Source organism: Psammomys obesus, unplaced genomic scaffold (genome assembly GCF_907164565.1).
Source record: "Psammomys obesus unplaced genomic scaffold, mPsaObe1.curated_primary_1811, whole genome shotgun sequence".
NCBI classification, from domain to species: domain Eukaryota; kingdom Metazoa; phylum Chordata; class Mammalia; order Rodentia; family Muridae; genus Psammomys; species Psammomys obesus.
In genome coordinates this window covers 12,953,710-13,025,798 of record NW_026596039.1, presented here as the reverse complement: position 1 = coordinate 13,025,798, position 72,089 = coordinate 12,953,710, and the positions used below count along the sequence as shown (strand labels likewise).

General features: G+C 43.5%; 1 protein-coding gene across 1 annotated transcript; it reads right to left on the bottom strand.

Moving 5' to 3' along the window:
- Positions 1-24,223: 24,223 nt before the first annotated feature.
- On the bottom strand, positions 24,224-51,569 carry Pou2af1 (POU class 2 homeobox associating factor 1). The gene is made up of 5 exons (XM_055622149.1): positions 51,367-51,569; positions 32,696-32,820; positions 32,142-32,184; positions 31,787-32,052; positions 24,224-26,262 (listed from the first exon to the last, which is right to left on the bottom strand). The coding sequence occupies exons 1-5, from the start codon at positions 51,380-51,382 to the stop codon at positions 25,948-25,950; spliced, it is 765 nt and encodes a 254-aa protein (XP_055478124.1). The 5' UTR covers positions 51,383-51,569; the 3' UTR covers positions 24,224-25,947.
- Between the last annotated feature and the right edge of the window lie 20,520 nt (positions 51,570-72,089).

Below are 72,089 nucleotides of genomic sequence, written 5' to 3'. Positions count from 1 at the left end.
ATTGTATTTTTTTAATGTTATCTGAAGATTTTAATTCACAGGGCAGAGAACTTGGAGTTCAGTCAAGCCAACTCTCGTTTTATGGGTGAAGAAACTGATCAAAAGGCAGATGATTTACCCCAAGATGGGAACCACTTTCCAGCAGTGAAAGCAGATGACCATCTGAGTCTGTCCTTCTTTGCTACACATGAACTCCCTTCTTCTTCTTTGTGGATAGTAGGTCAATAAAAGGCTGATTTCCTGGCATGGCAGCACAAGGAGTATGTGTTCAATTTAAGTCATCCCCGGGCACAAACACGACTTTTAATAATCATTCTGACCTCAAAATGGTTTTCGATCTTGGTGGTTCGGTGTGTCACACATTTTGGGCTGACTTCATTCTCTCTATGTAGCCAAAGATGATTTTAAACTTAAGACCCTCTTGCCTCCATCTCCCAAGTGCTGGGAGTATAGGTGTAACAAGTGACCCCAGCCCTCTGTGCATCCTGGGCAATCGCAGTACCAGCTGAGCCACATTCCCATCCCTCAGAAGCTTACAGACAGACTTAGAGAGCCATGAAGCACGTGAGCCTTGGCAAATAGCAAACACGGTCTTCCCGTGATGTAGTTATCAGAGTGTTGGCTTGGAGGGGTTGGAGGCCTTAGATGCTGTAGACATTCTTCTGCACTATGTTGCAGAGACACTCCGAGAGACTGGGAACACATAGGAAGGCTTGTCATTGTGACTTCCCACCCTGCTTTCCCAAGTACATCCCTTGTGTTCCCACTTATCTGACCTCTCACCCTGCTTTCCCAAGTGAATCCCTTATATGTCTTTGGCCAGGCATGTGAGAGAGCTCATGCACTCTGTGGCACCCAGGGTCTTGATTGTCAGTGCTGTTCTGCACTGAGTAAGCCACATGAATCCCTCCCTTCTCCACTAGCCTGCTCCTCACACTTCGACACAGCACATAGGAAATAGTCCAAGGAAGCCAAGATGGCTTCATCCCAAACCTTTCTTGGTTTAATCTTATGCATACCACCCTTCAATTGAAATCAAAAAGGCAGCCAGGACATTTCCCTGAACTGCAGTGAAGTCTGGAGTTTGGGGAGCTGGAAGAGATGTGGCAGAGGCAGGGGTTCCCTCTGGAAATGGCTGTGGCAGACTAGAACTCTGAGCTCATCAGGCTCTCTTCTTCACTCTGCCACCAGAACCTGCTGGTTCATAGGCAAGCTTCCAGTGTCAGGGTGAGGAGCCAGACTCCCAGAAGCACCCTGTCCCTTGTGCCAACAACTTTGCTAGCCAGAACTAGACACAGACAGATAGAATCTCAAAGCGGTTCCTTTAAACTTCTTTCAGGAGATTTCACTGGCAGCCAAGCTTAAAAGCTGAAGTGTTCTTTCTGTTCCTGCACCCATAAGAAGACAAACAAGAAGTCTTAAGGCTTCCATGGACTTGGATGCTATTCTCCAAACCTTCATTTCCCCTCCTGGTGGAACAAGAGAAATACCACTATCTTGCTTGATGGGCATCTGTTTCTGCTACCCTCGGGATCTTGGCTGAGTTAACAGGAGCTCAGTGATTTACTGGAGGAGGCCATCTGTGGAAGACTAAAGGAGCCTGGTAATGTAGTAGCCAAGAATACCTGAGCTAAAGCATTCCTCTGACTCCCACTAAAGAAAATAGGAGATTCATTTCTGCCTTTCTTGGCCCAAGTAAAAGAGAGTGAGGCTTCACCTTCCCAAATGCTAGCTCTACTTCCACTATATATATATATATATTCCAGAACCAGACTCTAGTGTCGGGTCAACCTGAGTTTGACCCTGAGAACTTATGTTGTGACATTGGGCAAGTACTCTAACCTATCCCTTTCTGGGACATAGCTTAGAAACCAAAAGAACACAGACCAATAGAGTAAAACCTCAATATTTAAAACATGGATTTCACCCTGGGAACAACTTACATAATTTGGGGGTTTGGGTTTGGGTTGGTTTGGGTTGGTTTGGGTTTTTTTTTTTTTTATATTGATCATGAAGAGAACACGTCTAGTATCATTCCAGAGATGCAAACTCCTTCCCACAGCCCAGAATATCTAAAACCTCCCCAAACTATGCAAGATGTTGAGATAATGAAACTTTCTTCATTTAGAAGGATAAGAGTACCATCAATGGCACAAAACTCTGAGAAAATTCTTTGTTACTTCAGCCGTTCACCTCTGCTGATGTCCCCCACCCAGCTGCTTTGTCTGCTGTATCAGATCCCCTGCTAGATGCAAACATCCTGAATTTCATTTGTTCCCTATAGCCAACTGTGCTGGTTAGATTTTTATCAACTTGACACAAGTTCTGGCATCTGGGAAGAGGGCACTTCAATTGAGAAAATACCTTCATCCAGTTGGCCTGTAGGCAAATGATTGACATGGGAGAGGCCCAGCTTCCTGCAGGCAGTACCACCCCTGGGCAGGTGGTCCTGGGTTACATAAGAAAACAAACTGAGCAAGCCATGAGCAGCAAGCCAGTGAAAAGTGTCCCTCTGTGGTCTCTGCTTCAGTTCCTGCCTCCAGGTTCCTACCTTGAGCACCTCCCTTGATTTCCTCCTGTGATGGATTGTAATCTGCAAAGTGAGCTAAATCCTTTCCTCCCCAAGTTCCTTTTGGTCATGGTCTTTATCACAGCAAACTAGAAAGCAAACTACATTATAAGCCAATAATGTAGCTGTTGTTATCCTATTTCAAGATGAGAAACCAGATTCAGAGAGAACCAAAGGTCCAAGTCAATAAATGACATGACCATAATTCCAGCATAAACCTCCATAGTCTATGCCTTTCCTCCCCTCAGTGAAGTCACTCCAGTGGAATCCTCCTGCAGCAGGTAGCACAAACAACTGGCCCATTCTTTATTCTGCTCAGGAGAGCATCAGAATAAGCAAAGGCCAGGCCTTTGCTCCAGCCACCAAGTGTAGTAAAGTGTGGTGTAAATAGGAAGAACCCAAGAACTCTGATAGGGCATTATGTTCCCTGTGAGGAAACTGCTCTGCTACAGCCCTGTTTCAATGTGTGTGTGTGTGTGTGTGTGAGAGAGAGAGAGAGAGAGAGAGAGAGAGAGAGAGAGAGAGTGTTTCTGTCCTCCTTTGTGCTTATTTGATTTTTAAGACAAGGTTTCTCATTAGCCTGGAACTTACCAAGTATCCTAAGCTGGCTGGCCAGGGAGCAACAATAACTCTCCTGTCTCTGCCTCCTCATTACTGCAATTGCAAGTGTACTTTATATGCTTGCTTTTTGTTGTTGTTGTTGTTGTTTGTTTGTTTGTTTGTTTGTTTAATGTGGGTTCTGAGGATTGAACTCAGTTCCTTATGCTAACAAAGTAAATCTTTTGCCAATGAAGTCATCTCCCCGGCTGACCTATTGGCCTGAAAGTTCTGAAGAAAAAATTGCAAGGGGCATTCTTGAAACAGGGCTTGAACTTTCCATACTGTTCTAGACATTTATTGCATTGTTACTCTATACAGAATTCTGTGCCAGGTGCTCTGTAGGTGGAAATGTGGCCAGGACCCATTCTATCCATCTTGACAAAGGTTTGTTTTCGCATTCCTATGTGAAATTCTTTCTACCAAATCAAAAAACATACAAAAAACTGAAATATGAAAAAAGTAGAATATAAACAGGGAGCTATCAAGTCTAAGTATTTAGTAAGTGGTTGAGTTTTGCTTTCCTTTCTAGTGTGCAAACAGGTGCCTACATGCTTTGTGGGGCTGTGGCCCAGCCCTTACCTGGTAGAGAAAGTAGCTAAGTGTTGGTTTAAAAGCAGCTGGCATTCCACAGGCGCAGTGCTTAAGTATACCCAAGGATTTGCTTTCAGAGAAACTTTACTGTTCAAAAAAAAAAAGTCTTTTTTTTTTCTTTCTTGCAATGTCAACCTTGGAGAGTTTATTTACCATCTATGCCATTCGCCCCTTTGTGAAAACGAGGTTGAAGACAAGTATTTACTGAAAGGGTTTGCAAGGGTTTGCGTGAACATTAAATGAGAACTCTCCTCTCAGTTGTTTCTTCATTGAGCAAAACCCAAATGTGCAGGCCTCACCCTCAGACATGGCGGCCTCTCATGAGTCTGTGTGCACAGGAGTCCGCTGGGGATCTTGTTCAGGCAGAGGTTCCAATTTTAGTGACCCTAGACCCCACATTTCTAATGAGCTCCTGATTGATCCTGATGCCGTTTCTCAGCAAACAAGCTCATTCATGTGGCAACAGCAACTGAAATTGTAGTCACGGTACCCAGATATGCTGCTGTGGGTCTAATCCAACACAGCCCGGATATAAAAAGTGAAGCAAACATCGTTTTTCACCTTTTAGTTCACTGCAGATTGGGGTGCCTCCTTCCAGTCTCTGATTTCTGAAGGCCTACTGAGACTTCGAAACCATGGTTTCCCTTTGGAGGGAGAAAAAGTATTTTAAGGGAAGAAAAACAAAAATACACAAGTCGCTCCCAGGTTTGACTGCCCTGAGGACATATGCTTGAGTATATGACTTACCTTTCCTATGCCTCGGTTTGCTTGTATATTAAGGGACGTCAAGGTGGCACTTCTTTGCCTCCTATGGACTCCAGAGAATGGTCATGAGGGTCGCAGCTCCACACCTGGCATGGAGCCACACAGCAATTCAAAGCTATTTAAACTTAAGGTTTCAACTTGAAGTTTCTATGTACAGCAATAAAAAAAAAAAAAAATCAAGATTTCAGCCTTAGCATCCCAGTGACACTATGGTTGGAATAGCTTGTAACTAGTGTTAGAGAATTAACTTTTTTTTCTCCTTTGTTGCTTTGTGACAGGGTCTTACTATGAAGCCCAGTCTATCCTGGAACTCCTAATCATCCTGCTTTCACCGCCTGGTCCCAGAGTTATAGGACTGTGCCATCAGTCCACTCCTCTGTTGTTCTTCAGATGGATTCAGTCAGTAACTTGGAGCTCTGAGATGTTAGTTTTTCCAGCTACTACAAATTCTTGTTGTCAGCAAAAGAAAAAAAAAAAACTGAGAAAGGGAAACCTGAGACTACTCTACCTGGTACCCCAAACCACTTCTTACCTCGGAGAAAGAACCTGAGTGGCCAAAACAAGCAGCTGTGGTTAACAACATGGGGCTAAGGACAGGAACCAGCTGTTCCTGAGAGACAAGGCAGCCATTAGTTCCCTGAGCTGCCCAAGTGACAGCCAGCTCAGAGCAGATCTCAGGATGGCCCATGGGCAATGGAGTGAGCTTCCCTCATCTTGGCAATAGTGTCACCGGCCAGGAAGGTCAAACCTGACTGACAAGTACTTCTGGAAAGTCACTGCAGATGCCAGGCCAAGGTGAGCTCAGACACGGTTCAGGAAGCTCAACGCACTGTTAAGAAGGAAAGACTGTTATGGGTAAGGATCCAAATCAGTAGATAAAAAGGAAATGGAAACATCGAAGCTTGAGAAAGAGAAACAAGGAAGCCAAGGAGTAGGGATCATGAATTCATATCATACAAACTGACTAAAAATGAAAAGCCCAGGATGATGCTAATGAATGCGTCCTCACTCCCCAGGAAAAGAGAAAGACTCCGCACAGAAATCCAAAGTACAATGGCAGTTTGTCTGGTAATGAAAGAATTAGATATCATATATCTTAATTGTATTTCTTCCAAAACCTAGTTGTTGGCCAATATGGCATAAAGAGATGCAAGGCCTTTAAGAGGCAAAGAGGTCATGAAGTGATGAGATCAAGTTCTCTGAAAATGACCTTGGAAGAAATCCTTCTGCTTGCCCTTCTGCTTTCTGGTGTCTCCAGTGGGCTCAGGGTGATGGCACCACCTTGGGACACAGCAGCCCACCATGGCTTTGACCTTAGACTTCTCAACCTTGAGACCTGAGGAAATTTCTGTTCTGTACATATTACCCAGCTTTAGGGTTTCTATTAGGAGTGGCACAAACACACCAAGATAAGATAAGACTTTCTGTCTTTTTTTCCTTCTACTGACAGCCCATGAAGCTGAATCCTAGAAAGTGGAACTAAAATGAAGGATGCAATGAGCTCTTACACTTGAATCTGAGACACTGCACCCCAAGATGCCAATCAAAGTATCCCTAGGCCTAAGCTTTGCATCTATCTCTTGCCTCTTTCTCCAACATTCTTTCCCTCAAATGGAATAAGAATTGTACCTGAATATTCAAGTTTAGAGTTGAGCAAGCTAAGATCCACTGGAGACCTCAAGTTTATAAGCAACCTGATAGGAAAGGTTTGGTCTTTCTGGCCTAGTACACATAACTATGGAGTCTTGGTCCTCTTTTTCTTCCTCCTTGGGGCTAATAGAAGGTGGTACCTATATGTTTCTGCTACTAGTGGTTCTGCTATCCTCTGTGAATTTTCCTCTCATTTTCCAACAGAAAATAGTTCCTATTTGATCCACAGGTCTGCCATCTCTCAGGGGTCACCTAGATTTCAGCATCTCAGAGAACAGCCCTGAATTAACCAGTTCCTCTTGTCACCCTCCCATCCAACTCTGAATTATGAGTTGGGGTGGACTTCAGAACTAACAGCCAATAAGCCACTAGTTGAGAATAAAAATAGATTCAAAGATGAAGGGATCAAAATTAAAACCTCGTGTTTCTCTGGTGACTCTCAGGAGAGTCAGACTCTCCCCTCCTGAAGTCTCCATGGAAACACATGGCAGTTTATCTTAAAGCTTTTTATTTATTTTTTTTTTTACAATAGCTGCCTAGAGAATTTTTACAACATCTTAAAATAGCCTATCTGCCCAATCTGATCCTTGGCAATCATCCAGCAGTGCCTCCTGCAATCAGCCAACTTCTCATAAAATGTGATGTTTGGACCTGAGATTGTTCTCAGAGATACACTATGCAAATATCCAGTTGGTACCAGCAGAGCCCACAAATTAAAGCTGAGGAAATGCAGTCAGCGAGGACCCAGAAGAGTTCAATCTCAAGCTGGATGTCTGGCATCTTCCAAAGGACGCTAGTGGGACCTGGGTTGATCCTGGAAAGACACGGAAGTCTCGGAATGCCGGGACTCAGGTGAGTGGTCTTCGACAAGTAGCCCTTCTTAGTGTATGTAACATCACCAACCTCTTAGGGATGCTACAGATGCCTAGAGAAAGAGAGTATAAGAAGAGCCAGCCCTTCTAGAATAGAAGACCAGCTTCCCAGGGCTGTTACAGAGAAATAAAACATGAAGGAACTCAGCTCTCACCACATAAGAAGCCTGGAGAACAAAGTTTGTATAGATAACAAGCTACTGTGACTGACAGCTACAACGTGGTCTTTCTATGAGTCTCTGGGTATAATATGACAGAATCATGTCCATGACTACCACAATCTCACCGCTAAGACATTGTTGCCAAGCAGGTGATAGACTTGAACCAAACGCTTCCCCCAACAAGGCTGTACCTCCAAGATTGCCCCAAACAGCACTAATGTCCACACGCTTGAGACTATGGGGGCCATTTCTATTCAAACTACTATGAGCAGTTAATTTCCATAAGTACAGTAACGCTTGTCGTTGCAGTTGCTGCAATCTGTGGCTCTCTATACATCAAACCTAGGGCCTTGCACATGCTAGACAAGTGCCCTGGCACTGAGCTACAATCCCCGGCTTTCAAAAGCGTAGAAGGGTTTTTATCAAATTCCCCTCAACATAGGTCAGGCTTTTTCTAACAGCTGATATTCAGTATAAAGCAAAGAGTTTTTCTTTTAACCATTCTCATTTTAAGGTAAGAAAAACTGAGACCTAGAGAAGTAGGTTGACCTGGCCAAGCTGATAGGCTTAAGAAAGGTCAGGGTGGAACTCAAACCCAATTATTCTTTCATAAAACCAGTACCGGATCCAGAATGCCATCAGTCCTCAGTAGCACATCATCACACCAGCCCCCTTTGAGCCAGGGAAGGCTCTCAAACGTGCAAAATTTGCTAGGTAGGCAGCAATGCAAATGCCCATCTTCCCTGACAGGGGTGGCCCAGGTGGCCACTTGGCCATGGAATGTGCCCAGCCTGATAAGAAGGCAAATTCCTGGCACCTCATGAGATGAGGGCAAATATTAGAGTTCATTGCTGGGTTGTCAAGGCAGAATCCTGTGTGGTCCTCACTTAAAAAGACTGGCTGGCACTGATGTCCATGGTCAGCTGTGGAGGAGAAGCCAATGCAATTCCCCGGGGGCTTTCACTTTCAGCCAGAGCAGTGCTCCTTCTCAGTCGACTCAGTTCTTCAGCGACATTAAAACCCAGCCAATTCAGAAGCACGGCCCTGCAACCTCTCACAGCCCACCCTTCTTTCAAGGTCAGCTCAGACCTGCCCTCTGTAGCAGAGTTTCAACTCCAAGCCCTAGCCACCTCTACCTGTGTGACCTTGAATTATTTGCTTCAGGATACTGAACCTCAGCACTCTTCTCTGAATAAAATGAAAACAAAATTGTCCACCTGCCAGGGATGTGAAGACTTGGGGAGACACTTCCTGGATAACTTGAGACAAATGAATTTCAATTTTTCTGATCCTCTGCCTTACCCAGTTAGCATTTTCTTGAAGACTCAGTTTGGTTCTATTTAACCGATCACTTTCCAATCAGAGCTACGAGCTATTCTTTGGGTTTTCTCTTATCTCCGTATAACTTGACCCCTCCCCAGACACAATGGGGGACTCTAATGTGACCCAGCTGTCACTGGTGGGTGGAAGCCCCTAAATGTACTAGCAGTATTGTCCAACATTCTGCATCAGATCTTGAACTGTGCTACACAGCCTGGTCTGCATCTGCGCTTTAATCTTGGCAAGATGGAGCACGTGCTGTTTGTGTTCACTCTGCGGGTCTTAGGTAGTTAAATAAAGTATTCCAAGGTACAACATAAGAGTGAAAAAAGCCAGGGACTAAATCTATATCCATCCAACTCTGAAACTCGTGCTTTTAACCCATCAGTATCTTCCTGCCAATTACACGGTCAGGGTCCATTCCCCTGGCAGAACAGATTGTCTCTCCAAACAGAAGGAAGGATAAATAGACAAGGGAACACCAAAATAAGCCCTGGGGAGACAGGGCTGGGGAACGTCTCCCTCTTGCCTAGGACTAACCCAACTCTCCTAGCTGCAGCCCTAGTCCATTTCTGGTAAACACACACAAGAACTGGTATGAGATTCAAAAGCAAAACAAACAGAAGTTTCTTACTAAGATTTTCTCCTTAAATACTTCCTTCTTCAACAGCCAACAATGACCACCAAATGCAGAGGGCTCCATTTCTATACAGAAAAACAAAACCTAATAGCCTTGATTTTGAGCTATTAGTTGTAAGGGAAGAAGAAAGTGCTCACTTTGGAGCACTTTATTAATTCCACCTGTCTGTTACACCGCAAATTAAAACCATTTGCATATTTGCTAGAGGGTTTTTTTTTATTCCAAAATTTATCTATTATGACTTGAAAGCCAAAAGGGCAGAAAAATAACATGGAAGCCCGTCCAGACTTGTTTCTGGGAGATGCGACTGAAATTTACAGGGATCCATCTCTGTGGTTGTGGGTGCATTCCCTGCAGACTGTGCAGCTCAGGCTGCCCTCTCCAACCCAGACTGACGGAAAAGAGCTTGGCCCAGCTCTGCCAGTGCCGCTAAGCCCTAGCCCCAACCTCAGGACTGGATGCTGGCTGCTCTGTCTCCTTCCTGAAGCCTGCAGATTTCAAGAAGTCAGAGCAGATGTTGAAATAAGGTGGTCTCAGGACCTGTGTCACACTCAAGGACTGAGTCTAGTGAGCAGAAAGGAGGAGCATCTCCAGCCCAAGAGCCTCTCACCGAGCTCTGCAGCAGCTCAGAGCTCAGTGGCCACCTCCAGATGGAGAGCTCACTTTCTTTTAGGCTGTCCTCCATCGAGAGACCTTTAGAAGACGTCAGCTTTTAAAGCCAGTTTGGAGGAGCGTTTGTCGGCGTTTTTTAATTTTTAAATTTGCATTCTTTGTCACACAGCAATTCTGCTTCAGCTGCCCTTCAAAAATTCTCATCAAAGTAGTACTCGAGGAATTTTGTTCAGGGATCTTCACTGCATAATGATCATGGACATTTGATTACAGCTTAGATGTTCACCAACCTGGGAATGACCAGAAACAGAAACCAGCAGACAGGGAATCAGGGCACATTCATAATGTGAAATGTGGAGCTACGATATAAAACAATGAATGAAACTGCTTACAGGTACGAGAAAAGTGTCAGATGAATTGTGATGTAAAAGCGATGTCATGTAAAATTCTGCACATTCATATGTGTGTGTCAAAGTAGAGGGAAAGAAGTTGGATAAGCTCCAGTGATCACAATTACTCACTGGGCGGGGGGAAACAATAGGAAATAGGGATTATTACTCAGGGGATTACAGCCTTACCTGAGCACCAGATATTCAAAAGAATAATGTATTTATGCATGCCATTTGTGGTTGGACTGAATATAAAATAAAGTCATTGGGGCTGGAGAGATGCTCAGTGGTTAAGAGCATTGACTGCTTTCCCAGAGGACCCAGGTCAGATTCCCAGCACCCACAAGGGGCCTCACAGCGGTCAGTCACTCCAGTCCCAGGGGATCAGAAGCCTTTTTCCGGCTTCCATGGGTACTGCAAGTATGTGGTGCATAGTCACACATGGAGGCAAAAGATTCATACGTATAAAAATGAATAACTAAAATAATCAAGAGAATATTTAAAAATGAAGTTGTTTTAGCTCTTCCCACCTGAGAAATGGTAGCACACAGTCAGTCGTCGAGGAAGCAGGGCAGACTCAGGCCGCTCTCGGTTTTCATCTTAACTGGGTCACAGGATGGCTGTACAACCTTAAGTAAGTTATTGGGGTTCTGCATGTCTCTTGACCCATCAAATTAAGTTAATCGAATTGTTACACCTCTAAAAATATGAAATAATGGATAAAGCCCTAAACCCTTTGCTCAGATCAATAATTATTGGCATCACTGATTCCCTATGTCCTGTGAGGAAGTGTGCTTTGAGACTGAGCATGACAGAAAGCTGTTGGGCAAGGTGGAGTATCATCACAGATGCAAGAGTTCTATCAGAGGGATAATGAGAGATTATCCCCATACCACATGTGTGTGTGTGTGTGTGTGTGTGTGTGTGTGTGTCTGCTCTCACCATGAAAGAAGGCATAGAAGAGCAGATGGTGTTCACCAGCAATTTGGGTAGGAAACAAGAACAAACATGTATATTTTGAGATAGAGGACACATGGAACAGGAAGCCAGGTTTCAGCTGCAGACTATCTAGTTCTGCCCTAGTTTGGCAGAACTCAGGAATCCTTGTAGCTCTGAAATCAGGAGATCTACCCCCAGGATGAGGAGATCCCTATAAAGAATCATCTGGATGTAGAAGGGGGCAAAAATAAAAGAACTTGGCTTTTTTTCTTTCCTGTGAGGCCTTCACTCAGTTGACTCTCAGAGCACCAGCAGGGTCGATAGAGCCACGGAACAAGAAGAAGGGCCTAGGAAGGTCAGGTTGAAAGGCACTAGTTCTTTTCATAGAAAGTAAGGGCTGAAGTTTCCAACCTGGGCCCCTCTTAGCCAAGCACAAATCCAAACTGCAACATGCTATAAAAGACACAGGGACCCAGGGTACTGTAAAGCATAGCACATCTGAATCCCCGTGACTGACTCTGGGAAAATAGCTATGTAATCTCGCCCTTAAAGCTCCTGCCAGGAACTAACATAACTACCCTTGGCTCCCACCAGAGCCTGCAAACTCAGCTCCTAAGTATGGCTTTGCAGAGTTGGATCTCCTCTGTTCTGATTAAATATTGACAATAGCTTTCCATGCTTTATCTAGAGTCAATGGAAACCCAGTCCCCGAAGAGCTACATGGGTAAAACTCATCCCCACAACACAGCTATAAATGTCGCCACCAACCAGCGTTACAGATGCTGCTCTGAGTCCTATAAGGTCTAAATTCACATCCCTCAACAAAATCAGTTTTTATTAATTTTTAGGCACCCAAACAAGTCCCCGTCAAACATCTGAGGTCTCCGGTGAAAAAAAAAGTAATATCACCTGTGGAACTTCATTCATTACTCATTAACTTCCTAGCAGCAGGTTCACTTGTATGTGGGGAGAGGGCCTGGGAAGACTCCTTGGTGCCGGGATCATGCATGACTTCTGGGTCAGAGGTCAGGCGGTCTGCCCAAGTGCAAGGATGACCAAGAGTTCCAGACCTCAAGGGAAAAAAATCAGCCTAAAGTGAAGTGTCAACACCAAAAGGAAGCATGCCTTTGGCCTCTTCTGTGTCATCTTGGACTCTAGCCTCCTCATTGTCTTTTTTCAGGAAAAATGGTAGGCCCCTAATCAAGATTCCAGTCTTCATTTCCACCAAAGAATAGGTTTGAAATAGTATCTCCTCCCTGAAGATGAGATGGCTACTATCCTAGGTAACCAGGGATAATATTCACGATAAAAAGATCAAATGGGGGTGGGGTGACTGAAGAGTCAAGGAAATGAGTGATAACCAAACCAAAGGGTCTGTGAAAAGTCATATATATATATATTTTATATACATATGAGATACTGAAGTGGCCTACTCTGCATGACTAAATAATGTAAAGGGTCACTAAGCAAACCTCCCAGTGCCAGGTATGGGATGCCATCTGCAGGAGTTGTGGTCAGGAAGCTCCCTAAAACAATACAGTCTTATCAGTCTTCTTCATTGCCCACCCAAACTAGAGAATATGACCCTATGGCTAAAGACACCACATAACTCTGAGAACACAATCTGGAACTGGCCTGCAGACCTCCACCCAATTCCTTAAAGTGCTAGAAGGGGCTATGCATATTTCTAGGGCAGAAAAAGCATCAAGTCTTAGCTAGCTGTGAACTTTATGAACTATGAAACCAACCAGCTAGGCAAGATGTGTCCACCTGAAAAGCAGTTACACAACTGTTATGGGGCAACCAAGTGCTCTCTGGTTAGACCAAGAACTGTTCCACAGGATAGAATCCATGTCTGGTACTGCAAGCCAGGTTAATAACTGGTGGGCCAGTCAAAGGCTCTGGAACTTGTTAATGTGTTAGCTAAGTTGACATAGCATTGAATTGCCTTTTTTTTTCTTTATTAATTACACTTTATTCACTTTGTATCCCTCCTGTGGTTCTCTCCATCCTCCTATCCCAATCCCTCCCTTCCTCCACCCTCTGCATGCATGCCCCTCCCCAAGTCCACTGATAGGGGAGGACTTCTTTTCCTTCCTTCTGATCCTAGTAAATTAGGTCTCATCAGGAGTGGCTGCATTGTCTTCTTCTGTGGCCTAGTAATGCTGCTTCCCCCTCAGGGAGAGGTAATTAAAGAGCGGGCCAATCAGTTCATGTCAGGGACAGTCCCTGTTCCTATTGCAACGGAACCCACTTGAATACTGAACTGCCATGGGCTACATCTGTGCAGAGGTCTTAGGTTATCTCCATGCATGGTCCTTGGTTGGAGTATCAGTCTCAGGAAAGACCCCTGTGCTCAGATTTTTTGGTTCTGTTGCTCTCCTTGTGGAGTTCCTGTCCTCTCCAGATCTTACTGTTTCCCACTTCTTTCCTAAGATTACCTGCACTCTGCCCAAAGGTTGCCCATAAGTCTCAGCATCTACATTAATAAAATCTGTACACCTAAAGAAACTAATCAAGAGGGAGGACTCTTGCTAAAATGCTCAATTCCTATCCAGAAAGGCAAAGAGGCTGGACATCAGAAGAAGGAGAAAAGAGGGAACAAGTCAGGAGCCTGACACAGAGGACCTCTGAAAAGCTCTGCCCTGCAGACTATCAATGTAGATGCTGAATTGCCTTCTTAATGTCTTCTTATACCAATAAACAAAACCTACTCTCAGCCTTAATTAGAGAAGCCTCCATTTGCAGTGATTGTAGATGCATAGCTGCCCAAGATGTTAAGAATAAGTGGCAGATGAGGATTCAGCCCTAAACAAGGCATCTCTACCACATGCACTGAGGCCCAGAGAACATTGCAGAAAAGGGGATGAGAAGAATGTAAAAGCCGGAAGATAAAGAGAAGGGCTGAGAAGTATCGTCCTCTGGGCATGACATAGGCATTGCAATCATGAACTCACAGTGGCTGCAGTTAATGTCACTGAGCCTATAGAAGACTGTTCCTGTCAATAATTTGTCATGGATCAGGGAAAGATCCATAGGGCCCTACAATTTACTAATGAAATGTTGGCTGCGGAATCTGGGAGAATGGGAGTCAGTGACTGTCTTCAGTTATGGATTCACTGCTGAGCTCAAGACCTCAATGGATAGCTCCAAACTTGTGGTCACACAGACAGCCCTGGTTAAACTCAGTGGATCAGAAAACATAATAGATATGAATGTAAGAAAGACGTTTATAGGGAAGAAGGATGGGAAACAGAGGTGTGGCGTGGGGAGTAAAAGGATTTGGGCAAAAGTAACTATAATACACATATACATGTAACATTGCTCAAGAACAAATTAGTAAAAAGAAGCTATTGGTTCTCCTTCACAAGAAAGGTTTTAGTTAATGTCAGAATGCAGGACAGCTAAGGAGAGGAAACTATTTAGAATAATGGTGAGTGTTGGCCCTTTGACTTATATTGGTGTCTTACTTTGGGTTTTATTGCTGAAGAGACACCATGACCATGACCATGGAAACTCTTATAAAGGAAGACATCTAATTGGGGCTACAATTCAGAGGTTTGCCATTGTCAACATGGTGGGATTTATGGTAGCATTGCAGGCAAACAGTGCTGGATAAGGAGCTGAGAGTTCTACATGTGAATAGCAGGCAGCATGAAGAGAAGTGACAATGAGTCTGCTGTGAGCATCTGAAGCCTCAAAGCCCACCCACAGTGATACATTTTCTCCATAGCAAGGCTACACCTCCTGATAGTGTTACTCTCTGTGGAACTATGGGGTCCATTTTCATTCAAACCATTACAGTTGATGAATTTTCATGTACTGATTGAGTTCACTGAGAAGCTGGATTTGGAAGTGAGGCTGGCTCCTTCCCCATTTCAGACCCAAGTATGCTTGTCTTACAGTGTCTTCTAAGGTCCCTTGTCTTGAGATGGGCTGCCTGGTGTTAACTCTGACAGGGAAGAGAATATCAAATCACCCCAAGAGTAAAGACATTGTGCCCTTGAGAACAGCTAGAAGGTAAAGCATTTCCAACAAAGGTTACTATTGTTTATCCATTGCTATAAAACTGCCTGTGGAGAGAAAGAGAAGCCAAAAGTTTAGCCATGGGAAAGTCGTCCACAGGGAGAAAGAGCCTAATCAGTAAGCCCAGATCACCATCTCAATTTCTCTAGTTAGTTTCTGCTTACTGTTTTGAGCACCCAATTCAATGATGTAAATTCTGTCTGCTGCTGTTTGTGCTTTTTTTGGAAACCTCATCCAAAAGGACACCATGCTCTGTTAGACTTGCTCTACTGGAAACTCCAGATGGCTGGATTCACAGCATTTCCCCAGTTAGTCTCTGTTGGATGTCTATAAGCCTCCAAGTCTATGGTTAGCTTTCTTTTGTTAGTTGTTCTTTTGGTTGGAAATCTCACTCAAAGAAACAATGTTTTTCCCAGGTCTCTTCTCTCCACCAGGAACTCTAGCTGACTATCTAACTATGGTTTCCTTCTATCAATTTCTGCTGGATGTTTTGAGCAGCACCTAATTTGATCATGTTCTGGTTATCTATCTACCTACCTACTTATTTGTATATATATATAATCTCTTGTTTTTACTTTGGAGTACTATATACTTAAAAAACATACTCATTCAAAAATTGCCCTGTGGTTATTATAGATAATACTCCAGACTGTACAGATCTTGAGGTTTCTGCAGAGAAGTAAAAAGAACCAGAGACACAAATATACCTGGCAGAGCTTTCTGTCTGGACACTCTCTAAAACTCTTCTGGTAAGATCTCAGGGTCAACATCATTCCTTATTCCCTTCTACACTGCAACAGGTAGCAGATATGAGGTTATGGAGATTTGATATGGATAGGTATCTGGGCACCATAGAGTGCCAAAGCTTAGGAGGGAACCTCATATCCCAAGACCATTGTAGAAAATCTTCTGTGTATTCATCAGATCCCACAAACTCCAGAGATAACTCAATCAAAGAATATGTGTTGTTGTTATTTTTCCGTCATTGTCATTATAGCCACCAATTGTGAAAAACACTGGGCCCTAGACCCCATGTCTTGCATATATCATCTAATCTACAGCAATTTAGTTGCATTTTTATAGGTGGAGAGACTTGAGCCTGTGTGCATGGTTTTTGGCACCAGAAGTATGTGAAGAGGGTGTGGTACAGAAACTGCAGAGATGACTACTTTGTAGTATGGCTAAGGGGAAGGCTTTAACTGTTGATAAAAGAGAAAAATATTGAGACCACCAAATGCTATAAAACAGACTTGATATCTCTATGCTGTGTAGCCCATAGTCATGGCCAGTTAGCCACCAGGGATGGGATTTTGAGGGTGCAGCAGAATGAAAATAGTTTACATCTGTTGACCATTTACAACAGAGCTTCACCCATAGTAAGCATCATGCATGTGTGTGGCTTTTTAAGTAATAAGATGCCTTCTGAGATCATGGAAGATGCCTTTGTGCATTTATGCTGTCAGCAACCTAGAAAGAAAGAATAGGATGGAGTGAGACTCAGGAGTCCCTTAGCCTTCTATAGACCACTCAGCTCCTGACCTGATCCCATCTGGTAAGAAGAAAATAAGAGTCATCTCCAAGATGAGTCTCATGATAGAGATAAGAACTTTCAGAACTTTGGGAACCTCTGGGGAAGCCAGAAAGGGATTCTTCCAAAAGGGCCCTGGGATGTGCCAACCAGCACCCTTAGCCTCGGCTGTTACAGCTAGAGTTGTTTTGCACTGGGATTTCAGGAACTCCATCTTCCAGGTCTATATTATGCAAATTATTTGTGCCCAGATTCTTCAGAAACTACCAAGGCAGGCAAGCTGGAAATTGCTGAACTATTTAACTTTTTCTATCCATCTACAAAGCAAAAGTTGTCATTGCAAGTAATACAGGGCTTTTCTACAGCCCAAGAGCCTGCTAAGAAGAAAGGGACCACTTAGAGAGATGTGATTAACAGGTTATGCTTGCCCTGCAGGGTTTAAAAGCCAGTGCCTAGCCCATACCTTCTGAAGGGGCTGGTGAATCTCACATAGGTTATCCTTAGGGCTCTCAAGAAAGGGAATGACTTCTTCCTAGGCCTTGGGAGTTCAGTCACTTATTCTGACTGACCAAATGGTGGAGGATTTCGGGGGGAGGGGTGATCTTTGAATTTGACATTGGAGATGAACAATCGTGGAGCAAGGCCAAGTCAAAAACACAGGGGTGGAAAGTTATTTTAGGAATACAAAGCAGTTGAAGTGAAGATTAAAAGGCTGAAGGAAGATGAAAAGGCAACATACATTTTTGTTAGAAAAAAATAAGGTAACAAAAGTAGGAATATTTAATAAAATTACAGGTTCATGCCTGGGCATTATAAAACTCAGCATCTGAGAAAGAAAACAAAATAAATAAAACTACTATTCAGTTTCCTAGCTAAATCCCCTTTCTGGTGGGCACTGAACATTTAAGAGCAAGAGATGAGATTTACACAAATAAAGAAATGCTAATTCACAAAAATCAGTAGCCTTCCTATCTACAAACGACAGACTGAGAAAGAAATCATGGAAACAACACCTTTCACGATAGCTTCAAATAATATAAAATATCTTAGGGTAACTCTAACCAATTAAAGTGAAAACCTTCAACCAATTAAGTGAGTTTTGTATGACAAAACCTCCAAGTCTTTGAAGAAAAACATCAAGTAAGATATAAGAAGATGGAAAGATCTCCCCTGCTTATGGATCAATGGAATTAATATAGTAAAAATAGCCACCCCACCAAAAGCAATCTACATATTCACTGCAATCCCCAGTAAGATTACAACACAATTCTTCACAGAAATTGAAAGGATAATTTTCAACTTAATGTAAAGGCATGAAAAATCCAGGAGAGCTGAAACTATCATAAAAGAGGTTCTGGAGGTACCACCATCCCCAGTCTCAAATTACACTATAGTACTCTTACTACTTACTACAAAGTAATAGAAGCACCATGATATTAGTCCAAACCCAACACAGTTGTCAATGGAATTGAACTGAAGGTTCAGACATAAGTCCACACACCTATGGACACCTCATTTTTTATAAGGAAGCCAGAAACACACACTGGGGGGTGGGGGGTGGGTGGAAGATGGCATCTTTAGCAAGTGGTATTGGTCAAATGGAATTGCTGCTTGTAGAAGAATCCAAATAGAGCCATACCTGTGACCCTACACAAAGCTTAGCTTCAGATGTACCAAAGACCTCCACATAAGACCGGAAACACTGAATCTAATAGAAGAGAAAATAGGAAACAGTACTGAATTTATTCACACTTTCTGAACAGAAAGCTGAGAGCACAGGTACTAAAAACAAAAATTAATAAATGAAACTGAAAAGCAGAGGAAACTGTAATTCAGACAAAGCAGCAGGTTACAAAATGGGAAAAGATTTTTAGCAACTACACATCTAATATTTAAAATATATAAATAATTAAAAACCTTCACATCAAGAAAACAAACAACCTAATTAAAGAATGGGACACATATCTAAACAGAATTCTCAAAAGAGGAAACGCAAATGGCAAAAAAAATACTTAAAGAAATGTTCAACATCTTTGGTCATCAGGGAAATGCAAATCAAAACTACTTTGAGATTTTATCTTACAGTAGTCTAAATAGCCAAGATAAAGAAAACAAATGTCAGCCCAGGCTGGCGAGGATGCAGAGTAAGGGGAACACTTATCCATTGCTGTAGGAATGCCAACTTGTACAGCCAGTGTGGAAATCAGTATGGCAGTTCCTCGGGACATGGAGAATAGTTCTACTTCAAGATCCAGCTATACCACTCTTGAGACTATAACCAAAGGGTGCTTCATCGTACTATAGAGACACTTGTTTAACTATGTTCGTTGCTGCTCTACTCTTAAATAGCCAAAAATTGGAAACAGACTAAAATGTCCATTGATGAATGAATAGATAAAGAAAATGCGGTGCATTTACACAATAAAGTATTACTCAGCTGTTAAAAAGATCCAGAAAATTTGAACACAAGGGTCTTCCCAGAGACTCATACTCCAACCAAGTACCAGGCATGGAAATAACCTAGAACCCCTGCACAGATGTAACCCATGGCAGTTTAGTGTCCAAGTGGGTTCCCTAGTAATGGGAAGAGGGACTACCTCTGACATAATCTGATTGGCCTGCTCTTTGATCATGTCCCCGAGGGGGGAGCAGCCTTACCAGGTGACAGAAGATGACAATGCAGCCACTCCTGATGTGAGCTGATAGACTAAGATCAGAAGGAAGGAGAGGAGGACCTCCCTTATCAGTGGACTTGGGGAGGGGCATGTGCAAAGAAGGGGGTGGGGGTGGGACCGAGAGGGGAGGAGGGAAGGGATTATGGGGGGATACAAAGTAAATAAAGTGTAATTAATAAAATTAAAAATAAAATAAAATAAGATGAAATCATGAAATTCACAGGTAAATGGAATAGAGCTAGGAAAAAATCATCCTGAGTGAAGTAACCCAGACCCAAAAAGAGAAATATAGTATGTGTTTTCTTAAATGTGGATGTTAGCTGTTAAGTCTTCAATAAACAAGCTATAATTCATATAATGATAGAGGTTAGGTATAAAGTAAGGGCATAATGGGAAGGGATGAATCTCCCTGGGAAGGGAAAATAGAATAGTTAGTTACAGATGGTTGGGGTGCAGAAATAGGAGGATCAAATGGCAATATGAAAGGAAGAGGGGGTGAGGGAGGAAATACAGGGAGGGACCACTTTAGGAGTCATATAAAGTAGAACAAAAGTCAAATAAAGTAGAATCTTCCTAAATAGATACATATATTGAAGTGATCAAAATAAAATCACCACATAACGGAAGAGACAGAATCCCAAGTGGACATATCTCATTACTAAATGAATCCTTCAGTTCTAGAAATGGGTTACATCTAATCAAGTTGTTAGCTAAAGGGGTCTCATGAGAACCCCTATATTGTAAAGGCTATTATCCACAAACTGATGATGAGGCTCTTGTGCTGAAGACAATACCCACACAACTCATTGAACACAAAGAAGCAAGTTAGTGCCTACCTACAGCAGCTACACCTATGGACTTAAGGCCCAACCCATGAGATAGAACTCATTGCCAATACTACCTTGTGGCCAAGAACCTGAGGCCAGATAAGCCAGGGAACTAGAAGAAAACCAAATCCTGTTATGCTAACGAAATGCAGCCATAAAATGACTCCTAACTATCTTCTGCTATACCTTGCTCAGCTATCATCAGAGAGGTTCCCTCCTGCAGTAAATGGGATCAAATACAGAGACACACAGCTGGACAATGGGCAGAGAGGGAGAGACTTTGGAACACTCAGTCCTAAATGATATGTCGCCACCAAAACCCCTCAGGACTCAGGGAACCACAGAGAAGAAAAGGGGGGAAGACTGTAAGAGACATAGGGGATGGAAGACACCACAGAAACAAGCCTTTCTAGGTACACCAGAACCAACACATTAATGAACTCACAGAGACTGTGGGGCAGCATGTATAGGGCCTGCACAGGGCTGTACTAGCTGGAGTCTTAGCACAGAGAAGTGGTGACAAAGTTCTATCCCTAACCCAGAAATTGTCTCCTCTTGAAAACCACTGGCAAGTGAAAAATCAGTTCTCACTGTAGATACAAGCCGCTCAAGTGTGAAGGCCCCATACCCAGCAGGAGACGGTCAACACACACACACACACACACACACACACACAGAAAAAAAAAAAAAAAAAACAAGCTCAGTCGCATCTTTGGAGGCTCTTTGTCTCTTAATGTTTTTGGCAGAGCACTTTGTTTTTGTTTTTTACTTTGCAGGTCCTTTACATAGACAAGATGGCTTCCAGTTGTGGGTTCTTATGGGATTTTGGTGTGTATGAATGTGTGTATCTCTTTGTCTATATATGTTTCTCATGCTTTTGCTATGACTCTTTTTTCTTCCGTTTGTTTGTTTTGTACTGTTCTGGTTTTTTGTTTTGTTTTGTTTTGTTTTATCATAATTATTTAGATGTCTGTTTTCTAACAAGAGACAGAAAGTGTGTATTTGGGTGTGTGGAAGACCTCAGAAGAGTTGGGGGAGGAAAACTGTAATAAGAATATATTACATGAAAAACAAACTATTATTTTTAATTTAATTTAAATATTAAATAGTTTATTAACTCTGTATCCCAGCTGTAGCCCCCTTCCTCATTCCCTCCCAATCCCATCCCCCTTCCTCATCTCCTCCATGCCTCTCTCCAAGTCCACTGATAAGGGAGGTCCTCCTCCCCTTCCCTCTGACCCTAGCCTATCAGGTCTAGTCTATCAGCCTCATCAGGACTGGCTGCATTGTCTTCTTCTGTTGCCTGATAGGGCTGCTCCCCCCTCAAGGGGAGGCAATTAAAGAGCAAGCCACTGAGTTCATGTCAGAGACAGTCCCTGTTTCCCTTACTAGGGTACGCACTTGGAGACTGAGCTGCCATGGACTACATCTGTGCAGGGGTTCTAGGTTATCTCTATGCATGGTCCTTGGTTGGAGTATCAGTCTCAGAAAAGACCCCTGTGCCCAGATTTTTTAGTTCTGTTGCTCTCCTTGTGGAGCTCTTGTCCTCTCCAGGTCTTACTATTTTCCCCTTCTTTCATAAGATTCCCTGCACTCTGCCAGAAGCTTGGCTATGAGCCTCAGCATCTGCTTTGATACCCTGCTGGGTAGAGTCTTTCAGAGGCCTACTGTGGTAGGCTCCTGTCCTGTTCCATTTTCTCCTTCTTCCAATGTCCATCCCATTTGCCTTTCTGAATGATGATTGAGCATCTTACCCAGGGTCCTCCTTCTTGCTTAACTTCTTTAGATGTACAGATTTTAGTATGATTATCTTATATTATATGTCTAATATCCACTTATAAGTGAGTATATACCATGTATGTCTTTCTGCTTCTGGGATACCTCACTCAGGATGATCTTTTCTAGGTCCCACCATTTGCCTGCAAATTTCATGATTTCCTTGTTTTTTAATTGCTGAGTAGTATTCCATTGTGTAAATGTACCACAATTTCTGTATCCATTCATCAACTGAGGTATATTTCCAGCTTCTGGCTATTACGAATAAAGCTGCTGCGAACATGGTAGACCAAATGTCCCTGTTGTGTACTTCAGCATATTTTGGGTATATGCCTAGGAGTGGTATAGCTGGATCTTAAAATAACACCATTCCTAATTGTCTGAGAAAGTGCCAGATTGATTTCCAAAGTGGTTGTCCAAGTTTACATTCCCACCAGCAATGGAGGAGGGTTTCCCTTTCTCCACATCATCTCCAGCATGTATTGAGTTTTTGATCTAGCCATTCTGACAGGTGGAAGGTAAAATATCAGGGAAAACAAACTATTTTCTAGGAGATTAAAAAAAATGAGCCCCAGGTGAATCCAGGGCTTACCTATCTAGGACTTAGATATCAGGTGATCAACAAGGATGGGCTCCTCCAGAGAATGCATCTGGAAACAGCAGCTTTGTTACAGCTTACATGAGAAGGGTTGTGGAAGGTGGGGTAGGCAGCCAACTGCAGTTGTCTTTCCCATCATCCCTTTCACCCAGGCAGGACCACATCATACACAGCGCAGAGAGGATGAGCTGTCAGTGTTCTTTACGTGTACATCGTGATGTCCTGAAAACATTATCCTGTAATGAGCTCAGTGCTTCCTTACTCCCTAACCCAAACAAGGTCTTCATACCTTCACGAGCTATCCAGAAGCCCTTTCCCTTTAGCTCAGATGTAGGACTCTGGTCACTCGTGTCTTCAGATGATTGAGAATGTGTCACCTTCTCCACTTCATGAGCCACAAAAAAGACTAAGAATATATTAAACCTCAAATTGGTAAATGAAAGGAATAATAAATACCAGAGTGGAAATAAGTTAAACAGACCAAGAACGAACACACACACACACACACACACACAAAGGTGAATGAACTAAAAACCTGTGCTTCAGAAAGACCAAAGAGACAATCACTTAGAGCAGAGAAGAAGGATAAAGAAAACTCAAAATCACAAACGGAGAGGGTGAAATAGAGCTCACACCACAGACATATGAAATATCCTTACAGGTTGCCCTATGCTCCGTTTTTCTCATTTATATTTTTAAGAGAATTTTATATGAATACTGTATTTTCATCATTTCCCCTTTCTCTCCTCCCTCCAACTCCTTCCATGCCTGTCCCCCACTCCTCCTCAAAATTTATGGCCTGTAGCCTGTCATCTAGAGAAAGGGAATTGGGGTTACTCTATTTGTAACTTTGATTCCCTCTCCGTGGTTAGCTTTGCCTGACCACACACTTGTCTGCTCCTGGCACCTTTCATGCTGAGGTGCATAGCTTCAGATGAAAACCCTGTAAAATACTGATCTATAACAAGCTGACCTCTCTCTTCCCATCAAACCCTTTCATGCCATGCTTTTTTTTTTCTTAAATTGTGCATAAATGTACATAAATACTGGTTGTTCAAGTGACTCTGGTATCTGGAAACAGTTATATAGCAGAATAATGTGCATGACTTACAACAATGACTCCAGTAAAGATTAATGATGAAGGCAGTAAATCAGAAACTAATTAATCAAATAAATAAGACTACAACTTTTTCAAAATCACTAAGCGAGACCCCTGGAAAACTGTTACTGACTGGAAGGATGGGGGGTGACTGCCTTCTCAGGTCTCCATTTTTGCCACATGGCTTCACTTTGTGCCACGTGGTCTCTCCTTGTTTCATATGTCCAGGGTCCTTCACAGAGAATCCTGGGGCAGAAGCCCAGACACAAAGCACCAAGAGAAGCTATCCATGGAACACAGTAACAGGAAAAGCCATCGGTCAACAAGATTTTCTCCCGCTCTTCAAGCCCCCACTTCCCTGGAAAACAAACCCACCAATCACATGCATGCTCCACTGTGAAAATTGCCTGACACAGTAGGGACAGCTTTTCCCTCCTCCTGCAACAGATCAGTTTGCAAGTTCAACACTTCTCCAAGTTTCGTCCTCCAATGACAGCATCTGACCAGGCTGAGAGCTATGAGGGATTAATTAGATAAGAAATAAAACACTTCGGCACAGAGAAGTTAGCTACAAACCTTTATTGAAAATGTTGCATGAGTAGAATAACTCAGGAGGAAATCTGCAGCCAAGAGTTGGGTTCTCAAGATAAGAAAAGAGAAGATACCATCTTAACCCTAGCAAATGCTCACACTACTTTCTTAGCTGTTTCGTTTGTTTTCCCAGCATTAACTCTGATGTGAATGCCACTGCTGCATTGTCTCAAATCTTCAAATGACTGGGAAATCTTGAATAGTGTTTTTAAATACAACAGGGCCTTAATTAAATAGGCTGAGGCCTCCCCCTCTTTTTCTTGTTCACAGTAACTACCAATAAAAGTGTAACCTTATCATCTAGAATCTAACAGTTCATCTAAACTTTAAAGAGGAATAAAATTCAAGATAAGCATACTTGGATTTTAGGCAGATATTGGGATATATGGGAAAAAAAAAAAGGATAAGTGGCTTTCACTGAGTTTTCATTGAAAATGGAAAAGAATGGGGGTGGGGCATCAAAGAAACTGTCATTTTCCAGAAATGTCTATTACTGCTCCATGGATTCTACAGACTAAAACTTGTGCCTAGGTGATGATGGCACCATTACCAAACAGCATGCCAGTTCCTCAAAACACATCCTCTTCAGAGCAGGGCACCCTAGAAACAGCAAAACACACCATAGCAAATGTTATGTTTCTCCAGCAAAAATACACTAAAAATTGAAATGTGCCTGCTGACTGGGACTCCAGAACCCCAGAGAAAGATCATGAGAGGACGGGAGGATGGCATCATGATGGCTGGTAGAGTATTCACAATAAAATCCCACATGGAAGAACTAAGTGGGACCTTCATCACTGGCAGGCTTCGCCTGTGTCTTTTCCTGTCACTGTGACAAAACCCTGACAAAAGCAATGTTAAGTGCTCACATCATGTGTGAGGGCCAGCAGAGGGGCAGAAGTGGGCTGACATGTCATTTATCCTGTTTACCATACCGAGCTTTCCTCACTATTGCTGTCAAGATCAGCTGACCAGGTTAAAATAATTTTTTTTCAAAGCTGATTATACCTGGAGTTAGTTCACTCCTCAGCCTTCCCTCCCTCCATCCCTCTCTAACCACAGACACACTCATGTGTCCTGCTCCTCCTCAGCCCTTTCTCCCATCACACACTGACTCCTCACCCTGATAGTCCTGTCCCATCCCCTCTAAACAGACCAAGACATCTGCTTAGACAAGAAATCTGGCCAGGGCTGAGAATAGCAAAAGCAAAACAAAACAAAACAAAAACAACTGTGGGACATGACAGCATCTGTCCATGGCCTACTCAGCAGGGAGGAGATGGCAGCTTTGGCCTCCCTTTGGGCCATGCATCTCACAATGGCAGAGTGGGTAACTGGTCTTAGAGTAGATCTATGATGCTACTGTTACCAGAAGCATGGGGGCACCTGAGAGAAGGCTACTTCCCTAGTGGTGTGACAGATAAGGAAAACTCTGAGCTGCAGACTTGGTGACATTTGGTATAAAATATTATTTATACGATCACTATAATTTCCCCCTCCAGAGGAAGAAGAAAGAAGAGAGAAGAGAGATAGAGTTGGGGGAAGGGAGAAAGTGGAGGGAAGGGAGAAGAGAAGGGAGGAGGGAAGGACTACAGTTTAGCCTAAGGTAGAAAGGGAACCTATGATATTGCTAGTTCAAACACACAGAAGCCTGGGCTCCGTCTGAACTCATTTTAAATCTCAGTTTCCGCTGAAAGGGCTGTTTAGATGCAAGCAGCTCTAAAAGCCCTCCACAGAGAGGGTGTGGTTAAGCTCATAGGTGTTGCTTTCTTCTTCCTCCAGCAGCAGCTTGTCAATGGTCAGGGAGTTGATGGCCCTTCTGGGGTCATCCATGTCCTGAAGGACTGGCTCTGGGATAGAGATGGGGAGCTGGACAAACTGGGGCCCAGACAGGGCTGGGGCTGGAGGCTGGTACTGCAGACCGGAGGTGGGCAGCGTGGAAAGGGGCTGAGGCCACGAGAAATAGGTGAGGGGTGCCTGGTGCTCTGGGCCCTCCAGCTGGGGCCCCACTGCAGGTGCAGCAGTGCTTCTTGGCTGTGACAGAAAACACAGGACCAATGGTTAGCATAACTGAAGTCCACAGCTGCTTGATTGCCCCCATCATGACCTCCCATTACACCCGCCCTGCCCTTACTGATGCTTCACTTAGTGGGGCTCTGCCTCCTCCTGCTCAGTCTCCTAGGAAGGAGAGCCTGACGAGTTTCAGCTGTATCCCTCCTTATTCCATCCATATGCTCAAGCAACTTCCAGTTTGGAAGCTTCACTTTTTCATAAAAGGGGATGCAAAAAATAATGATGTCATACCAAATTAATGGTTTTATAGGTTTCATTTAATATAAAATATACTCCTATTGCAGAAATCTTAAATTATGTAAAATATATGTTTGATAAACAATGAGCTCTCATAGCCTTGTAGCTGTTTCTTGAAGAAGAAACAGCTACCACCCAGACAGAAAGGTGACATGGACTCCTAGGGTCCATGGTATGGCTCCCATAGACTCCTGTGTTTGAAAGCTTGGCCCATTGGGTATGGCACTATTAGGAGGTATGACCTTGTCGGAGAAAGTGTGGCCTTGTTGGAAGAAGTGTATCATTGTGTAGGTGGGCTTTAAGGTCTCCTATGCTCAAGCTACACCCAGTGTGGTATACAGTCTCCTTTTTCTTCCTGTGGATCAAGATATAGAACTCTTCCCTCCTTCTCTAGCACCATGTCTGCCTGCATGCCACGATGCTTCCTGTCATGATGATAACAGACTAAAACCCTGAAACTGCAATCCAGCCCCAATGAAATGTTTTCAAGAGTTGCCTTGGCCATGGTGTCTCTTCACAGCAATAAAACCCTAAGTAAGATAGAAGACACCAAGAACTGGGGTATTTCCGTTATTGATAGTCCTACCAAGCTCTTGTTTGGAAGGATATGGGATTCTTGGACTTTGGATTAGAAAAGCAGTTGGATGCCTTAAGTGGGCCTTAAGAACACAGAAGACAATGTTCCAAAGGGTTATTTGAATTGAAGGGGCCCGGATAATGATATTTCAGAAGAGAAAAATTGTAGTATAGTTCCTAGAACCCCTTCTTGTGATAGTTTGGTGAAGAAGGTGGCTGCTTTTTGTTCTTGTCTGAAGAGGCTGCCTGAGGTTAAAGTGAAGAAATTTAGATTAATTGCATTGGCAAAGGAAATCTCAGAAATCCTACTATAGACTCTGTCCTATGGTTCATTCTTATGAAGAACATTTTGATGAAAAGGAGTAAGCTGAGCAAGGAAGAATACAAAATGTATGGTGTAAGGATTAAAGGGGCACCCAGAAAGGGACTGAAGCTAAATCCTGTGTTCAAGGAAATAAGCAGATTAAAAATATTAAATGGAATTAAGGGAGTGATGACCCCAGAGCAAGATCCCACCCAGCTAGGCTTCCAAATTGTGAAAAGGAATTAAAGAACAGTTTAGGTCCAGGTGTGGTGGTACATGCCTTTAATTCTAGCACTCAGGAGACAGAAGCATGCAGATCTCTAAGTTCAAGGTCAGCCTACAGAGCAAGTTCCAGGACAGCAAAGCATAGACAGTGAAGGAAATCATCGAAAAAAGAAAGCTGGTGAAGATGTAATTGATCAAAAGGGCCATGTTACAGCCCCAGCAAGCAGCAGAACTTGGCAGCTTTGGCTATGTGGTTCTTGCTTCAGAGTCAACAACAGAAGAAAGGAGTATGAAGTCTCCCTCTGAGACTTAGGAAAGTTGCTGAGGCCAGGTAGGTGGCAAGGGTGTCCCTGCATGGAAGCTAGAAAGACCATTGTGTGAGGTTATACAGGTGAAGCCTGTATCATCTTGGATACACAAAGTGTTAAGAGATTCCAGAGCTATGGGATGCCTGCCAAGAAAAGCTGCTAATGGGGAATGGAACCAGCCCAAGAGAAAGAAGAGTGCTCAAGTCCACAAAGCTGAAAGGAGTTGGAGATCTGAAGAGGCTTTTGACATCAGACATGGAGATGCAGAGTTTGGAGATTGCCCAGCTATTTTTCAGTCTTTCTTTGATCTGGTATTTCCTCACTGTGCTCCCTTTTGTAATGGCAATATATATCCTGTGCTATTATATATTGGAAGTCTGTGATCTGGTTTTTTATTTTAATTTTATTTTGATATTCTGGTTTTTATAGGGGATTGCAGTTAAGAGATTGCATGAATCTCAGAAAAGACTTTGAACTTTAGACCTTTAATCATTGTTGAGACTGTGAGAGACTATTCAGATTTTTTTTATTAATTATACTTTATTCACTTTGTATTCCCCCCTGTAGCTCCCTCCCTCCTCATTCCCTGCCTCCCCCTTCTCCACGCACGCCCTTCCCCAAGTCCACTGATAGGGGAGGTCTTCTTTCCCTTCCTTCTGATCCTCATCTATTAGGTCTCATCAGGAGTGGCTGCATTGTCTTCCTCTGTGGCCTGGTAAGGCTGCTCCCCCCTCAAGGAATTGACTATTGGGATTTTTGAAGTTGGACTAAATGCATTTTGTATTATGTTATGGCTACAAACCTATGGGGGGCATTGGTGTCCTTAAAAACCCAATTATATTATGTAAATATGTTTTCTTTTTAATCCCATGTATGGTATATGGGGCTGCTTCAGATTGTCCACAGCAGCAATCTATTTGCCTCATGAGTGTTCTGGCAGGGCCATGATTCTGCCAGCTGAATATAGTTTAGTTCTGGGAACTCTAGAGAGGGTATAAAAAGACCAGAGCCCCCATAGAAGAGGTGCATCTCTTCCTCTTGCTGGTTCCTGATCCTGCTGCTGCTCTTGCTGGTTTGTGAAGTGGTTGTGAGAAAAGAGACAAGAAGTTGGAGATATCCAGAGGAGATGAAGATTGAACTTCCTCCAAGAAACTAAATGTCCCTAATCAGCAAGAAGCGTCTAGAAAGATCTCAGTTCCCACTCTCCCCACCTTCTGTCTCTCCTACCTGGTGTTGGAATGTTGGAAGGAATTGGGGTGGAAAATGTTGGTAGATATAAGAACCAAATAAAATAGCATAAAAAATGACAACAGGCCAGGGAGTGGAATGTTTTATGAATAGGTATGGCCCCATAGACTCATTTGTTTGAATGCTTGGCACTATTAGGAGGTATGCCCTTGTTGGAGTAATTATGGCCTTGCTGAAGGAAATGTGTCATTGTAAGAGTGGGCTTTGAGGTCTCCTCTGCTCAAGCTATACCCAAGATGGTACACAGTCTCCTGCTTCCTGCAGATCAAGACATAGAACTTTTGGTTCCTCCAGTACCATATCTGCCTACATCCTGCCATACTTCCCTTCATGATGAATAGTGGACGAAACCTCTGAAACTCTAAGCCAGTCCCAATTAAATATTTTTCTTTTTGAGTTGCCATGCTCACGGTGGTTCTTCACAGCAATGAGATCCTAAGACAACCCCGGAGCAGCTTTGACATCGTTAGGTTCCCATGGGTCAACATAGCTCCCTCAGCTCACTCCTCTAGTACTATCTGGTACAGGAAGCCCAGCATTCCTGTGGCATGGGAGCACTATTGTGTCAGCCAATGTGGCTGAGCTGCTCCCTGTGGCAAGGAGCTATACTCCCAAGTGTTTTCTACAAACCATACATCACATAGAAGCTGCTCGCACAAACTTCGAGGTAGCGAGGCCAAGCCCATGTTCTTACTAGCCTTCACAGCAAGCAGACAGATAAGAAAGTTCTCTGCACAGACAGAAGCAAGACCCACTTTTCTATCCCCATCCTCCCCTGTCCTCTCCCCAGCTGCCAGTACATCTTAAGAGTAAACTGCTGGAGTCATTTGGGAAAGAATTTTCATCAGCCTTCTGGGGATTTTGTTACAATGTGGACCCTGATCCCAGAGGTTTGGAGTAGGGCCTAGGATTCTGCAAGTCCAGTCAGACCTCAGAAGATGCTAGTAGCGCTGGTGTGGAGACTCCAGTTTGAGAAGAAAGGCTTCTGGGAGTTTCTATGTTTGAGTAATGGAGCTGGGGACTCCCAACATGCAGGCCAGTGTATATATCCAATTGCAATATGGTTTCTTCTCTCTCAGTGTGAGCCCCTGCTCCCTAACGTTGCTTCCTAAAGACAAGAAGGACCTGAGGAAACCTTACTACTTCCATTATTTAAAAAATCTACATGGACATCACTCCCTTTTGACTCTTCTACCTGTGCAGGTCAATGGCAACTGCTGGTTCCTTGCAGGTTTATCTCTACTGATGAGCAGTGCTGAGCTGGTACTTCAAGCCAGCTTTGATAAGTTAATTTTCAAAGTGACAAAACAAATTGCTTCTTAACAAATACAGTTTGTTTGATACACAGAACCATTCAATGTGGAAGAGGGGGTGATTAAAGAGGATAAATAATGAAAAGAATCTTCAGTAATGAGAGAGCTGGAAACCCCTGTACCTCACCATCCTCCAAGGTCCCTTGATATGGAGATGAGTTGCCTGGGAAGGTTCAATTAACTCCTTCCTACTCGCTGTCATCAAGATCTATCCCCAAATCAGTTTGCTGGGGCACCAGGTGGGCATGGCAGAGGAGGCGTTGGCAGGAAAGTGCTTTAAACATGGGCACTGAAATGACACTGGACCCTAATGGTAAGCAGAGGGGACATGGGGGGGCTAAGCCAAGCTCCACCAGCAGCTGTGTGAACAAAGACCCACAGCCCCAGAGCAGAGCTGCACACCTCTGTGTCCTAGGCCTTTTCTCCCCACAAGCGCTTTAGGAATGTTCTCTCTTTTGGAGACATAGGCACCAAGCATATAAAACGGTAACTCTCTTACTCCACTCTTCAAGGATGGGAGGGTTTCCCATTCTACTGGACACTTGAAGGCAGCCATTTATTCATGTTGCTGGCAGACTATGGCCATGAGGCTAATAACTAACAATTATGGAGTGCTGTCTGCATGCTAAGCACAGTCTAGTCTCATGTGTAGCAGCTCATATGAGCCCAATAACAAACACCTTGTTAGTATCTCCCTCCTTGTAGATGGGTGAGTACTCTGGGTTCAGACAGGTCAAAGTACTATGCACTGAACTAGTGATAAGGAAAAGCATGATGAGCACATGTATCTTGACAATTCGAAATGAAAAAAAAAAAAAAAAAACCTACAGGTGGATCTGACCCAGAGGTAGTCTCCTTGATGAGTAGAACTGACTTTTGTTCATCCTGGAAGTATTATAGTGGTCCCCATTACCAAGTGTACAACAACCCCCTAGAACTGAGAGGACCCAGACCCTACACAGATTTCACCTGATGCCCCACCTAATAAAATTTCACTCACCAAGACCCACTGCTCACAGATTAGCTGGGGACTAAGTAATTAGTTTGGACTAGAGGCAACAGACTTCCCAACCCACGGGAGTAAAGGATGTGACAATTCAAGCATGCAATGTCTTTGTGGAGTACAGACAGTTGCAGTCAACACAAATAGTCTCAGGTCACTTTGGAAGATGCAGTGAACTTAGCTGACCCCGTCATCAGGGAAAATCAAGAGTCTTCTCAGGGGGTGCTATCAGCATGGGTAGATTGAGCTCTACTTTTACCGTGTGACATACCGTGACATTAGTAATGAGTGGCGGGGAAGCATAGGTCAGCACCGAGGAGGGTCCCACCACTGTGTAGCTGGGGCACACAGGCTGCACATACATGTCAGCTGAGTAGGGGCCAGTGACAGCTTCGTGGGAGACATACTCCGTGTAGGGCGTCCACGGGGCCAAGGGCTGAAGGGTGGCTGGGGCAGGTTGGGAGAGCCAGCCAGCACACAATGTCCCCTCCTCTGTCACTGTGGAAGCAGAAACGTCCATGTCCAGGCAGGTAGGACCTGTGGGGGAAAGGAAATTACAGAACTGCAGGATCCACCAGAGTGGATCTGTCCCCAAAGACACCAAGACTGCAGACAAGAATTCTTACCCACTGTGCTGTAGGTCGCCAGGGGCTGGTGAGGCAGCACCACCTAGGGTGGGGACAAGAAGACCAGAATGGGTGTTTATCTACCTGCTGCAAGCCCTCTACAAGGACTCTCAGGGGTCCAAGGTAGGAGCACCATGGGGGAAAATCTCCCACCCCACACCCCAACTATCACCACCTGAGTATTTGAGGGATTTGTGTTTTGGTTTAGCATGAAGGCTGTGCAACTAGAGAAACTTTCTGAATCCCCAACTCACACTAGGGTATGTACCATCGGCTCCCTGAAGCCTCATCAATATCTTTGGGATAGACAAGATATCAAGAAGCCCCTCTGTTCCCCTTACAACCTGAGGAACCACCAGTTTAGTGTTTCCAGGTCTACCTTCCCTTGTAACCCACTGCCTTTAGGCCCCATGGATGGTGCGTGACTAAGGGAAAGACACTCTCGCCTTATCTCTCTGGCCACTTTGACAAGTCCAACTGAACACACTGTACACACACACACACACACACACACACACACACACACACACACACTGTCTACAGCAGCCCCTCACCGCAGTTGGTGGACCAGCTGCCCCACCGCTGGCATGGCCACGCTTTCTCCTCAGTAGCTCCTTCACTGGCTCCTTGACTCGAACACCCTGGTATGGCCTTGGTGGGGCAGGAGCTTGCTCTGGAGCTGTGGGTGTAAAAAGGAATGTCACTAGAACCCATGACCCTTCTCAGATGCCCCCAACAATGAATCTCCATTTCTCCTAGTGCCCAACTCTTTGACCACAGAGAGTCTCTATGAGGCTTCCTATAGTATTTCTCCCAAGACTCCCCCTGCCCATGACCATTCTGGAGCCTTACTATATTCAAATATTTAGGCCCTGTCCCTTTGTCTAAAAGTGACAGGCTCCCCAATGGGATCAGAACCCCGTTTTTCTGACCCTATATAAGCTGACTCCAGCAAGAAGGCCTGGTATACTCCTCTGGTTATTCACCTCTCTATCTTCATTACTGTTTCTGATCTGGGATCCACTTCTCTGACCTCTGCAGACTGTGGAATTCCACCATCCACCCCTCCAACACATCTAGAGCTGACCGACATTCACATAAGTGGGAGTAAGGAAGGGCAATCAGGTCAAGAACTCTAGAGTCATGTATAACTGGATCCAAGTCCCCTCTCAGTCACACTCTAGCTACGGCATCCTATGAAGTAATTAAATTTCCCTGAGCCTCATAATCTGTAGTTTATCAGATGGATGCTGGGCAGAGTAACCTGTAATTTACGTGCATAAAAAACAAGGTATATGTATATAAGATTGGGTACAGAACAAGCATTTAGCAAGCTTAGCGTTTCCTTTGCTTTCTTGTCTCCAGTTTTGTTGGTACTATGGAAATAACCCAGAGCCTTAGATATACCACCCAAGTGTTATACCCTTGAGCTATATCCTCTACCTCCCAAATCAATACATTTATAGCTTGCTAGATAATGATGAGTTATCCTTGTTGGCATGAATTTAACATACTTCCAACTAGATTATAAACCTCTCAAGACAGTGTGCTGTTTCTGTCCCCTGGAGTGTCAGAAATGTCCAGTCTCCCTATAATCCTAGTCATGACTGTTCATTAAGCAAGCATGTGGTGCTTTAAAATCTCTTTCCATTCATCTTCCTCTCACTTCTCCTGAGACTTTAGGGTTAATGGACCAAGAAATAAAAGTGGCTGCCGGGCCTTTAAATACACCCAACGGTGACTCCTGTGTCCTAAAGCTGGGTATCCACCTTGATGTTGCAGGGAGAATGTTTTCTTTCCTTTTTGTCAAGAAATCTAAGAAAGCACTGACTAAAACCCAAGCCAGGGCAAAGGGCTTTCCCTTGCCTGGGAGATCAGAGACAACCTATCCACACAGATGAAAAGGTCCATGGATGGCAGGCCAAGATCTAGGTCATCCAAGATCAAGAAGCAGTGGTCTCTGGGACTCACACAAGGAGCCCATTATCCTCCACTGATAAGGGCCCGTGGACCTAGGCTTTGTATCAAAGGCCCGGAACCCTGGGAATCTGTTCAACCCGGATCCACAGGGCTGCCTTGACTGAACTTTGTTCAGTAAACACCTTCCTGATATTGATAACAACTTGTGCCTCACTCTGCACAAGACCTCCCACCGGGCTCCTGGGCTCACAGCACCAGCGCAGTCCAGTACTGAAGGCCAGTAGGCAAAGAAACCATGCACAACCAGCAAACGGAGGAGGAATGAGCCCCAGAGGCAGATAGTAAGAGTCAAGACCCAGCTCCTCAGACGAGGCTTCTATCTATGCTACGGTTTCCTACCTGACTGTGAGGCAGAGCCAGCTAGAAACCGATGTAAAATAAAGATACCCGGTGTCTTGTTCCCATGGACTCTGACATGGGGGAATCCACTTAAGCTGGGGAGTCTGTCTTTATAAAAGTACTTGCAGTGTTTCTGAAGGTGACTGGGGCTACAGCTTTGACACATCCTCCCTAAATTAACACGAGAGCCACTCTATAGCCTCCCATGATCTTCTTGTCAGTGTCCTCTGTCATAAAAGGGAATCTTTTATGACACTCATTCTTCCAAAATGTTTCAGGACACATGTGGATGTGGCCCCTACTCACACTGATTGTAAAGTAGAGCAGGAAAGATAAGCGATGGAGTACCTACCAATGAGAATGTTACAAATGAGAGGTTTGGACTGACGTGAGAGTGCCTATCAGGAAGAGCTAGCATAGTGCCCTGAGACCACCTTCATCTTTGTTCAAACCAGCAATGACAACAAACTTAAGAGCCAAAAACACCTGCACTCAAATATGGGCTGTCAATTACTAGTAGAAAAATTCCGAGACTTGTGTAATGACTCTAGACCTCAAGTTCCTTATCGGCAAAATAGGGGCACATTTTAAATTTTTCGGTGACATGTTTTAGCCCCCTAATCTTCCTTCTGAGTGCGTCTGTCCTGCACAAGTGCTGCTTGCACACTTTTCCTATGTGTGCAAGAATAATGTCCAGTGCTGCCCACAGACCAGTGTGTATAGACTGACGTGAGAGAGAAGCAGAGCCACTCTGGCTCCGCTTCATTCTACGCCCCTTTCTCAGGAGCGTGGTGACCATGTCAGCTTTCACAGACATTTCCTCTGCTGACCTCTCCGGCTTCCTGCCATCCCTTTACTCTCAGAAAAATAGTGAGGCCTGAGTCAAAGGAGGGTGAAGGGTCCAAATACTATGGTCAACCTCTGAACTCAGTCGGAGGACAATACACATGTATCTCAGCCCAGATGGGAGTCAGGATCGTGGCTTGTGTACTTCTGATTTGCATGAACAATTCTGGGAAAGGGCCTGGAAGCCTACAGGGCCCACCCCTCTGTGGAACTGGACATGCCATGCACTTGGCTATAAAGAGACTACCTGGGCCCCTCCAGATGGAAAGTAAGAGTTTCATGTCCCCGGCTGTTTTAAAATCTATGAACCAAGAAGGCTTTGGGGAGATGCTGTAAACACAGGGTACCACCCTTTAATGTCTGCAACCCAGAGAATCAATGGATGGGCCCTGGCATAACAGAGCATGTGCAGAAAAGTCCTGATCTAGTACAGCTGTGAAACTCTCACAGCTTTGTACCCATAAACAGCTGAAAAGGACTCCTGTAGGTGAATCTGCCTGAGCAGGCAAAAGTGCGGTGCTTTGGACCATGCCTCGGCAAAGTGCTGGTGAAATCTCAGAATCCAAGCACCAAGACATCTCCCTAGGAAGCTCACCAGACAAGAGTATTTACAACTTGACAACTTGCAGTTGGGGCCTTTCACACTAATGTATGGAAAGCAAAAATCAGCTTAATTCCACAATAAACACTGCCACCAGCGCCAGAAGTGAACCCACTATGGAAATTCAGAAGAAAGGAAAATTTGTCCAAAGTCACAAACAGAAACTTGAAATAACACTGTACTGGCAGAGAAGAGAGTTTGGAGTAGCGGTAACTGGAGAGTTTAATAATTCCCCAGTCAGACTGCAGCTCTGGACAGTACACCGAAACTTTCTCACCACTCCTCTTGTGGCCTGAGGACCCTTGAAGCCTCTGTGGGCTGAAAGAATCCAGCACCACAATGGAAAATCAGCCTACCTGACCACAAACCTCTGGGAACTTCTTTGGACAGGAGTTCTCCACACTGCTTTTCTTTACTATTGAACAACAGTTGCCAATGGTAGTCAAGGAAGAAAAAAAAAAAATACTTTTGAAAAGCGTAGTTGATAACAACACCCATAAATCTGGTCACAGGGGGAGCTTCCTTTTCCAAAACAATCAGTGAAGGGTCTGGCGGTAAAAACAGTCAGCAGAGGGCGTTTCATTCCCCCTCCCCCCCACATACCCAGAAGTGCTGCACAGAACAAAGAGAAGGGCCTGCAGCTACCATTCCACCTGAAGGCTCACAGCATGACAGGTTGAACCCAACAGGTCACACAGCCCATGGCCCCAGCATGTACACTGGCATCTATGCTCACCTCCACCAAGCTGAGAGAGCACGGGCTTCTACAAGTTAAATAAGCATGCCACTCTGGTTTCCTCCATGAAATAAAATTTGACTAAGGAAATACGCAAAATCACAGCATATTTAATAACCCCACGCAAGCCACAGCACATGCATACTCAACTATGGAGCCAGGAGAGGGACCCTAGTTATCTGTAGCTTGTCTTTCAGTACAGCTTTTAAAGAGCCCATGTCCAGTAGGTGTTTTCTTTTCTTTTTTTTTTTTTCTTTTAATTATTGCTATTTTTTACAATTCATTCACTTTACTTTGTATCCCGGTTGTAGTCTCCTCCCTCATCTCCTCCTAGTCCCACTCTGCCTTCCTCCTTCTCCCCTATCCGTTCCCCCTAGTTCACTGATAGGGGAAGCCCTCCTTCCCTACTGTCTAACCCTAGTCTATAAGGTCCCATCAGGACTGCCTGTACCCTCTTGTTCTGGGGGCTGGCTAGGTTGTCATTACGGAAATGTGATCAAGGCGCAGGCAACTGAGTTCATGTCAGAGTCTCTTTTCCCCTTACTAAGGAACCCACACAGAGACTGAGCTGGCTATCGGCTACATCTGAGCAGGGGGTCTAGGTTCTCTCTATGCATGGTCGTTGGTTGATGCATCAGTCTCTGCAGTCCCTCCTGGGCCCAGCTCTTTTCTCTTTATTTTAATTATTTTTATTTTTGGCTTTGATGGTTTTCTTGTGCAATAGGTGTTTTCTGAGAGAAGACCATTGCCTCAGCCATTGTTCTCTTGAGATTTCCCATGGGTCACAACACCAAGGAGCAGACTGGACAACAATTGAGAACTCTTCCCCTAAAAGCTATGTAATATATAGGTTAAGCATGAGTTTGCATCACCAGGGAACCAGAGAATAGGAATAATCACAACTATGTGAGCTCTTCCACCCAAACTTGGCAGACTGCTCAAACTTCAATTCACAACTGGTTGAGCCTCAAGGCTTCAGCCACAAGGGCTACTTTGAAAGCTAAAAACACCCAGAGGAGGTCACTGACATACTACCATTTAAAACACTCTCTGAATCACCCCAGATTACCACGAAAGTATTCTCTTTCACTGCTGGTGTTCAATATTATCAAAAAGAAAACAGAACTCCTTAAGGAGAAAGACAACTAATATTCTCTTTACTTGTAGCAAAACCAAAACAAATAATTGAACAATAGGACTTCAGGCCTGAGGCTAACAAACTTGTTCTAGCTCCTACAGAAAACAAACTCTGAAAAGTTGCTGACATTTTCATGTGATGAATCTTGTTTGTGTTGGTGGCCTGAGATGGCTGAGGTCTTCTGGGAAACATGAGCTCAGGTAGGCCACAGGCTTGTTCGCATTCTTCACGGAAATGCTACTGCAGGTGCTCTTCTTAGGGTGAAGTCCTCAGTCAAAGTTTTCACACTTATTCTTTTCATTTATGGACAATGGCTAATTTTGTTTTTCCAAACAGGAAGACTTTGTTCTTTGGCCAGAGGGACTTGACATGCTACAGAAAGACTTTCCCGCCCAATTTACACTATTTTTTTTCTTTCTTCTTGTAATGCAAGTCAACAAAAAGATCCTGTATATATGTAAATGTGGGCATTCTGTTCACTAATGCTTGAACCCGGAGACTCTACAGATGGGAACAATAAACATGCCATTCATACATTCTAGCAATCTAGACAGCACTCAAGGCAGAGAAGAAATAGAGGGTGGGAAAGAAACACGGGAAAGAAACATGGCTGTCTAAAAGTTGTTCAGAAGATGTGAGAGAAAATGGAACTGCGCTCGAATTATGGTGTGATATTGCTTGCAAGGCTGCTAGTGCAGCAGGGAGGAAACAGTTGTGTCTGGTGAAGGGCCTGAGATGTCTCTATTAAGAGGTCCCAAAATGGTGGCTGAATCTGGCTTAGTCAGACAAGAGCAAGAAATGGTTGCTTTTCTTCCCCCTCCCTGAGATGGCCCCTCACCAAAATGTGTGTTCCTCCCCCATTGGTCCTGCAGTGTTCAACATCAGCCACTGCTGAGCCCACTGGAAAAACCTCAAGGAGGGCTGCAGATCAAAGTTATCTAATAAGGGCATGATGCTGTCCCAAGAAAAACATAGAGACCAGACAATGAACATCCAGGGCGACCCCAACAGGCATTCCTCTCTTGTTACATTAGATGTATAAAGAAAGCTCATTTATACACAGCTCATTGTGACTTACCAAACTTCTCTGTAGGGTGCTTCTTCGTGGAGGCCTTGAATTATAGATATCCTACCCCAAGACCTCAGGCAAAGCCAGCCACAGGTCGCTGGTGTGGGAGCCATCTTTATAGTGAGGTTCCTTGACTCCTCACAAACGCTACTGCCCAGGATTCCTTTCCCCCAGGGCCCACTGCACCTTCCATGCCACTTGTCCCTCTTTCCACATCTACTATGGAGTAGCAGGGGACAGAAACTGCTGCCGATACCTCTTCAGTATTCAAACCCATTTAATGCCGAATGAATGGCTGGCAATAGTGCACGTTTCCAGGTCATAATCTTAACTCCCAGAAACTCTGAAATCCTCACCCACATTTTCATGAAGTGCTGTGGGGAGCCTCTGACAAAAATGACATCATGGGAGGCCGTACCACAACCTCTAAAACAGACAAAAAGATGTAGGCTGCACTTCATCTTTTCTTTTACTGAGGAAGAAATCCAGTGAATTTTTCCAAGGACTGCACTCATTAGAAGTGGCATCATCAACCAAATTCAGGACCTCTGACTCCAACATAGCCCATTTTTGCTTCACCATATACCTTCTTTTGTCTCAATATGTTTATTTTTTTTTCTCTATGTAGCATTGAAGGGAAGTCATCTAAAGGTTCCTGGAACAATCCTAATCCTCCTTCCTCCAGTTGTAATATTGGCTTGAACCATGTGATCATGTCTCTCTTGATGGCTAATTCTCCAAAGAGAAAATGGTGTTTTTCAGGTGGGAGAGGCCTCCACAAGAACCTTGCCAAAAGTCTACTCACATGAGAAGTGACAAGAACTGAGAGACTCAATTCCTGGCAAGGTTTTATTTTGGGTATTGTTCTACTGAAATGACAGCAGATAGGTCCACCTGACAAACCAGCTGCATCTGCCTGCCTTTTATAGAAACTAGGGTTCACCACAGCACAAAGGGTTCCCATCTCAGATACACCACATGTCCGATTCAGGGTCAAGACCAAGAGACATCTGGTAGACCATTTATCAAGCTAATACTTGTTGAGCAGATCAGACTGGGTTCCTGCCCTTGGGGAACTTGCAGCCCACTCAGGTGGGAAATGCAGACTTTAATGAATAATCACACAAGCAAATGAATTAGGAACTGTAATGAAGCTGTCTCTACTTCAGAACTGGAGTTCTGACTTCCGCCTCTACCTGATTCAGTAATGCTTGAATGAGCAGCAAGCTGTCTCTAGAAGCATATAAAAAGAAGAGAGGCAAGAGGCACGACAGGACGATTCTCTTTCCACTGCAGAGATTGACCGATGGCTCAGGCCATACCATGAGTATGAAAATATGAGTCTCAGCCAAGATAATCAAAGTGACAGAGCCTCAGTGAACCCTCAGGATATTTCACCAACTGCTCTCTGCCTTTGCCTGATCAGCCTATCAGAAGAAGGACTCACTACAAGATGAGCCCCAAGGACTCACTATAAGATGAAAGTCTTCTAGGTTCAAAATCTCTGCTCAGTCTCAAGTATTAATTCCTTTTAATTTTTTCTTGTGTGTGCATGTCTTCAAAGCACACAGGGCAAATGTGTGTGTGAGTATACATGTCAACCTATATGTCATGCACCTTAGTTGTTTTGTTTTGTTTTTGAGGTAGGGTCTCACTGGGCTAGAATTTACCTATCCAGCTAAGCTGGAAAGCCAGGGATCACCAGGGATCTGTCTTGTTCCAACCTTCCTAGCACCCGGATTATATACATAGGACACCATGCCTAGTCTAATGATCAAACTCAGTATTCCCACTAGCATGGCAAGAACCTTACCAGCATGGCAAGAACTGAGCTATCTCCATTAAGTATCACTTTTTGAGACTCAAATGTGAAGTGAGTCAGTGTAGAGTTACCCTTGATGAAGTCAAGGCCTACCTCCATCTAGAGTGGACCTATTTCAATTAAAAGAGGGGGGAAAGCCAAGTGCCATGCAAAATTCCTTTGCACTAAGATGTAGTGTGGTACAGGTTAGAATCAGACAGACCTCATTTGGAAAGCTTGCTACATTGCTTATCACCCATGTGACCCTTAACAAGTAACTTAATTGTGTAAGCCTCAGCTCTTCCTGTAAAATGAGAACAATATTGTCTGTCTCACGGGTTCCGGTGAAGACTGTGTATTAACTGACACATGTGGGATGTAATAGGTGCCCTGTGAGAAGTCACTATCGCTCACCCCATCTTGTTGCATACTGAGACTAAATGTCTGAGCATATCCAGGACTCTGCTAGCTACAAAGCCTGTCTCGTTTTGTCTTTATCATGCTCCTGGAAGTGACCTTCACATCCCTGGGCCTAAAGTCCCCAAGGCAAACCTATTTAGGAGACAGAGAGGCCAACAATGTAGAGGGATTGTCCAAAGACCTTACCTAAAGACCACAACTCTGAAGAGAAGACAAAAGGCTGGCACTGGCTTTTGTAAGAACTGTATGAGTACAGCATACTTACATCTTCAGAACACCAGGCAATTGGGCTTGTGGTTTATTTGAAGATTTTTAAAGCTTCCCCTGAGAGTACAGACCTTGGATATTTTTGAGTGTTAGCAGTTAGATGGGAGACAAAGCACGATGGCCTGCCCTTGTCCTGACCTCAGATGCTAGCCAGTCCTTAAGGAATCGGTAGGTGTCTCTAAAAAGACATGGACATAGCCACAGTCAGCCTGGGTTGCTTGTATCCGTGGGTCCAGATAACTAAGAACACATGTCACACACTAAATATATATGTGGCTATGTCTACAACATGGACTACAGTTGTAGAATGTAGTGCTCAGGGATTGTAGGTGTTGAACCACATGTTAGAGCAAGGCAGGCTCCTGGTCCACACATTGGACATTACCTCAGCTTCACAGACAGCAGAGCAGCCTCAAAGTGGGGGGTGAGGTGAAATAGCCTACCCTGAGAACACATGATTGTCAGTCCCACACTAAGCCTATTCATCCTACCGCCAACTCAACTCCACCAGGAGGGATGGAACAGAAGAGAGGAATATATTTTTCTTTATTAAACAAAGACCTGAATCTAGAATTATTGGCTCTATCTGATGTTAGTCAGGAAGGAAATCTGTGCTTACTCAGCTTGAAGAGGTAGATAAATATTCAGTTGTTAGTTTCTTGACTTAAGCAACACCTAGTTTTAGATTTTCAAAGCTAATGATAGTCTTTCAAATGTTTCCTGAGATCCTTGGGTAAGGACTACTCTCTTCAAAGACTTTTAGATGCAGCAGCGTTAAAAGGGTTAGGTCCATTGGCCCAAGTCTCAAGGCTTGTGAGTAATGTAGGGTTTGGTCCACATGTGAGGTTAGTCCTGGTGACTGACTCGTGAAGAAAACATAATTTGTAGTCAAGATGAGATTTTGGGACAATTCTGAGAAATATGTTACTAGGTCACTTTTTAAAAGGAAATTGCCTGCTCTCTTATTCACAAGAAGCTCACATGACTGAAGGCATAACCTTCACAGCTGCAAAGCTTCATGAAAACCAAGACAACATGCTTTACTGTGACTCACAATCTAAGCCAAGAACCTGTGACTAGCTATCGGGATTCTTGGTCAAAGGAGTGAAGGAACTGTATTAAAGGGTCACAGCATTAGAGCGATATAGAATTACAACATTTATGTGCATCAACTTACACATCCTGGGATTTTTATTTGAATACTAAGATGCTGCTACATTTCTCAGAATCTAAACACTGAACATGATTGACATCATGTGTTCTTCATGACCTACAAATGTCCCATGCCATCATCACTGAGCCTATCTTACCCGTTGCTGAAGACACTTTATTACAATAAGCAATTTTATTGCTTCGTTTCTCTAGGATTTTCATCACTAGACTGGATGCCTGTACGAGTACACACAGCATAGCATAATGAAAAGATAACTTCCTTTCTACATTGCTCTTTTCTAAACTTATATAGCTTTCACCCAGTATTAAAACTTGTTATTTTCAACTCTTTTCTCTCTCCCTTCTTCTTCAACTCCTCAACGTTAGTCATTCTTGGGTTTTAAAAATCTTTATTATTATCTCCCTTCTCAGGAAAAGCTTGATTCTTTCTTACAGATTAAAAGGTAATTGAACTTTCCTGAAGGACAGCTTACTCCTTTTTGGTGTCAGCACCTAATCTGAGAATGATTCTGGCTTATAATTCTTCAGCTGCCAGCTTTTCCCAGAAAGTAGTGCTAATGAAACCATTACTAAGAAAAAGAGGCAACACATTGCTGTTTCGGTTTTCAGTATCATTCGTGCTATTTCTTGACTATTTTTGTTCTCCTCCCAACTAATTTATAAATACGTTGGTCCAAACTTGTGAATTAAAAAAAAAAACCAAACACAAGTTTTCTAGTCAGTATAGGTCTCATGCTATGATGAGGGTGATAAGGAAGCCATGGACAAGTGGGTCTCAAACTCATCAGCTTAGCCATTAGCATTAAACTGAATCCCAAGTCCTATTATTAATTACAGGACCATGAAAATGCACCCTACCACTTCACAAGTAATGTCAAACTCACAAATCATAATCTGCAATTGGCCTGCATAACCTCTGTCCTTAACGAGAGAAAATAATAATAGTAACAAGAACTTCCTGGGTATTTATGTACTGTCAAGCATGGCCATAAACACCCACCAAAACCCACGAGGGGGGAACCACATCCTTGGGGCATGAAAAAAAAACAGGGACTTACTCGCATCACAACCAGTAAGGCATAGATAGGCCTAGATCTCAAACTCATGCCTGATTGGCCCTGAAGCTGGTCTTCAAACTTCTAAAAACAAAGAACAGCAATATTCCTTTATGGCTCTACATAAAATCCCTACTCACCATAGCTTTCTCTCCAGTAAGTAAACACATCACAAATGAATTCTGAAGGTCAGCTGTGTCTCATCTCACCGTTGGCCTTTATCTAGCATGGAAAGCCTTGGCTTTCACCAAGTGCATCTCCTAAGCCACAGGAGGGAACACAGCTCACTGGCAGGAGACAGGGCAGCTTAGTAAGTCAATATGTTGGGTCTGCTTTATATGAATTTTATCTCATAGGTAAGTTACTAATATAGTATTTAAGCTTTGGTTTCCTCATCAATGAAGTAGTTTTTATAACAGGACCCCTGTCATGGTGTTTTTATGAACATTAGAAGAAACAGTACAAAGTATAGCAAAGAGAAGCCTTCATCACATCCAGGACCTGCTTGTTTTCTCCTTTTTAACAGCCCTTGCACTGGTAATATGCCTGTCTAAATGATTATGTTCTTTTCCCTTGTAGTTGGAGTAGCCATGAGATGTCGAAGAGTTTGTCTGTTAGGAGAAGGGTCAGTAAGGAAAATAATATATAAATTATAGTATATAAGATATATTTTTATATATATTTCTGTAGGGGGCCAGTCCATATACGTCCTTGGTTGATGCTTCAATATCCACAGGGCCTCTGGGCCCAGGTTAGTTGGCTCTGTTGGTCTTTTTGTGGAGTCCCTGTCCCTCCGGGTCCTTCTATCTTTCCCCCCACTCTTCCACAAGGCTACCTGCACTCTGCCCAATGTTTGGCTGTGAGTCTCAGCATCTGTTCTAATCGATATGTATACATATATATGTATATATATATATATACATATATATGATACACGTATATAATATATAAAAGATATATATATATCTTTTCCCTATGCTTTCAAGATTTGATTGATGATCATCAATGCAGTGGCTCAAATTAAAGTGACACCCAGGAAATTTTGAGGACAAAAGTCATATGCCCAAGATATCAGAATAGAAAGACAAAATAAACCCTAAGAGTTTTGGCAGTACAGAGACCCCATAGGGTTCTGGGAAGCCTACTATGAACTTCTTTTATGTGGTAAGAGGTACAGTCCACAATCTCACTTAAATTCCTATTACATCATATCTTTGCATTAGCAACAAAATGTCACTCAAACTGATCCAAAAGAGGATTTCATCCTAAGTGACACCAAGCAATTGCCCTATACCCCACAGCTACCATTTAACACTATTAGATAGACTGTTAACACTAGTACAAAGAGCCGAGACTCAGCTATCATCACTAAAAAGTCTTCCAGGAAGAGGAAGCTCACTCATAATTCCTTAATCTCTGGAAGTGACCGTATTGGATCAGGAGTACAGTACACATGAGTATATGCATGCATAGCAAAATGGAAAGATGATTAAAACATGCCTCTATTTCTAACCCTTTTGCCTCTATCCTCACTTTTCTAGCTCAACATTTCTCAGGCACACAAAGCTTAAACAATCTTTATTTTCCTGTCTTCTCTAGTTCAAGTTTGGAATTGGGTGTTACCCCCTGCTGAGCACTGTAGTAAACACCTACCATAACCCATGAAGGCAAAACTACATCTTAATGTACACATAATTCCTGTTCCTGGGTCAACTTAACTAGATGCTCTGGGTTGGGACTAAGTTATCGATATTCCTTAAATCTCCCTAAAACATCCAAACATTGGGCGAAGCTCAGGGAACCTTCTGAAAGAGTTGGGGGAAAGATAGAAGGACCTAGAGGGTACAGGATCTCCACAAGAAGACCAACTCAGCCAACTAACCAGGGCCCAGAGCAGCTTGCAGATACTGAAGCACCGACCAAGGACCATGTATGGATTGGACCTAGGCCCCCTACACAGGTGTACCCAATGGGCAGCTTGGTCTTCATGTGGATTCCCTAGTAAGGAAAGAGGGGGCTGTCTCTGGCAAGGACTCTGTTGCATGCTTTCCCCAGAGGGGCTGCCTTGCCAGGACATGTGGAAGAGGCTGCATTCAGTTCTGATGTGACTTGATGTGCTGGGGTGGATAGGTTGGGGGCACTACCCTTTTTTGAGGAATAGGAGAAGAGAGAGGGGGGAAGAGGGAGGAACAGTTGGACCAGAAGGAGAGGAGGGACGGGGCTATGATTGGGATATAAAGTGAATAAACTAATTAATTTTTAAAAAGAATCCTTGCTTTAAAATAGGGATATAAGAAGATTCAGTAAGCAGAGCCTGAATTCACTCTCTCTAACCTCAGCTGGGAAAAACTAGTTTTCCAGTGGTGAAGTAGTGGCTGAAAGCTGCCAAGCTCATTTATCTGTAGACTGAGAAGTATAATCACGAGTGCAGGGATGCCTCTGTTTACAGCCTCACACAACCAAGGCATTGGGGGGAAGGTTCTTTCATCTAAGAAAGAACTTCTCTTATCCAGAAGTTCTTCCTAAAAATGAGAAAGCTAGAGACGTCACTAAGGATGACATAGAGGGAATGCTATAGTAACACTCATAATCAATTACTCAACTTTGGCCTGGTTAGCTGGCAAGAGAACTTATTGCACATCTTCAGTTGATGGGGAACTACACTACTGTAGGAAAGTCAGGGCTAGGGTTAGGATACACCTGCTTTGTGCTGGGGAAGTCAAAAGAAAACATTTACAGAACTTCTTAACAAATCAAGCATCCAGACTTTTAATGAACACATGTAGACAACCTTGATTCTTTTTTATTCTTCATAAAAGAACAGATTTGCAGGTGTGAACTGAAGGACCATTTTCAGCACTTCTGAGCTGGTAAGTACTGAGAATTAAGGACACATATTTGACATCTTTCTTTAGTAAATATAGGAAGACAAGGAAAATGTCATTTGCTCTTTTTTACCAATTAAACTGTATTCTTGTGTTGTAGAACACTGATTTCTGGGTAATAGCATAGCTGTTCCCATTTTAATCTGAGTATCTGTGATCAGCCATCAGACTTTAACAAGACTGAGCCTGTTCTCACTCTACCATAGAAGCAGAGGGTAGGAAAAGTCATTAGACCCTTACCTAATTCCTGACCCCCACCCTTCCCCAGTGTGAGTTCATCTCAGGAGGTGCTAGATGGAGCTTATAAGAAGTAAAGAAATAACTAAAGGGGGCTCCATAAGTGCAGATTTAGGGAAGTTATTACTCATGCTAGGGTAGAAATAGTTGGACAATGATTTAGGGGTCACTCATGCTCCTGTAGATAAGTCAGATAAACTCACAATGTCGCCAACTTACACTTGGGTAGAACTGTGACTTTGGTCTTCCACGGGTTCTCTGCCTTGGCTTGTTAGACGTTTGTTCCTGTCTCCCCAGGTAAAGGGGATGTACCATCCTGAGGACTGTGCATCTTCCCCAGTCTCCCCCCCCATTTTGCCTGCAGAAGGAATCTATGAATTTACATGTCTCCTTTGGGTTCCTCTCATCATTAACAGTAAGAACCACTGAGTCTGCATAAACTTGGAAAGGGAGGCCTTTACTAAACTCATTAGGCAAAGGCTGTATCATAGAATAGGAAAGTTAGAGGTTGTCCACACAGTTTAAATGACTTTCTGTTAAAAGTGCATCTGAATTAATGCATGATATTTCAAAGTTTCAAAAATTACATGTATAACCCTGAGTGTCTTTAACTACCCCTAAAAAGATATCTCCTAGCTAGTGGAACTCTAGGGTCAATCCTAAAAGTAGACTTCACTATTAGTGAGAATTGTGATCCCTAATTTATCTGTTAACCCTCTCTGATCTGTCCCAATTGTCTGACAAAGTTATGTGAGCATATGATTTGGTAATAACTAGCTCCCGTTCTTATGGTGACCCCTGACTTATTACAGTTAAAACATAACATGGTCAACTCCACGGGACATGAGACAACCAGTAGATGCAAAAAACAAAAACAAACAAACAAAGCCAGTTAACCTTGCCTCTCATTATCATCCAGATCTTTCCCTAATACAAGAAGCAAAGATAAAATCTCACCTTCTAGTTCTTTCCCTTTCCAACAAGTGACATTGAATTTATTTTGCATTGACCCATCTCTTCTAAAGAAGATGTTTAATTAATTTGATTCTTATCATTAACCAACTACTGAATGAATTGTCTACCTGCTTTATCTACCACTGATACTAACACTATACAAATCCAAGATACTGAGTAACTCAGGGAAATGAATGCCTCAAGTACCAACCAGGCACCTCAGTCCAGAGGTGAGCAAACTTCATCTATAAAGGGCAAGATAGGACCAAACAGTAACATTACAGCTATACAACTCTGCTGCTATAGCAAAAACAGCCCTGCAAAATAGGCAAATCGATAAACATAGCTGTGTTCCCATAAAACTTTATTTACAAAAATATACAATAAGCCTGACTTGGCACATAGGCCATATTAGCCTGTTGTATGTTGTAGACCTTTGAAAATATTACTACATTCTATCACCCAAGAATATTGTGACTGGAACTGTTTAAAGTATAGAAGATTTACAGGAGGGGAGTTGGCATAGTCTGATGGGACACTGAGAGGAAGGAAGCCATTAGCCAACCACTGTGGCTACTTACTAAGCACATGAGTCCACTTAACCTGCATTCATCTTTTTTCTAAGTTCAACCTTTCAATAAAAATTTACACCTAGATAAAATATTTTTCATATTCTTAAAACTTTAATAAGAGTTTAAAATATGGCCTTGAACTGAAAAATGTATTTTTTCACAAAAGTAATATTGGTCAATTGCATTTGAAAATGTGTGACTCAATTTGCCTTAGAAGTTAGTGTTTCACGTTCAAGCCAGCCAGTGCCTTGCTGAAGTCAGCCTCTAAAACAAAGACTGAGTGTGTGCTATGACAGCATGAAGTGATCTTAGGCCATTTTCTTGATTCTTTTCCTCACTTTAAACAAACTTACGGTTTTAACAGTTGTCAGACAGCTGGCATGTTAACTCATGTGAAATTTAATTGTTACAGTTACATTTTATAGTGGAGTATTTTCCCTATCTTAAGGTTTTAATGACAATCATTGTAAGAATTGTGTCAACATCAGTTTAGCAAAGGAAGGGGCATGTGGGTGGGAGCAAATGAGAACAAAGTATAGTGACACACATGTATGAGGATACCATGAGGAAACACTAAGCTACTTTGTACATTAACCTGTTTTTTAATTTAGCAGAGGGAGAGAAGACTTTTTGGAAACTTCTTGCATACAAAATATAATGTACTATAACCAATGGTTAACATAAAACCCAATCTGATGTCCCCATTATGTACAGGCAATATTTTTTACTTTAATTCTCACAAAGACTTAGTGAGGCAGGCATTCAAATTTCCATTTCAAGAGGGAGAGGGGGTGAGGTTACTTAGGTGCAGAGCCAACCACCAGGAGGCTGAGCCCTGTCTCAGTCCAGTGCATGTTCATTCTCATTACATGAGATGACCAAACAACTAACGGGGATGACTAATGCAGAACCTACAGGGAAAGCTTGCACACGGACCAACTTCTTTGTCCAGCTGACAGTGGAGAGGACCTCACACCCAGCGCTGGGACCTCCAGGCTGCCTCATCTCAATGGCAACAGTTCTGAGCTTTGTCGCACTGTTGTCCCATCTTAAGCAAAGCCTGTGTTCACTGTGAGTCCACTAACAGCAGTCACGAGCCAAGCAGGGAGGAGGCGACATGCACAAAACAATTGTTTTCTTAACTCTCTCCAGCACCCTGGGTACAGTCATTTCAGTTCTTGCCTGAAGGGTGTTTTCTGAAAAAAAGAAAGTGCCTTTTCAGCACTCCTAGTGTCTGATTTCAGACCTTATTTCAGACCCTCCCTGCCTAAGACTGTTAGTAGCTGCTAGCACTGCCTTGATTTTACTGGTTTTCCCACAAGTCTTAGTCACTCTGTTGACCACGGATCATGGGGAAAAGATAAATCTGGTGCACAAAGCCTTTCCTCCTTTCCTTCAAGTCCTTCCAAGGACAGTTTAAGGACATTTTGACTTTTGCTTATCTGCACACACTTCAGTTATGCTATCGGGTGAACTGAGAAAGTGGTTACTATTCTAGTACATTCGTGTCTACCTGGCTGACCCCAGAGGTATGAGCAAGAAGCAAGCCCTCCAACAACTCTCAAAAAGTAATAATCTGTTGGCCTCTTAAGCAGGAGAAGACAAATGCAGTGTTTAACAATAGAAGACTATGGCAGCTTCTTTGTGTGGGCAAGCAGCCCATACCTCAGGGGCTAGTAATGCCAAGTCAGAGCAATTGGCATCATTCTGGTGGCACCACCGGCTTATAAAGAGCAGCTATACACAGCGGGATTATTTTTAACCCCATTTAAAATATGCAAACTCTAAGAGCTTACAAAATAAAAGTGGCTCACCCAAAACCCAAATGATTTCACTCCAAGAAAGACAGCATATTGGCACTTTGAAGGCCTCAAGGGACATTAAAACCCATGTGCCCACATCTTTGTAGCATCTCCAGTGGTGTTGGCTGCCACTGCTTCCAGAAGAATCATGTTTTGCCCTGGACATCTTCTCATACGAGTCCCGTGCTGCCTAAATTAGACTATGTGGCTGTAAGTCTCAAATCCAAATTAAAGTTTACTTCTTTTTATTAAATATATATATATATTGCTGATATCAATGATGGGGCTTAGTAAACTGAGAAATGTTTAAATTGCTCCTCTGAGTCACATAGGAAAAAATAAAAATCGATTCTGGAGAACTTCGAATTGAGAAACAAAGAAACAGTGAGTTGGTGATAACATGCCCATGTCACCCTGTAATCAGCGAAGCAGTATTTTTCAGATTCTTTTTTATAAGTAAAGCCCTTCATGATTTCTTTGTCTTTTAATCTGGATTATCATATAAGTCTGATTGAGGAATGGCATGCCTAAACTAATGAAAGACATTTTAAGGGATTAATCATCTTACAAAGCAAGATAGGGAAATTTTTTTGATACTAGCTCTTTACTGAGGAAGTACAGAACTGAGCCTCAATAAGGTTCAGCTTTGGTGAGCCTCTTGAGTTGACTTTATTTACCTCAGGAAAGGAATGTTGTAGATAATGTCTGCACAGCTTCCACTGTCGATAGCACAAGATTCTTTTCAATCCACAGAATGGAAAATACAGTTCACAGTTGTTCCATTCAACTCCAGGGATCAAAATCAAGGTCAAAGATAAACCCACAGGCCCGTTGCAGTGGAACACAAAACCAGCCAAGCCACAGAATAAGAGAGTGAACAGGGGCTCCAGAGAGAAGGCACGCTTTACACAACTGAGTTCCCACCCCATCCCAAAACATCCGCAGGAGGGAACCACCTTTGGGGCCCGTAGAACTAAGTAACAAGCTGAAGAGCAGGTGTCTATGAAGTGAAGGCCCTCACGTGAAGAAGGGCTCCCAACCCATAGCATATGCGGTTTCCATCTCATGAATCATAAACTACCCTTCCCTTACCTCGGTGATTCATGCACAGAACCGGAGATACAATGAGCTGTCCCACCTTGGGGCACTAGTTCGCTCCCCCAGGCTGGAAAATGAGCATCACCTCTGACAGGCTGGTTTTGCCATCAAGCTCCATCTCGCCCACCTCAGCCCTCCATGCCCCCTACGCCCTGAACCTAGACTCTATGCTCCCATCGCCACCAGTAGCTCTCTGTCCCTGGTCCCTGCCTCTGCTTTCTTGGCTCTGACAGCCACCACCAAACCACTTACCTTTTTGCCAGAGCATGGCCTGTGACAGGATGTTGCCTCTTCTCTTTGAAGCAGACAGTTTGGCTTCTTTAATGTGACAGGGCGTGCTTTCCTCCCGTGGAACCACCGTTTACTCGGAGGCTGTTTCTTCAGCTTTTTAAAGGCCCGAGTTCCCGCTGAGTGGGCCCACGTCATCACATCCTCCCACCTCGGGCAGGGCTGTACTTTTTCTTCAGCAACGCCGCCTGTCACCCCACTGTGTGCACCCCAGAGACCCCGCTCCCCCCACAGGCTGAGGAGGGCTTTATACACAGAGCCAGCCAACTGGGACTAACCGCCACACAGCACGGCCACGGTCATTTGCACACAGCCACAGGGTGTTGTGCTGCACGTGAGCATGAGAGTCTGTATGAACACAAAGGGTGGGTGATGAAGTCAAGGATCGACACTCCTGTGCGATGAGGGGTCCGAAAAGCAATCTGGATGGCACTGAGCTTTCTCTGGCATTCACGTACTGCTCCGCACTATCAGGTCATTTACAGGACTCGCCTCACCACGGGCCCGCTCAACGGGAAATGTGATTCCCAGGGGTCACTATTCTCAACATGGGAGGAAACACCTGCCCTCCCTTCAAGCCTCACTAAACAGCCTCCTCATTCTTTTAGTGTTGCTTTTTCTGTTTATTCCACTTCGAAATTTAACGGCTCCTCCCTTTGCCCCAGTCCACAGCAAAGTGGCAAGGCATAATATTGTTTAAATATGGGGGGCGGGAGGTCATTGGTTCAGATAGTTGATACGTCCACAGAGAAGGGGGCCAATTCGCTCAAAGAAGAAAAGGAGACACTCAGGCTCTTACACGAAGCTAGAGCCGATTTCTCAAAGGTGGCTTGTGGGTTTAGGAGCACCAGGCTTCTCTCCCGGGACCCCAGCCTGACTAATAGAAAGCTTCTCAAGGAAAGAGTAACGGAATCACCATCTGCAGTGCATACAGAAAGGCTACATTCTGCCAGTGTGTATCTGAAACCCACATGCTCACACATGCTCCATCCAGTGACGCAATTACTCTGGGGTCGAGAGCACACGGTTATGACGCCTGGGGTAGCCCAGGAACCTTGCTGTTTTGCCTTCCATGGTGCCCCAGAATGATCTAGTACATTCTGGGTCTGATCCTGACAGTCTCCACCTTTAAAGCCTTCGCCTAAAGGACAGAGCATTTGCATGTATAAGCCTGGGGTTCAAGCTCCAGTGCCCGGAGAAAGAGCCTTCCTTCTCCCTTTAGCCACAGAGCCGAGACACTAAAGCCTTTCACGGGGAGCCTGCCTCTCCCCAGACACATGCTCATTTGCTGGCCTCACCTCCCGGCTCGCTCTCTCTTCCCCATCTGAAGAGCGCCCGTTCTTTCATCATGATCCCACTGAAACGTCCCCATGGCAAGGGAAAGAATTCTGTGACTCACCGGACCTCCTGGCCTAGAAATGATCAGTTCCCCCTTTCTGTGTTGTTTACGTGACGGCAAAGTGCTGCCTGACTCTGTTGGCCCCACCGCGAGAAGGGCTTCTCTCTTTGCCTCACATGAAACCAAGAGCAGGCTAACTCCCATTAACACTTCACCTAGCGAAATTATAAGCTACATCTCTAACGGGTGGTCGGGTCCAGGGTCACCAGAGAAGACTCGCCCCCGCGCAGATTACCAGCCCCGCACTTGATCCCCTCTGAGCTGAGCGTGATGAAAAGGCCTGCTGTAGGGACTGTGTACCACAACCTGGTGTCACGGGGCCTTGGGCCTTGCTGAGAACTTCCCACCCATCAGGCCTGGCTTGGCTCCAGGAGATGGGAGTTCGCTCAATGCTCTGGATCCCTTTAAAACGCCACGTAACTGTTCTTGTCTGGGTTTCCGTGTTTGTAAAACGAACTGGTTCTCTAGGAGCCTCGGACTCCTAAGGAGGGAGCAGGCTGGCGTTTCCTAAGTTGTTGCTCGTATCTTGGTTGTCGTATTCCAAGCCATGACATTAGGAATTTTTTCTTATTTGTCTCTGTACAGGCCCTGCATAATGAGCTCTGCAATGCAATATGAATAACCGCTTGCTTCGGCTGTGTACTTCCTCACAGTGAAAGGACAGACTCAGACAAAGAGGAAACGTTTGTAAAATATTAAAGTGAACACTGAACACTGAACCTGTCTCTTTAAAGCAAGCCGAGCTGTCATTCAAACACTGTAGCACAACAAAAAATATCTTGGGGCCTACAAAAGCCCACGTTAAAATTGCTCCTGGAGGAAGTAGTTAAATGAAAAGCACTACTTGGGAGGATGCTGCAAGAAATGCTAGAACAAAAGGCCACCACTCCCTGCATCGAGTTTATTACGGAAACGTTCTTAAAACCGGGAAAGGAAATTCCTCCAGAACAAAACAGCAGCAGGCTTGCACAATTTCAAAGAAAAAATTGCATTAATTATATTTTGTATCTAATTCTGTTTTCTGTGGTCCTAGAGGAACTCAAAAGGCCACTTAATTGTGCTGTCGCTACTACTGTACAAAAGGTACACAAGGCCCAGCCTGCTTTATCTGAGATGTGTGGGGCCAGAAGCATTTCAAATTTCAGATGCTTCTCAGATTTTAGGACACTGGCATATATGACAATCTACCTTGGTATGAGATCCAAATTCATCCATGCACAGCTACGTCTTACACATGCCCTGAGGTAATATTTGTAGTGTACTAATCTGTCACATGATTTCAGGTATGACACTTTTCAGTTGTGATGGCATCAACATTCAAAAAGTTTGCGATCTGTGGACATTTTGGATTGGAGATTTTTATATATGAGGAATGCTCAACTGGAAGAGGACAGACAACTTTAACAGAGACCTCAGCACAACCTTAAAGTAAGGGGGTCCCCACAGAAATACAGAAATAGAATGATTTCTCTTTAAGCTATATAATTTTGGACATCTCTATAGAAAATAGGAAAAGGATATTTTTAAAACATAGAAAACAGGAAACAGAAGATGGTAAGTTCTAATAATACAAAAACTATAATGAATATGAAAATATTAAGTTTACTAATTAAAAGAAATTTCTAAATTAACTTCAATATTTTAGAAGATCTAACAATATAATGCCATAGTTACAACCAAAAATGGCTGACAGGAAGTTTTCAATCAAAAACTAATATAAACCAGATTCTGAAACTAAATGATTTCAGTTTCAGAAAACTATACAACATCTAACTTCTAAACATAGATTCAAAAATCCTACATGGTATTTTGTATGATACTATAGTGTATTAACTAATAATAAACCATGATTGAATGAGGGTCATATATCACAATATGTAGACTTTACCTCAGAAATTCAAGAACAGTTTCCTCTTAGAAGGCTTATCAATGTAAATCACCATACTGATAAATCATAAGAGAAATATCATACATTATTTTAATATATAAAGTAAATTTTATAAAGTCTAATATCTTTATAATTTTAAAAATAATCCTTAGAAAAATAAACTAGAGGGAAACATTTTTAATTTAATAAAAGATATAACAAAATCTAGAATAATTATACATAATGGGAAAATACATATTCTTTTCAATAAAATTTTGTTCTATTGTTTAATATTTATTTCCAAACATTTTATCTACAATTTTCAGAAACAAATATTGAACCAAAATATATAAACTATACCATATAGTCACACCTTAGAAATATAACAATTAGCAGAATGGAAATTATTAATACCATCTAAGTAGGAAATTAGTGCTGGATAGACAAAAATCCAAATGACTTTTTAATATAAGATTTGCTACCAATGTAAATATTAGCGAGCTAGAGATTACAAAAACTGATAGCCTACAGGTTTAATAATCCCTAGACTGTGAAAATTGTATGGGGCTGGAAATTTGTCAAGAATCATATTTATGGAGAAAGGTTTTTTGAAGGTGGGTACAGAGGTAGGTAGGCCAGGGTAATTTTAAAGAGTGTCCATATATCTCTCACGTAAAATATTATATGTATGTTTTTCTTGGGAGATAGTCAGTACAATTTGTGAGACTCTATAGTTAAGAACCACTGCTTATTTGAGAGAAGTATTACGATATCACATTTTCAAATATATGAAATTACCTAAGTCCCAGCTAGCATAATGGACTCCAAGACAAAATTAGTAAATCCACAAACAAAATATTAAACCCCATTGCTGTCTCTGAGAAATTGCCTGCATTCCCTTTTATGCTAAGAGGGCTAAGCTCACGTCTCCAGAAAGTGAATGTTATTTCACTCTGTGGTGTAGTTTTCCAATGAGGAAGGCTGTGGTGGATAGTGAAATACTTTGTAGAGTTAGAACTGGGCCAGTTGTTAAAGATCTCCTAGTAGGGGTTTCTTCTTCTTTCAAATGGAAACAAAGTAACCATAACAACAAATAAGTACAGTAGTAGAATCTCCCATCCACACTAACTGTATCACCAGATTCCAATCAAGAGACTATTTCAATGAATTTCCTTTGACATTTTTTTCCCCAAATCCATGCATAGCAGGGAGCCCTTCAAGCTTTGCCAGTTTCTACTTCTCCAAGAGAAGAACGGGTCCTGCTGCCCTTATCAAAACAGCAGCTAGATCCAGACCATATCTCATCTCCTCAGGTTCCCAGCCATCATCTACAAATATGGCCGACAGCTGCATGGCGGGTCCTTATCTAAAAATGGATTTAGTGGTTGAGATTTCCTGTATAGTCACACCTCAAATAATTGGACATTACAGCCAGGCATTACGGAAGGGAAATCACATACCCCTAACCAAATGGTGATTGAATCGGCCACATGGTCTGGACTATTGCCAGTGTTCAGAAGACGGGCTCTATTGTGTACAAGTCTGCCCTCTGGGGCAAGCTGGAGAGTGCTCAACTCTCTTTATGGCTGTTCTTGAATGGCTTCTGGCACTAGACAGATGGCCTCTAGCCACAATTTTCCATTGACACAGACAGCTGGTAAATGCCCCTGTCCCAATCTGCAGATGAGAAAATCAAGGGCCACATGGCTTTGATTGTTATCTGTGACCAAATATGCCAGAAATGACTGTGGAGACAATCAAGACAGCCTGGTGTCTCTTTGCTTTGATGCCCTGTTCCTGGGCACCCTTTGCCAAACAGAAAGGCTCCAGGCTATTCTGCCCACTATGTGGTTCTTTCAATCCAGAAAGACACTTTTTTAGCACATTGTCTGACCACCTACTGCTGAATAAGGAGATTTATGTCTTTGATAGTTTTGCCATGTCACCAACAGTACCTTCTTCCAACTCTGCACAACCAATTGCCAACTTCAAGAAGCACCTTCCAGGATATTTCTCCAAATGCTTATTGGGCACAAACTCTGGGCTGGAAATTATGCTGGGGAGTGGGGTTGCTAAGACAAGGAAGATAAAGCCCTCATGTTTCACATCAGCGTGAAAACCATAGTTTTATTTCTTCTGAGCTGAAGAGGCGGCTCAACAGTTAAGAGAAGTTGCTGCTCTTCTAGAGGACCTAGTTCCAAGAGATTTAATATCCCTTTCTGGCCTCTGAAGACCCCAGGCACACGTACCGCACACACCATACATGTCAACAAAATGCTTACACACATAGTATAAAATGTAAAAATACATAGGATATTTATCATAAAGAGATGTTCATGATCTCCACTCAGAGAATCTGCCAGTAAGTTATGAAGTGGACCAGATTGTGCCTCTGTTAGACGGGTTTGGGAGGGCTGGGGGTTTTGTGTGTTGGTTTGTGTGCTTTGCTTTTAAACATGTCAGATGGCATCACTTTTACATTTGGCAATTACTTACATCGACAACCAAAATTAGACCTTCCTTTTTTCTCAAGGGCTTTTGTTTCAATCCATCTTCTTTCGAGTCTACATTTTACTAGAAAGTCCTCAAAAGCCCTGATAATAGGTCATGGGCTCTAGGGGGAAAGCTACTACTATTATTTTACTAAATGAACATAGCAATAAAACAATTGCTAATGCTACATTGTTCCACCCTTAGATCTGGCAATCGCTCGCTGCTTCCTGGAGGAGCTTTATCCTGCAGTAGGTGGCAATTAACACAGAGACAATGTGAAGAGGGTGAGTGGCTAATCTTGCCTATCAACTCACCCACATTTGGAAGTAGCTAAAACCCAAGCAGCTGTGTGCACTGAGAGAGACTTTCTTGCTTGGTTTATTTGAGGTCAGAAGACCCATATAACCTAACTCTGGGCCCATATAACCTGGTAGCAGCCCATATAGAAGAACATGGGATAAGGAAGTTTGTGTTTTCTTTCTGCTTGCCCTCACTCTCCCTGGTAAGTTCATCTATCCTGAGTCATCCCTTCGGTCGTATTAGAACCCACTTCTTCAGGATTCCAACATGGACAGAAAATTGGTAGCCCTCTAGGACCTCCCTGGGACTTCAGCACGAGATTGGGATTGTTGACATATACAGTCTTGTGGACCAAATAATTCTTAGATTATTGGCCTTTCCATTAAGGGCCAGCCATTGTTGGACTTCTTGGACTACAGTCTGTAAACCAATGGAATAAATCCAAAATGTATGTATGTATGTATGTATGTATGTATGTATGTATGTATGTATGTCCCATTATATGTTATAATATACTATTATATACATAACATCATATAATCTGTGTGTGTGTCTTAGTTCATCCTATCAGGTCTGTTCTTTACAGTAGTGAGAGACCATGGACTACTCATTCCTAAGTGGGATGTCTCTCTCGCAACCCTCCCCTCAAGACTCAGGGATCTGTCAAGAGCAGGAGGCAGAAAGATTATAAGAGACAGAAGTGTTGAGCAATTTCAAATAAGTAGAGTTTTTCAGACACAAGGGGATTGGTGCATATATGAACTCACAGAAACTATGACAACGTGCTCAAGGCCTATACAAGTTCAGCCCAAACCAAATCCCAACACAGAGGAGAAGTAGTCACAAAGTCCAACCCTTTAGCCAAGAAGCTATTTGAAATTGATAGCTGGTAGGAGAGAAAAAAATCAAATTTTTTTTTCAATGAAGTGACACTGGGGACATTAAGCATGCTTTAGAGCATGCCTCATGCTCAGGAATAGTAAGCTAAAACAAACCAAACTCCATGAGGTTTTTTATGGGGTTGGTAGTTTGTTTTGTTTGTTTTTGGATTTCTAAGAGACAAAAAGAAAATGAATTTTGGTGGGGGCATCCAGAAACAGTTGGGAAAGTTGGAAGATTATAAATTGTCTGAAATTCTCAAAAAATAAAAATATTTTAAAAAGAGTGAAAACGAAAAACTTCCAACTTAAATACCACATGGAATATTCTTTTGTCTAGCTAAACACATCACTAGTATTTCCCATGCATAGAAGAAAGCTTGGCCCCATGAATTCTCTGCTCCCAGAAACAATCTCATTCCTATAGTTGTCCTTGGGAATACTGATCTGGCAACCCACCTACTCTAAGATTCGGACATCTCTGCCTCACTACTTCTCTAGGTAGTATGAAAAGAAGAGAATTCCCCCAGACTGTTGGCTGACCTAATGCCCTGTAGCTAAAGGCTCTCAGGAATGAAGTAAAAGTAGCTTGTCCAGTGATTGCAGTAATGCTTGTCAATCACCTGTCCATCTGAAGATAGGCAAAGGAAACTCCTCTTCTTCCTGGATTGCCAAGCCCTATAGTGATTCAGATTTTTACCAGGTATATTTTGTAATTTGTGCCCAAATGCTATGAAAATGGGAGTTGCAATAAAAGCAAAGTCCATTTCCTTGTGAACAAAGGGACAGTTTACTACCAAAAGGCAAAGGTTCCAACATGTGAGGACAAGTAGATTTGCATATGAGCCAAACTCCCGAGGAGCTTTCAGGCTCAGGTGCAGCTGGTTTTAGACTAAGAAGACAGCAGCTCGAATCTGTGAATGGATGGATGAATGAATGAGATAATATGAAAAGGTCAGAAATAGAAAGGTAAGGAGAGGAAGAAGAAAAGTGTGAGAATGAGATTTAAAAAAGAAAAAAAAACTCAAAATTGTAGGTATCTTTAAATTCCAAAAGAATCAAAAGAAGACGAAAACAGGCAACAGGACAGGATCCTACCACAGAGGGCATCTGAAAGACAATACCCTACAGGGTATCTCAGCAGATGCTGAGACTCATAACCAAACTTTGGGCAGAGTGAGGGAAACTTATGAAAGAAGGGGGAGATAGAATGACCTGGTGGGGACAGGAGCTCTACAAGAACAACAGAACCAAAAAGTCTGGGCACAAGGGTCTTTTCTGAGACTGATACTCCAACCAAGGACCATACATGGAGATAACCTAGAACCCCTGCACAGATGTAGCCCATGGCAGCTCAGTGTCCAAGTGGGTTCCCTAGTAATGGGGGCAGGACTACCTCTGACATAAACTCGGTGGCTGCTCCCCCCTCAGGAGCAGGCCACAGAGGAAGACAACGCAGCCAGTCCTGATGAGACCTGATAGACTAGGGTCAGATGGAAGGGGAAGAGGAACTCCCCTATCAGTGGACTGAAGGAGGAGCATGGGAGGAGAAGAGGGAGGGAGAGTGGGATTGGGAGGGGTCAGGGGAGGAGGCTACAGCTGGGATACAAAGTGAATAAACTATAATTAATAAAAAAATTTTAAAAAAAGAATTGAACCTTCTAAAACAAAGCAATTAATTCAATTGAGCAGAAATGCTGCATGCATATTTATCCGCCATGCTAACACCAATATGGTATCAGTTAATGAAGTAAGCCAAACCTGGCCCCGGTAAACCCAGAAGGAAAGCCAGATACTAAAACCATTCACTCTCTCAGTATATGATATCTCCTGCCTCAAGTAATCCCTTGGCCACTAAAGTATACAATATCTACCACACAGAAAAGGCTCTATAAATGAGTGTCATTAAGACTGTTACTATTTTATCAGTAACAATAATGGAAGCTTTTACTTTGAGCCATGTGTCTTCTATTGTGAATGAGAGAGAAGCCCCTGAAAGCAACATCAGTTAATTGACATAAATACTTTTTTTTTTTCTGAAACTAAAATAAAACACCCTCAGAACATGTTCCACAGATCCAGGCATGCTATGAGACTGGATTAGGAAAGCTGGAAACGGAGGTCAGACAACTGTAAGAATTCCATGTTTCAGCTCCCAAAGCCAATACAGAGAAGGGTTCTGGAGCTCTTAGTATATATTAGGAACTCTTTTACATGTTCTGCACATACTAGTTCATGTAATGTTCTTAATAATCTTTCCTGCAGAAATAGCCTCATCTAACATATCTAGAAATGGACATAATGAGGCTAACAAACTTGGCTAATGCACATTGTTCATGAAGGGGAGAGCCGGGACCGAGGGTGAGCTGACTGCACCTCTGTGAACGACCACATCACACTACTTCCCCAAAACAGAAGTAAGCCCCAGAGAGAAGGTGGTTTATCCGTCCGCAAAGCCATCCACTCATCCTCTCAGGCATCTTTCCGTTCAGCAGTTACGTGTTCAAGGCTCTCCTACGGCCACCTACCTGTACTTGGCACTGAGGACACGGCACTGCAGAGTGATACAATCCTGACTGTCTGGAATTTACATTCATTCGACAAGGAAAGGGTTGGGGAGAATATATAGCCCTCAGAATAACACCTTAGGCACAATTTTAGAAGAGTATTTTTTAAAGGTCCTGTTGAGAGACAGATATAAGAAACCAATGATGCTGAGCCAGATACTCCATGTTCAAAAGATTCAGTGAGCACCGGCTGGAATGTCCTCACACTGAAAAGGTAGAAACTGAGCTCAGAGTGATGCAGGTTCTTAGGGACAGAGAATGGGGGATGGTGAGCTTTTCAGTCTTTCACTATCTCAGGATGGGGGGACGGGCCGGGGTTTGGGAGCCATGAAGCTAAATGTTTTATAGAACTCTATCTCTGCTCTCCCTCTTTCTCCAAAGACTCCAGAGCCCACTTGGGCAACCCCAGACGTAGCTTAGACTCATCTCCTTGAAAAACAAGGGGGAAAAATACATTTGTAACCACCCAGAGGCAAGCAGAAACAGGCCCAGAACTTCCCGTCTCTTTGATTTCATTCTGTTTTCTGAATATATCGTGTAGCGAAGTTGCCACCCCCAGAATTCCTGACTTAGCAAGTGGACATAGGACCAGACAATTGGAATTTTAACAAGTCCCAAGGGACTACTAGCACTCTTGGTCCACTCAGGGATCACATCTGAGAAATCATTACCTTATCTTTCTTCAGAGCACGTGTTATTTTCGGAAATCAAAGCCTGGCCAGACTGTTTCAGCCTTCACTTTCTGGGCTCCGACCTGTGGAATAACAAATATTCCAGCCCAAGCTCTGGCCACAGATCTTGGTAGTTAAGACCTTAGACTTGTGAACCAAATGCCTCCATCAATCTCATCACCTCTGGATTCCTATATTATCAAACCTTATTAAAGGATTAGATGATTTAACATGTACACTGAAGAACAACACTGCTGAAAAAAAAATTAGTTTATTAATATTCTAATCCCATGAATGGGTTTGAGCCTGGTTCTTGAGGACTGTCCTGCCAGGACCACTGAAAGACAGGAAAATATACAACAAAGTGATACTAGGGTCAAGATACCAGGTTAGTAATTCATGGCTTTCAAATTTCAACGGAGTGCATAATCTAACCAAGGCAGCCATATGTCCCCACTTGCCAGAGGCAATGATGTCAGCTCCAATCGGTTAGAAAAATAAGAGCAGATGGTGGACATTCAAATATCTGCGCCTGTCCAGGCCTTCAACACCCTTAGGCAGCAACATTAGTTGAGCATGGCACACAGTGTCCCGTGGACGCCCGTGAAGTACGTATTAAACCAGGTGACCACTAAATAAGGGTTCTGGGATATGGTCATCTGAGAAATGAGCATGTCAACTCCGTATCCATGGGATCAGTATCTGTGGATTCAGCCAACCAGGATGAAAGCATTACAAAAGTTTAAAAAGTAACATCATGGCTATCATGCATGTATACAGACATTTTCTTGTTATTATGACATAACAAGTCCTCCTGGAGTATGTGGTATTATAAGTACCTAGTGATGATTTGAAGTTTATGGAAAAAAAGTGATAAATTATATAGGAACAATATGCCTTTCTATAGGAGGGCACAAGCACTAATGGATTTTTTTTTAAATCTTTTATTTATTTTTTATTAATTACACTTTATTCATTTTGTATCCCCCCATAAGCCCCTCCCTCCTCCCCTGCCAATCCCACCCTCCCTCCCCTTTCTGCATGCATGCCACTCCCCAAGTCCACTGATAGGGGAGGTCCTCCTCTCCTTCTTTCTGATCTTAGTCTATCAGTTCTCATCAAAAGTGGCTGCATTGTCCTCTACTGTGGCCTGGTAAGGCTGCTCCCCCCCAGGGGGAAGTGATCAAAGAGCAGGCCAATCAGATTATGTCAGAGGCAGTCCCTCTTCCCATTACTATGTAACCCACTTGGACACTGAACTGCCATGGGCTACACCTGTGCAGGGGTTCCAGGTCATCTCCACAAATAGTCCTTGGTTGGAGTATGAGTCTCTGGGAAGTTCCCTGTGTTCAAATTATCTTGTTCTGTTGCTCTGCTTGTGGAGTTCCCGTTCCCTCCAGCTCTTACTATTTCCCACTTCTTACATAAAATTCCATTCACTCTGCCCATCAGTTGGCCATCAGGCTCAGCATCTGCTTTGACAGTCTATACTGCAGAAGCTTTAGAGGCCCTCTGTGGCAGGTTTCAAGGTGGTTTCCTGTTTTCTTCTGGCTTTCAGAGGCCCTCTGTAGCGGGTTCCGAGGCACTAATGGATTTTGTATCCAGAGAGATCCCATAACCTTTCACCACTGTAGCTGAAGGACAATAGTATTTGGAGATTTTCCTACTCTAGTCTTACATATAGATGTACCATCAGACCCTGAAGACAATCTCATTGCTCACTTCCAGCCTTGGAGATGGCTGAGAAGAGGCTGCAAAGGGAAGCTAGGAAGTAAGGCTTCCCAGTTGCTAACGCAAAGCCATGTCCGAGGTCAAGTGTTGACAGATAGGTAAGGAGGACTGGCATGTCCTCCAGTGCCACCTCACGCTGTAACAGTGGGAGCTCTGTCACATCTTACAAAGCTCCATCCAGACTTGAACTCGGGACCCTGCCTTTGTGCAATACTCAACACAGTTGAGATCAGCTGGTACTGTATGAAAGATTCCATACCAAAAGTGGATAGGAATGTGATCTGTGGAATCAGATAGATTCGAGCTCAGATCCCAGCTTTAGAAAGTAAACCTGAACCCTGAGAAAGCTCTCACCACTCTGTGCTACAACCCTCCCCCATTCCCCATAAAGCAGAGATGAGACAGTTCCTCAGCAGGCTGATATGATGCCCTGGGTCGATGTTGCATAGACTAGAAAGAGGGCATCCAATCATTGTCTGTCATTTTACCTCTAAAATCTGACCTAGGAGGCTTACTCTAAGAACATACCTAAGAGTACCAGGCATGGGGGAGAAGTCACAGCAATGACACCTAGCTCATTCCTATGTGCTGCAGCTCCCATTCTTTTACACTTGCCCACAGCTACCCTAGAGGGGATTTGCCCAATCTGTGCACACTGTTTCCCAAAATATTAAATAATAAGAATATCACCGTCATCATCATTATCCTGTTCATCAGGATTTAGTGTCTCTGGCTCAGAGAATCCAGCTCCCTGACAGTGAGTTCGTGAAGTACCTAAGAAGTCTAGGCGGCTTAGACATAATAGAGATTTTTCCTGGAGCTGGAGGGTGGTCTCAATCCCAACCAGGAAACAGAAGAAACTGACAATGCTGAAAGGGATAGGGATGGGACACCTACCCACAACTCCTGCCCTTCCTAATGAGTCCAGGGGATCTGCTGAAGGTGTGGTTAGGATATATGCCAGAGTACGTTGGCTTGGGGTCCCACATGGCTTCCTGCCTAGACAAACATGTCTCCACAGCCCCAATGGACTGTCACCTCCACAGGCCCCTCAGGCAGCACACACACTAGCTCATTGTTCTTATTCCTGCTGGCTGCTCTCTGACTGGTGCTTGTTACACTTGCCCACAGCAGGCCTAGCAGGGATTTACCCAATCTGTGCACAGTGTGGAGGTCTTGGGACCCACTGCTGCAATGCTGTGGCCCTCCTCTGTCTCAGAGACATCCTTAAAAGCCTGGGAGCAAGGACCAAAAGAACACGCTGTGAAAAGGCCATTCCGCTGATAAAGATGCTCAGTTAATTTCTACCATCGGAATGTTGGTATTATGCAGTTGGTAGAGCGCTTTCCCAGCATTCATGAGTACCTGGGCTTCATCCCTAGCACCGCATAGAGCATCAACACATACACCTTCAGTCCTAGCACCTGGGAGAGGAAGAGAGGAAGATCAAGGATTTCAAGACCATCCTTGGCTACATCGTAGATTTTTTTTTTAGCTTTTATTAATTACACTTTATTCACATTGTATCCCCCCATAAACCTCCCTCTCCCCTCCCAATCCCACCCTCCCTCCCCCTTTTTCACTCATGCCCCTCCCCAGGTCCTCTTATAGGGTAGGTCATAGTAGATTTGAAATGAGCCTGAGCTCCGTGAAATGGAGTTGGTGGACTCCCTTAGTTGTCTTTGGTTCTCTACATCTGCCTGTAACCCCATAACCATCTACAAAAAACCTTCAAAGTTGGAAATGTTCTACCATATACCATACCCCTTTGGACTTATCCTGCAGACCAGTGTCTTCAAGAGAAAAAGCAGACAGACTCCTGTATCACCTTGACATCTTTACACAGTCTCCTCAACCTAAGCTGCTGTATCTCCCAAAAGCCACCCCACCAGCACTCATCTGCCTTCTCTCACGTCTGATCCAGATCAGATGATCTGGTGCAGGACAGTTTCAGCACTGTGTCCTCGGCCTCCTCCCAGCTTCTGCCCAGGGTGGTTGCAAGTGGCCGTCAAGGAGCATCATGAGCTTGAGACTTGAGGGTCATTCAGGGCCAAATGTTCCCTTCAAGGACATTTCTCTCCTGCACAAGAGTAGACCGTCTCCAAGCTAAGGGGCAGTGATGTTGAGTCTCAGGAAGGGAAGTTAAGAATGACCCACTTCTGATATGTGTAATTTTTAAACTGCTTGAGGAGCAGGTAATAGCCTGTAAAGCACAGTGCCTGAGTTATGGAGTGAGCACTAAGAGTTAGAGAAGCCCAATGCCCGCCCTGAGACATGCCTCACCCATCTGCATCCTTCCAGGCCTCTCCTGAATCGATGCCACGGCCTGTGCAATAGACCTACCCGCGTGCCCTATTCTGTATTAATTTAGCAGGTGCTGCAGAACTGGGGCACTCATTAAGTGGGGGACACGTGCCAGTGCCCCACTTTTTGACAAAAACTAATATGCTTTTCTGTATCAATGAGGCTCCGTCAACTTTCTCTGAAAGTCAAGATAAATTAAACCACAAAGTCTGCAGGTCACACCACTCCTGAAATGCACTGTGCTCCCAGAGGAGCTGGTCTGCTCAACTCCCAGGATTCCTCTGAACTCCACTCAAGGCCTGCCTGCTGCATGGAATGAAGTCTAATCCTCCTTGTGGAGGGTTTATGGCTCCACTCTTACTGTTGGACAATTAGCCACATGGGCCCTGGATCTTCAGTGAACATCTCTGCAGCTTTGTTTATTCCTATCACTCAGACATCAGTATTCAGTGCAAGGACCAAGCCTTCCAAGAATCTACCAGAGTCTCCGACACAATAGTTTGTTACACATTTAGAGAGAGAGAGAGAGTATCATGGGGTGCATGTGAAGATGAAAGGGGGACTTGCAGGAATTGGTTCTTTCCTTCTACTATGTGGGCCCTGGGGATCGACCTCAGGTTTTCAGGCTTGGCAGCAAGTGCCTTCACCTGCTAAGCCATCCTCTGGGCCAGCCTACAGGCCCCAACACTATATTTTATATTGTTATTGGCATGTAGGTAGTATTCAGTTACTACCCATTGACTTATTCATGCTCCTGGCTGGTCTCCATGGATGTCAGAAATCTATTTCATTCAAAGAAACAAAACTAAGGCTGAAAAAGAGCACAAGATTAACTATATGTTTCAATCTAATTTTTAGTTCATTTAATACTTTTCCTAAGCAAACATTTGTAAATTGAATCTGTATGACAGACATCTCCTGTCTCCCAGTACCCACAGTTCTTCCTCCAATTCTCTCCAAGATACAGCCAGGAGGTTTATTTTTCATGCAAATCCATCATTTTCTTCCATTGTGTTAAACCTCTCAGTGGCTTCCAATTGTCTCTGGGCCCTGGTCCAAATCCTCCATCTATCTTCCTAGGCTCTCTGGGTGCAGGCTGCTGCCTTTCTTACTCCATCTCTCACCGCATCTCACCATGCTTTCTAGGGTCCAGCAATTCGGCTTACAGCTCGTAAAACTTCCATTCCAGACTCTACGTGAAGCTCTTGCTCGTGCTCTCCCCTCTCTCTAGAATGCTGCTCTCCTCCCATTCTTCTTCTCTCCCCTGTGCCTTTCACCTGCTGACTGCTTTTTAACTTTCAGTTTTCAGATAAGCAATCCTTATTCAGCAAGAATCCCTGACATAGCATACAGCCAAAGAAAGACTGCTGCATGGAATGAAGTGTAATCCTCCTTGTGGAGTGTTTCTGGCTCCACTCTTACTGTTTGACAATTAGCCACATGGGCCCTGGATCTCCAGTGAACATCTCTGCAGCTTTGTTTATTTCTATCACTCAGACCTTAGCATCCTGTGTGCAAGGACCAAGTCTTCCAGGAATCCACCTACAGAGAACAATACTAGTTGAAGAGAACTAAAACACATTTCAGGTAGATGTTTGGGTCCTATTCTCAATCCTTCCAGATCTTAAAATCACTATGTTCTGATTTTATAAGTCCATGTGTCTATAGAGTGGATAAAGTGTTTTACACATACACACACACACAGAGAAAGAGAGAGAGAGAGATTGGAGTTCAGAACTCTCATAGATGTATTCCCAATGTGTGGGAAGCAGAGACAAGGGATCCCCGGAGCAAGCCGTCTGGCTAGACTAGCTGAATTAGTGAGCTCTGGGCTCCTGTAAGGGTCTCCGCCTCCCTATAAAAAGGCGGAGCGTGATTAAGGAAGACAGCAGTATCAGCCTCTAGCTCCAGCACATTGGTACATGCCTGCACACACATCTGCATAACACACACATGCCTCCCCAAAATGCTATGCCCAAGAGTTCCATCACCTACAATGCCATACAGCTTAGCCTAGCAAATGAAACCACTTACATCCCCAGCCACAGCTTTACCAGCTGCACTTCCCATAGCCCTTATTTGTGGTCTGTGGCTTGTGGGACATGAGAGGGAAAGGGTATAGTTATGACCACCAATATAATTAACTACCATCCATTAATACTATTACCGAACCTGTGTTCGCCGTATTTTGGTAATTCGTCTCTTTCCTCCCTACTTCCCCGAGCCCTAAGACCGATGCTTGTGTGCCAATCTGAGATAGTTTCACAGGTTTACAAATAACCACAGTTGGCCTTGTGTGTACGTGGACTGACCATTCACATCTGGAAAGCAGCTCCATACTAATCTCAGTCTTGGCTGAAGAGTGCAAGATACAGCTTAGCTCTCTGGCTTAAAGCAGTGGTCCTCAGACTCAGAGGCAAGAACCTCAGAGTAATGAGAAAAACTGTAACATGCGCATTACAATCCCCCATCCTCAGGACTTTACAGTATGCAGAATGCTAAGCCCCACCCCTGAGGGTTTGGAATTCTGCATTTTCTAAGTTCCCAAGGGGTACTGAAACTGTAATGATCCAGGATTCACACACTGAGAATCTGTCACTTAGGAACGCTTTACAATCCTCAATGTGAATGAGATTCACCCCTCTCCCATGGTTTTTTGTTACTATTGCAGTGTGAGTGGTGCCCTAGATTTTATCAGTGTATACAATTGATGTTGACATAGAGCCAGGATTGAGAACCATCTGTAAGTGAATGTTTATCTCTTCTTAAAGACAATGGTCTCCACAGAGGCTTTAAAAATCATTGATTTATATGCATTTTGGAAGGAATAATTGAGCTTCCCTAAGAGGTTTAATGGAGGGAAAGGGGATGAGTGTTAACAATTCTAGACCAAGAGGGGTCTATGGGTAAGGTACACCAAGACAGAAGGGACCACAGTGACCAAACACAATTTTTACTTAACCGAGTGGGTACCCCTTTCACAGAAATCCTTTGCATGAGGTATAGTTGAAGCTACAATTCCTATCACCTTGGTCTTAGGACTGGATAGCTTACAGGAAGAAAGGCCTAATATGCTATGTCTCTTTTCAATGGCTGAGCAAGCAAGATACAGGTCCATTCAGTAGAAAACCCAAATTAAATGTAGAAAAAAATATGGCACCACTCTCTCTATTTTCATGATTACTAAATTAAACTATGACCTCTGTGAGAATGCCCACCACTATCTCTAACACCCAGTTCAGAGCACACAGCCAGAAAATAGAAGCTGACTAAAAGACTATATTCTCTGAGGCTTCGCTCACCACACAAGCCTCAAGACCTCAAAGCCCGGGGCCACCCTCCCTTCAAAAACATCAAAACAGGTTCTGTGGTAGACATCTGATCTTTTTAACCTTAGCACTAAGGAGGTACAGATGGAAGATTAGCTAGCCTAGCTTCCACATGTGTACACAAAATGAGAAAGGCACTAACTATTCTGGGTTCTAAACAAAGGTAACTGAATGAACGTAAGGCTGCCTTCTTGGAAAATACAATCTAAGCTCCTATAGTGTATCACTGTACCTATATACTCTCTGTTTAAGTAGGCAGAATGCCAAGATATAGTTAAAACTTAAGTTTCATTAAAACATTTATATAAAGCATAACATATTCAAAAAAATCAGGAAGAGGAGAGCAATAGTCAGCCAGTATTGGGCAGAGTTATGTCAGTAGGAATCACTACCCTTTTTTTGTTCCTGTTATATGTTCAACATCTAGAAGAGGTTTGGCACTAGGAGAGACTAAACAAATATTTATTCAATGGATGAATGGACTGAGCCTCATACAGCAGCCAAGGGATGTGCCTTCCAGATCTTTCCAGGGATAGGATGCAGGAAGAGTGGGGTTACTGCAGAGAAACCCTCAGCCTTCCCAGCCTCGAGGCAAGATGGCACACGCTGTGTTTGTGCTCAGTGTTCCTCTGAGAGGCCTTAAAGATTCTCCCACACAGCCTTCAATGGTCTCTCAGAATCCATGCTGCGCACAAAGGTCTGACTGTGCTTTTAGCCAAAGGCAAACAAAAAAGGCGAAACACCGCATCGGAAGTGTCATCACACAGTCATTTTCACAGCGCAATTGTGTTGACTTGCTGAAGAGATTCAACGGAACTGAGCCCTTCTTTACGCACTGATGCTTTAAAATGAGAACTCCCCAGGAAAGATTCCAGATCAAGTCTGTTTACTCTTTTATCAGAGCTTTCCAGAAAAGGACTTGGATGAGGGGCCCTGAGGTGCATGGCTGCTCACTGACCTTTATGTCCACCACCCTCAGAGCTCTAAAGTAAGTATGTCTCTGGCCACCTTATGGGAAATTTCTCTACTTTGGACACCCTCTGCATATAGCTGCAGGTTCCAAAGATGAAAAACAGCTGTGCACCTAGACATCTACCTGAGATGCCAAAGGTAATTAACTTGTGTTTCTTGTGCTTCTGGATCCCCCCATGTTCTCCTCAGGGGACTCCTGTTAGGTAAGGCCAAAGTTGAGAAAAAGAGTCTTCCCTTTACTACAATGAGCTAAGCTACAGGGAAAGGAGACTGTGATCCACATTACCTACACTTCGGGAAAATGGATACATCTCCGTTATCACCGGTTTATCACGGGATGATCCAAGAGCTACAAAGAAGGCAAACTGGGAAAGACCCAGAAGTCCATCCAACTAAAGCCCACTCCCTTTTCTCCCACCACCAGGCTTACAACTATCCTGCTATCACCTCCACTTTTACACATCCATTTTATAGACGGGAAAATTAAACCTCAACAAGATTAAGCAACATAAAAGTCACCCAGTTAGCAGAGAAAAGGCTGGAACTTACCAAAGAAGTAAAACGGTGGCCTGACGCAAGCCTTCTTAGCAATTTCAGTGATATTTGGTGCTGCTGACAACAGTGGTGGCAGCAGTGCTTCAAGTGGCCAAATAACTGAAAAAAATTCTTTTTGAAAAATATGTGTTATTTCCATTACTACCCTGGAATGGAAGAGTGTGCCACAAAGGGTTCAGAGGGCAGATGCAGGGGTTACTCTTCTTTGTCAACTTGGCAGAACTCAGAACAACTTGGACAACACCCTACGTGTGTGTGTGTGTGTGTGTGTGTGTGTGTGTGTGTGTGTGTGTGTAAGAGAGTTTCTAGAAAGGTTTGACTTGGGTGGAAAGATACTCTGAATGTAGGTGGCACCATCCCACGGTTTGGGGTTCAAGACTAAATTTCAAAAAAAAAAAAAAAAAAGAAAGACCAGGACATTTCTAGCAAGACTGTTTTGTTTTTTTTTTTAAAGAGGACATGAGTAGAGGGAGTAGGAAAGTGCGTATTGTGGGGAGGACTAGAAGTGAATACGATTGAAACACATTGTATGAAATTCTCAGAAAATGGTAAAACATTGTATCATTTTTACAAAAAGTAAGCCTAGCACCTGCCTGCACCATCCCCTACTTCCTGATTGCAGACACAATGAGACCAGGGTCTGACACTCCTACCCAGGCTAAAGCCACCCATGCTTTCCCAGGGTAGACTAAACCCTCAAACTGTGAATCACAATGAGCACTTACTATGTTGCTTTTGTTGGTTATTTCATCATGGCAGCAAGGGAAGTAACTAGTTCAGCAGGTGAGTCATCTGCCCTAACAACCTGCCCCGTGGACTCACTCTTACAGTCCTTCAAGAGGTAGCAGACCACAAATTTTCTCCTAACTGATAACGGCAAACATAGGAAGAAACTAAGATAGCTCAGTGAGTTCGGGAGGAGCTTCTGGGTGGAGAGTGTTTAACTTGCAATTGTCTCCTTGAGAAGAACAGGTCACCCATGCTAGGTGGCTATAATGTCCCTGAAAATGCTGATAGCTGTGGACAAAGAGCAGGAGAAGAATGGGGTTCAACCAGCAGCATGGTCCACTCATCCCTCACAGTTCTCATCACTGGCATGGAACAATTCCATGGGTTAGCACGTAATTACAGAATGTGACCAACTTGCTATCTTGTTCTATCATTTCACCTGTGTGATCTTACTAGCTGGATTTCTAACTCTTTGTGTAGAGCCACCATCATCTTCCCCTGTCATATGTCATTCTCTAGACCCTGCAGTATGCTGTGACAGTACCCATACTTAATGGACATTTTTGGCATGATATACTGAGTAAAATCCACTTCAGTCAGGGTCATCTATCAGGGAGTCTCGAGTACACTAAGAAATTGGAACCATGAACCAAAAAAATTTGTCTAGGATCCAGGTGAAAAGCAAGCTGACTTTCCCTGCCCAACATAATAGTGCTCATCTATAATTCAGGCACCTGAGGGAAGGGAGCAGGAGGTAACAGTTTGAGGCAAGCCCGGTTGTGCATAGTGAGGTCCTGTGTTGTGGATAATATGACCCAGGTACATGTCACTAAATATTGTGCACGTTACTTACCCTCTGTGAACATTAGTTTGCTCAGCCAAATTGTGGCAA

What these genes read in the sequence shown, in the direction of transcription:
- Pou2af1 (XM_055622149.1), bottom strand. An exon ending in CAGCTGGTCCACCAACTGCG is followed by an intron (nt 32,185 to 32,695) that starts GTGAGGGGCTGC and finishes TCCCCACCCTAG; the next exon opens with GTGGTGCTGCCTCACCAGCC. An exon ending in GGCGACCTACAGCACAGTGG is followed by an intron (nt 32,053 to 32,141) that starts GTAAGAATTCTT and finishes TTTCCCCCACAG; the next exon opens with GTCCTACCTGCCTGGACATG.